Source organism: Gracilinanus agilis, chromosome 4 (assembly GCF_016433145.1).
Source record: "Gracilinanus agilis isolate LMUSP501 chromosome 4, AgileGrace, whole genome shotgun sequence".
NCBI lineage: Eukaryota > Metazoa > Chordata > Mammalia > Didelphimorphia > Didelphidae > Gracilinanus > Gracilinanus agilis.
Window position 1 is genome coordinate 55,100,370 of NC_058133.1, and position 72,089 is coordinate 55,172,458.

Here is a 72,089-nt window from a genome sequence, read left to right on the forward strand (position 1 = left end):
GTGGTAACTCCTATTCCTCCCTCGATCTGCACATGCAGCCAGGAAATTCCTTCTGGCTCTGTCCATCTTGAGAGAGGGAGGTCTCACTGGGCCAAGAGGAGTTTGCAACTGTCCATGCAGAGAATGACTGGTTTGGCTTGATGATGGCTACACTTGCCTTGAAAGCCATAGATAAGCAAACAGAGACCCAGTTAAAAGGTGGCCTTAAGTGTGGATCTATGGAAAAATCCATAGCCCACTCTCCACTCATCGTCTCTGTTCTTTTTTGTTCTGTTAGGAAGAGAGGGAAGCTGGGAAACTCATTCAAACAATCTCTAAGCTGCCTGCCCTATGTAGCTTACCAGTATCAGATAAATCATCAATTGAGTTATCCTGGGATCAAAAACATTGAACTAGACCAGTGATTCCCAAAGTGGGTGCCACTGCCCTCTGGTGGGTGCTGCAGCGATCCAGGGGAGCGGTGATGCCCACAGGTGCGTTTGGGGGCAGTGAATAACTGTAAGGGGGCGGTGATAGTATGTGACAGGGGGCGCTAAGTAATATTTTTCTGGAAAGGGGTCAGCAGGCCTAAAAAGTTTGGGAACCACTGAACTAGACCCTGAAAATGCCTCTTACTAAGGCTGCTCATTTTCTTCTCTTCTTTCCCATTTTGCCCTTCCAATTAGGGCAAGATGGTTACTTGGGAATTTTATGTCACCGGTTATCCTTTAAGAAGATACCACCTATCTCCCCAGGTGAAGACAGGGCTGAGCAGGCCCTAGTGGAAATATCACAGGAATGATTCCTTCTGAATTCCTTTTTGGTAGAGAGGTTTGGCATCCAGGGAACTGATTCGGTGAGGTCTGATGTTGGCCAAACACCTCTGAACTGTTTGTGCCCAGAGCTAGTGGGAAGAATAAGGTCGGTTGCTGGAATCCAGAGCTATGGAAGGAAAGCTGTTTTGGATGAGGGTGGTACTTCTGGGATTGTCCATATTGATATGAAATGCCTGAAATGATATGAAACCTAGAATAGGGTATTGTTAAGTGTACACACATGTAGTTTAAGAATCCAAGGTGAGGGTATAGTATGTGAGAAGAGGATTGGAGTGAAATGTGAGAGAGATGGGAAATCATTAATAGTGTGGATTTGTCTCTTACCAAACTACTTTTAACCAAGTATAAGGTCTTTTGGCAAAAGCTAGGTGTGTGCTGGTGCCCCCAGAGCCCTGCTTTCTCTATAGAGGGGGCCCCAGGCCTGCTGTCCTCTCTGATCCTTCAGGGCCTTTAGTACACACTTTCCATCTACTTTTAGGACCCTCTGCTGCCAGCCCTGGTTTTCAAGTACCTCCCTCTGAATTTAACCCATTGTTTGTTCCTGTTTTCCACCAGGAGCCTTGTGGTGCTGCCTTCCTGTGGCCAAGAGACTGTGTAAGGGGGTGAGCCCAAGCCAGGCAGCATACATATTGAGAAGAAACCAGGCTTCTCTCAGGAGGAGGGCTTCATTTCCTAGTGAGGGTCTTGGGTGGGATTCCCATCCAGAGTAAAACAGCTTTCTGCAAACCTTGTTCTAGCCCAGTCCTACCTCCTACTGGTCCTGTGCTGAAAATTATCTCCCCTCTGCACTTATTTTTCATCTTCCTCTACAGCTGGCTTTTGTGAAGGAGTTAAAGGACAGCTGCAGCTCTTCTTTGTTGCTCCCAGGTGCCGCCTCTCTATAATGCCAAGGGGCCATAGTCAAAGAGCCATGGAAGGTTAAAAGTTATTGGACACTGGGTTGCCTCTCATTCCATCTTTGCTCCCATTGGTGATAATTTCTCACCTACTGTCTCTGCCCTTCTACCCCAGCTTCCATTCCAACCCAAATCAAAACAAGTTTTTCCCATCTGTGTTTAAATCTCATCTATAATCTCAGAAGATTGATCCTGATCCTCAATTCCCATTGGACATTCAAGGCCTTGTGACAGCTATGAGAGAATACCAGAGAGGATCCAGACACCTAGAACATGGCCTTCCTTAGCCCCAAAGTGTCATAGGAATGCCATGTAGCCAGACCACTAAGCAGAGCAAATCCCTGCAGATGGTCTTCCTGATGACTTGAGGATTCCCAAGATGGCTCAGGGTTCTATTCAGAAAACTATGTGCTGGTGGCAAGACTATAGATCTGTACCTGAGGGATACTCCCAATTTGGATCTTGACCCTCTATGTCAGGAGTGAGGCTTACAGCTCTGAGAAATAAAGCAATGGGGAAATTGCTCTCTAGGGTGATCTCCCTACCACCGTGGCTCCATTTCTTGGCTTCTTTTGGCAACTCTGCCCTTGCCCTTCCTCCATTCCAAAGCTGTTGTCAGTAGGCAAATGATGAGCCACAGAGTGCCTTCCATGATGTTCCTAGGTTGGATCAGCGCCTGACCAATTTGGGTTCTGTTGGCCTTTGTCATTACAAGAGTTCACCTAAGTGTATCCAGGATTTGGAGTTAAAGGAGCCAGGCATCTTTCCTATTTCTATTTATTCTCTCAGTGGTCCCCATGCTCTACCCACATCTCCCTTACAAAACAGGGTGTTGCGATCTACCTCACCAGGCCCCTCAGAGGCTAAAGTCTGGAACCTGCAGGTTCCCTCTTGAAGGACCAACTATGTCAAATCTGAACAATTACTTTAAAACTTGCAACTGTCAAGAGAGACATTTAAGGCCAAGTTGCCTTGTCTACTCACATTACCAAGTGATTTCTTGCGCCCACCTCAGTGATCTGCCATCTGAGGAGTTATGTTCATCTAAATCACTAGTGCCACTGGTGATGCCCTTTAGGTGTCTTGGAAGGCAGACTTCTCAGGTGGGGTGGGAGGTAGGGGTGGCCCCTACACAGAAGGGGAAGGGGAAAGGGGAAAGCTGGAATGGGCTATTCTCAACTCTTCAAAAATGGAGAGAGAAGAGATGGTTTAATTTCTTTCCCCCTCATTCCTTCATACCCACTTTGGTCTGCATTTTCAGATACATGCTTTCTCCAGGCAAGTGGCATAGACCAACAGAGCTGGAAGGACCTTAGAGCTCCTCCAGTCTAACTCATTCATTTTACAGAGGAAGAAATGGGCCCAGAGAGAGGAAGGGAAGGTTGTAGAGCAAGTCAGCGGCAGAGCCAAGATTGGAATCCATGTCTCCAGACAAGCAGTTGAACAGTCTTTCCACTATGATGCATTGCACAGATGGAAATGTATATATATATATGGCTCATGTAGAAGCATATGTATATGTGTTTTATATGTGGAGATATACAGATATGTACCTAGTCCTTTTAATGAAGGGGAATCTTTGGTTGAATTCAGTTGTAGGGAGGAAGAAAAACATCAGATTTACTCTGATTTCTATAGAGTCTATATTTATATTTTTAGGAATTTTCTGTAGAAAGCAGCTGATTGCACAATAAAAGGGTTTGTTTTTTTCCTGACAGTGATGGGGCTGGTTTGTTTCTTTCAGGGATGGGGTTGCTGATCTGGTGTGGAGTAATGGCGTTTTTCATTCGCAGGTAGCTGGCATAGTAAGAAAATGAAGGCAACAATCCATCTCGACCTCATTCACAAACAAATGGAGAGTCACATAGGATATCCCATAGTTCAGCATGCCAATGAGTAGGTAATTCTAAGAAAGATTTTCTTTCCTCTCCTCCCCAGAAATCACATAGGACCATAAATCTTGACTTGGATGATACCTCAGAAATCATCTAACTCGACCCTCTCTCGATTTGGTTTGTTTTTATTCTGAACTTAAATGATACCGAGTAAGATGAGCATTTCCATATACAAATCAGGGTAGAAAAAGAGCATTGCATGGGTTGCCACAAATCCAGATGAGTGTAACTTGCTTCCCCCTCCAAGCTACTGTAAGAAATAAAATGGATATAAAAAGATAGATTTTAAAATATTAGGGTTTTAAAAGATTTATTGGTAGCCATTAGAAAAATGAAGCCACGTGCCATGCTGAGAGTCATTTTAAAAGACCTGCGTCCTGTTACTTCCCTTCCCCATCCTGCTCTGCTCCAAAATCACCAAAGAGGAAGTATCAATCCAATCTCTCACTATTTATCCTTCTTTCTACATTATTACGCTTCTTGTCCACGTGATTATGCAAGAGAGGAAGCCAGTTGGCTCTTGGGAAATGTAGTTTGAAAGAGCCCTAAATGTCCATAGGAAGTTTAAATTAGGGACCTCAAAATTAGCTTAAGGACCCCCAAATTTCCAATACCACACTTCCACCAAATTTGACATGCCCTTTGCAAAGCTGTCCTGCATGTCCATCTCCCACAAACTCCCCCATTTTCTTGCATATGTTTGAAAAAATGCTTCAGTGACTCCTCTTTTTATTTTCTCCCCATTCTGGTCACCTCGTAGCTAGCTAAGACCCACTCTCCCACCCAAAACCAAAAGAAAAAAAACCTCTCATAACAAATGGGCTTAGTCGGGCAAAACAAATGTCCACATTGGCCACTACCAAAACATGATGTCTCAGCATACACTTTGAGTTCATCACGTCTCTTTGAGAAGGTGGGCAGCATGTTCTATCAGTGGTTCTCTGGAATCATCTCATTTCACAGATGAAATGGAGGTCCAAAGGGACTTTCCCAAGGTCACACAGAAAATGACAGAGTAAGGGATTTAAACTTCTCCACTGATCCTTCCTACTTCCCAGTCCTCACTGGTTAGACATGAGAGGTACAAAGTTAGTCCCTGTGTTGATAGAGCTTTCTATGTGTGGGGTGGAAGTGATAGGGAACAGGGAGCTTGATCCTAATTTTCTTTTTTTTTAATTCAGTTTTATTTCCAGGTCTGAATTCTCTCCCTCCCCCATTTAAGAAAGCAAGGAAAAAAATCTGTTACCAAGTTATTGCAAGTAAAATAAGTTCTTTCATTAGTCGGGTCCAAATACATATGGATGTGTGTGTATATGTATGCATGCATACATACATGTATATTGTTCAGTTGTGTCCAATTCTTCGTGACTTCATTTGGGGTTCTCTTGGAAAAGATACTAAAGTGGTTTGTTATTTCCTTCTCCAGCTCATTTTACAGATGAGTAAACTGTGGCAAACAGTCACACAGCTAGTGAGCATCTGAGACCAGGTTTGAACTCAGGAAGCTGAGTTTTCCTAATTCCAGGCCTGCCACTCTATATATAGTACCATCTCCTGCCCATATTTGTGTGTGTGTGTCAGTATACATACATGATATGTGTGTGTGGACAGGGAGAGGGAAGGAGGGAGAGAGAGGAGAGGAGACTCATCATGAGTCTCTGGAACTGTGGTTAGTTCTATTGTGTGGTTGATCCAACTTTTCTGGGTGACTCTTTCCCATGGCACTGTGTTGCCCTGTACCTCCACAGTCCTGACCAAGGTGGAGGAGAAGGAAGAACAGTTTGTCATCTGGGCCTTCAAGAGATCAGGATTTGTTATCTGCTTCTACAGATGGGGAGCACGACTGTGGGGAAGAAAGAGGACATAAGAGGGGGTGACGGCTTGAAGCCTTGGGGTCCTAACTCAAATCTGTTTCACATTCTGTCCTTAAGGGCGATTCTAGTCATAGCTGGCCAACCCTTTAATCCTGCTTTCTTGAAAAGAAAGGGGGAAAGAAAGGAGCAGAGAAGAGGCATTGAGGCTCAACCTGCTCACACTGAGCATTTCTAAAGGAAAAGGAAGAGGCCATATTGGGGCAGGCCTCAGATGTCCCTGGGTCTGATCCAGTTGTATGACCCTCTGGTCATGAGCATGGGAAAACCTAGCCCCAATCAAGTTGCTCTGAGGCAGTCTTTACTGGGTCTTTGACCCTTTCCCCATTTTATTGCTAAGAAGGCATTGAAGTAAAGAACATTGGAGCTCTGCTATAGAATGATACAGTGTCCTTCCTACTGCATTATGGGACACATCAGTCCAAGGAGGCCAAAACCACCCCAAAGACCCAATCAGTTCGTCCCACTGCACAACCATGGGGAAAGAAAGAAGCCGGACAATTGCTTGCAGAAACGGCTTGTGTTGTGCCAGCATGGGCTTCTGAGAATGTTCCTTGGGAGACTCGCCAGGCACCTGTGGGACCTGTGGGCTGGTCTCGGGCTTCTCTGCTGTAGGTATTCTGTGTCCACAATGCTGGTGGTCCTGTGGCAGACACTCACACGTACATTTTCAATCTTCCCCCTCTTTCATTTCTTTACCCCTTCGACTCAAAGTAGAGGCTTTGGGCTAACATCCCGTATAAAAAGATCACAGCATGCAAGTTTGTTTGAAGAAAATTAGGAGAGAGAGCAAAGGAGGATGTATATGGCAGCATTTTCATGTTTGTTGCTTGATACTCCTCCAAAATATGTGGGCAGGGGAAGATACAAAAGGAGCCCTGACTATGGGGCATCCACCCCATCCCCTGTCCCCCAGAGGGCCTGATGAATATTTAGAGTGTGTGGTATAATTTACTGATGGGGCAATCTTAAGGTACACTCCCCAACCCCAAAGTTCTAGGTAACTTTAGGACCTCTGGAACCATAGGTTTCCATGTGGCACATTTCAAGGCACTCAGTTACTCCTGAGACCACTGCTCTAGACCCAGCCTTCTCCAGACCTAGTCAGCTTAGTTTGGTCCTCTCTACCTTCAGAATCTTCTGGAAGCCAGTTAGTCCTTATTCTCCTCCTGATGCCAAGGTCCCCATGAGGTATCACAATGCTTTAGATCACAGGCTCAAGTCATAGGGTAATCAGCTGAAGGAACTGGTTGGGGGGTGTTCAGCCTTTGAAGCAAAGACTCAAAAGAGATGAGTTTGCTCTCATCACGTCTTTGAAGGATTGTCAGATGGAAGAAGGATTCAACTTATCCTTTCGGCTTTTCTGGGGACAACTGAGAACGACAGCAGAAAGTAACTGCAAAGAAGTTGACTAGAAGCACCCTCCCCAATCCCCACCCTGACCACCCTGAGGGTCTTGGAATTTCCCAGACAAGAGTATAACCTGGTCATGAGGAGAAGGTTCCTAGGCACAAACTTCCAGTCTTCCTGAGACTCAGTGGCAGCTTGTCCTATGCTAAGCTGGCTGTGAAATCTTTTTTTGGTTACTAGGATATAAAGGACTCTATTAGGAATATTCAATTTTTTTTCTGCTATGGGTACTTGCCTCACCTAACAGTTGTTGTTGTTGTCCACTCATGTCCAACTCTTTATGATCCCATTGGGGGTTTTCTTGACAAAGATACTGGAGTGGTTTCCCATTTCCTTTTCTAGCTCATTTTACAGATGAGGAAACTGAGGCAAATGAGTTAAAGTGACTTGCCCAGCATCACACAGCCAATAAGTGTCTGAGGCCAGATTTGAACTCATGAAGATGAATCTTCCTATTTCTAAGCCCAGTGCTCTATCCATTGCATCACCAAGCTGCCCCCTTTTATAGATACCTGCCCTCAAAACCATGTATCTTCTCTCCTTTCCCTCCATAATCTCTGCTTCTCTCTCTGTTTCTCTGCCTTTGTCTTTGTCTCTCAGCTCAAATAGGGAATAAGGGAAGAGATTAGGCATTTATATGTGCCTACTATGTGCCAAGTACTGCTCTAATACAAATATGTCATTTGATCCTCAGAACAACTCTGTGACGAAGGTGCTGTTGTTATCCTCAATTTGCAGACGAGGAAGCTGAGGCAGGCAGAGGCTAAGTGACTTGCCCAGGGTCACACAGCTAGGGCGGGTTTAAAGCTGTATTTGAACTCTGATCTTCCTAACTCCAGACCTAGTACTCTATCCACTGTACACCCAACTAACCAATGACGTGTTTATACTGTGCTTAAGGTTTACAAAGTCCTTTCCTCATGATAGCTGGAAATGGGGTGAGGTTGATACTCTATGGATCTGTTTTTTTTTATATTTTAGCATACAGATTCAGAAAGTCCACACAGAACTGAAACAAAAGCCTAATTTTCCAGCTACCCATATTCCAATGCCCTTTATCCTTGGCATCTTAACCTTTTCCACTGCCCACAAGGAAATCTGCTCAGCAGATTTCAATTTAACTTGGCCAGAGACAACATCAATAAAAATTCCTTCCCTCTCCCCTCCCCTGATTCCCCCCTGCCTCATTGGGTGTCTCTTCTCCCACTGCCATTGGTATAACTTTGAACAATGGAAGCCCAGAGTTATAACCCCTGACTTCCCTCCTAATGAGAAAATTCCTCCTACTCTGGTATCCAGGACTGATCCCTCCAGTGATACAAATCCTCTTTATCTTCAGCTGTTACCTCAGCCCAGACAGGCTGGAAGAGCCCCTCCGCTGAACCCCATCATCTGTTTATTAACCAAAAGCACTCGAGGAGGTATTAATGCCCTGGCCCCGACATACCAGGCAAGATTCCCCCCTCGTGGGAGATGCCTGTGGAATCTGTTAGGTTATACAGAGAAGGAGCTAGTGCCAGTGTTTCTCCTTCTGAATAAACACAAAATAAATAACCACCCCACATTCTGTGGCGATCTTTTTTTTCCCCCTTTAACTGTGTTTACCCAGTCAGCTGTCTCTAATGCCATCTGCTAGCTACCCAGTTTCTTAAAACATCTTCCAATTCATTTGCCACCTTCTCATTTTTGAACTGGTATGTTTATGAGGTAGCTCCCCAAGATGAAGCTGAATTGCCAACTCGGTGAAACAATCTTCCCAACTTAAAGGCAGGGAAGAAAAGTGGCAGGGAGCATTCTCACACAAGCCAATGAAAGCCATTCATTGGTGAGCATGCTGGGTACTTCCCAGACCATCCAATTAATGAGTCTTGTCAGGTTCTTGAGCTAGGGAGGTTCCTGGACCATCCTAGAGCCAGAATGAGGATGGAAGTGGGTTAAAGTTAGGTCCCTAAAGCACTCATTTTAAAGTTCCCCCACAATCCTCTATGGAACATCAAAACTCTCTTCTGCAATGGCCTTGCCCCCATCCTGGTGCCAAGATGTTAGAAGGAAGCAGCATGCCTTTGGTTCAGGGGCCTGAGCAATATGAAAATCACTTGAAGGGACTAGGGATGTTCATCTTGGAGAAGAAAAGGCTTAGGGGAGACATGACAGCTCTCTTTAAGAGTTATCAAGTAAAAAGGGAATTATATTTATTAACCACTCTTTCCCCTACCCAGGAAGAAGAAGGTGTAATAATAGATGGTTACCAAGAGGTAGGTTTAGGATCGATGTCATGAAAAGTTTTCTAATCTATAATTCTCCAAGAGAAGAATGGCTTTGCCTAGAGAAGTAGTGGGCTCCTGTTCCCTGAAGGTCTTGAGCAAAGCTGGGATAACTACAAGGGCACTGTGAGATCCTTAGGGATATGGGTCTTGGATCAGATGGCTGCTGTGGTCCCTTTGAAATACTCTGATTCTGGCTGACAGTTGGGAGGGACTGTAGAAGCCATATAGTCTGACTACCTCATTTTATAACTAAAGAAACTGAGGTCTAGAGAAATTAGGGGTGTGCCTCAGGTTCATCAAAAGTAGTGAAAGAAAGCGCATTGTACCTGGAGTAAAGAGTAAAGAGAGGGATTCAAATCCAGACCATCAAACGACTAGTTTGAATGTCTCTGAGCAAGTCACTTCATCTCTAAGCCTCAGTTTCCTCATCTGTAAAATGGGGCTGGCTAATCACACAATGCCTTCTGCACAGAATTCCAAGTGAGGAAGTAATTCCATTATCTTATGAATGTGAGCTGTTGCCTTATTGTCTCAAATGAGTCCACTTGTGTCTTTCTGTCTCTTTTCCCGTCCCCTGGTGCTCTTAACTTAGGCTACTCTGAAAATTTCCTTCCTGCAGGTCAGAAGGTTTTTTTTTTAAACCCCGCAGTAAAAGTTCTATAAAAGAGGACCTGGAATGCAGAGGTAGGAAGGTGGCGTGGGGGTTTGGACATTGGGGTCAGCAAGGTCTGCCCTATCCCATTCCCCACTCCACAAATATATATACCCCACATTTTCTGATAAACAAAGCTTTATCAGACATCAACTTTATACTCATTGAAGTGCTGTGAAGAACAGGAAGAAATTGAAGATACTCTTCCTGATCTCTAGGAATTCATTGCCCATTTGGGGAGACAAGACTGCCACATGGAGAGGGGTAATGTAAAACATGGACAGCTAGATGGCACAGTGGATAGAGTGCCAGTCAGGAAGATTCATCTTTGTGAGTTCAAATCTGACCTCAAGCGCTAGTTGCGTGACCCTGAGCAAGTGGCTTAACCCTGTTTGCCTCAGTTTCTTTTTTAAAATTAATTTGTTACAATAAAATACCCAGGCACTTTCCCCTCCCCATTTTCCTTTTAAACATATATACTATGTTATATATAGGTTTAGTACTGATACTGTTTATTTCTGGTACCTATAACATAATGTAGTCTCTCTGTTTTATCTCTTTTAATTAGATCTATTTCAGCTTTAGCTTTGTCTACCCTTGCTTCTTTCCTCTGTCAACTGATGCATAATATATTTTATTCCATCTATTTTTATTTTAGGTGCATCTCTCATTTTTAAATGGATTTCTTCACCTATGAGACAATACACCGAAGTACAAGGGTTAAAAAAAAATTAAATGGATTTCTTGTCTCAGTTTCTCCATTTGTAAAATAAGCTGGAGAAGGAAATGGCAAACCAATCCGATATCTTTCCCCCAAAAAGCCCCAAGTGGGATCACGAAGAGTGGGACACAACTGAACAATAAAAATCTGTAACCGCGGGCAACTTTTCTTGGTATGGGCTATAAGGCTGTAAGCCCCTGGAAAATGTGTTCCCTCTCTAGGAGGGTGATGCTGCCTTGCTTCTTTACACCCTGCTTGCAGCTCCATGCAGTACCAGCCTGGGCTTTTCCCTGAGCTCTGTGGTCCCTCCTCTACCCACCCCACAGACTGTCCGGGGGCATAGGTGCCATTTTCACAGCATGGCATGATTAGTCCATTTCTAGTTGATTGCATAGGCAAACCCTGTATCAGTTCTACTCATTGGATAAATACCAACCTGCCATCTGAGCCAAGCAAAAGCAGCGACTTCTTCATAGAACACTACAAAAAGGAACTCAGAGAGTCTGATGTGGTCCACCAGCCCACCAGCTCTGCTTAGGGGTGGCTTATCTTTATCACCCTGGGTTCTGAGTTCAGGTTTCCACTTTGGAATCCACGCAGACAACTAGATAAAGCATCTTAAAGGGGGAACACTGGGTAGTAATACCTCTTTAAAGGCACAAACATTTACCGAACAACTACTATGTGTGCCAGACCCTGTGCTAAACACTTTGCAGATATTATCTCATTTGACCCTCATCATAACCCTGGGAAGTGGATGCTGTCATTTTCTGCATTTTACTGAGGCAGACAAAAGTTAAATGACTTGCTCAGGGTCACACAACTAGGACTTTTCCGAGGCTGGGTCTGAAGTCAGTCTTCCTGACTCCAGGCTTCCTGACCCTATGTCAGGAAGTATGTACCATGTAGCTGTCTCTGGGGGACTATATTCTGCTGAATCAATATTGTTTTAGTATTTAGCAGGTCCACAATAAAACCTAGTTTGGCTTTGAAAGCCCTTTTCAGCCTGGCTCTTGCTCCCTTTCCAGGCATCTTATACATCACTGCTGTCTCCATTCTCTGTGATCCAGTGATGATACTTGCTTCATTGCTGTTCCTCAGACTAAAGGCTCTAGTTCCCAACTCCAGACATTTTTACTGACTTTGTCCTGTGGCCAGAAAGTTCTCCTGCCTCAATTCCGACCCCTGGCTTCCCTGATTTTCTTCAAGTCTCGATGTAAATCCCACCTTCTGTAAGAAGCCTTTCCCAACAGACATTTTCTAGCTGTGTGACCCTGGGCAAGTCACTTAACTCCCATTTTCTAATGCTTACTACTCTTCTGCCTTGGAACTGATACACAGTATTGATTCTAGTATGGAAGAGAAAGAGAGAGACAGAGACAGAGAGACAGAGCATCAGAGAGAGAGGAGAAGAAGAAGAGGAGGAGGAGGAGGAGGAGGAGGAGAAGGAGGAAGAGGAGGAAGGAAGGAATGAAGGAAGGAAGGAAGGAAGGAAGGAAGGAAGGAAGGAAGGAAGGAAGGAAGGAAGGAAGGAAGGGAGGGAGGGAGGAAGGAAGGAAGGGAGGGAGGGAAGGAGTCTCTCCCTGTTCCTCTTAATACTAGTGCCTTCCCTGAGATTATCCCCAATTTCACCCTGTCTATATTTCACATGTTTATATTTATATATTGTCTATCCCATTAGATTATGAACTCCTCCAAGACAGGGATTATTTTTGCTCTTTCTCCCTGGTACTGAGCATAAGACCCGGCACAAAACAAGTACTTAATAAATGATTACTGACTGACTGACTAGCCCAGCTTACATGGCAGGGCCCTGTCCATTCCATAAATGGAAATGATAACATTTTGAGCCTAATATTAGTTATTTGTATCTTCATGTGAATAAATTCCAATTCAATCCAACATTTATTAGCCACTATCTATGAGCAAGATGGGGCACTGAGGTGGATAGAGTGGCTGAAGCTTGGGGCCTCATCTTCCTGAAAATTCAACCTCAGATACTTATTAGCTGTGTGACCCTAGGCAAGTCACTTAATCCTGTTTGCCTCAGTTCCTTATATCTGTAAAAAAAGTGCCAGAGAAGGAAATGACAAACCATGCCAGTATCTTTGTCATGAAAACCCCAAATGGGATCATTAAGAATTGAACATGACTGAAATCACTGAATAACAACAAAATTAACTGGAGGAAATGAGGGAAGGCCTCATTTAGAGAGTGGCCACTGAGCCACGATTTGAAGGAATCTCATTCTTCTTTGCAGTGTATTCCAGACATGGAGATGCTCTAGAAAGCCAATACTTGGAATAAAGCACATGTACACAGGGTTGAAACAAAGTAGTCTGGAAAGAAAAGTGGGAGCTAGATCAGAAAGGGCTTTAAGTGTCTGAGCAATGATGTGTTTAAAGGTGATGTCCTCAGTCTCTAGTTTATTTTCTCCTAGAGGTAAAAGTGAACCATTGAAGATGTTCCAGCAGGAAAAATGAGAAGTAATTTGGTCAGATATGAAGGATAAATTGGATCTGGTCCATCACCACCTTTCTTGCTATCACAAGAACAAAGAAAGAGTACTACTGACCTTGGAATTTGGAAGAATTGAGTTCCTATCCTGTCTCTAGCTGTGTCATTGAAGCTGTTTGTTCATCTGTAAAATGGGTATTAATAAGAGTACCTACTTCTCAATGTAGTTGTAAGGACCAATCAGATGTACTACCTAAATGTTAGCTATTTTATGATGATTCTCTGACATTCTTCCTGCCAAAATAAGCGAAGAATCTCTGACTTGGAGATTAGTTTTCTCTTGTTGCCTGGATACAATTCCTAGTAAGAAATAAATTTAGTTACTCTTTTCTGAGTACCCGAATGAGTATCATTGTTGTTGTTATTGTGAATAAAGACCAGAGAATAGTTGAGGTGGGGAAAAGGTACACCAAGGAATATGGGTAAGGAAGCAAATATAACTTCCCCAGTTTTGCCAAGGGTCTTCCTTCTCCCCCTTTCAACATTCTTCTCTGTTCTAATAAACTTTACTAAATAGCTCATTCATAGAATCGCAAATAAGCAATAACTCCTCGAGAGGCCCACAGTCTTGGCCTCTGGAATGAACAGCAGAAGCTGGAAAATAAATTTTGTAATTGATATTGTAATTCTACACAATTTCATGATGTGCAAATAATATAAGAAGTAATTAAGGCAAATGGAGCAGAAAGGGAAATTAGTTACTACAGTGGTCCATAAATGGATGTTAGTTTCTTATTTTCACTAATTAGAAACATAGCCAATGGACAAATTACATCATCTCTTGGTATCCAGCTCATTTAAAGAAAATTCAGTGAAGATGACCTCCCACCTCCAGCATGTTGGGTAGATGAATCCAGGCTGTGGTGGGCAGGCAGAGACGGGCACTGTGTTATTTTCTTTCTTGATATGGGTAATGCCCATTTAGAATAAGCATCCATTTCAGTTATAAATGGACGGTCACATTTTACTGCTACGTTTTGGTTTCCTTTATTCCATTTCTAACAGACCAAAAGACAGAGGCTGCCCTATCTCAGACCCTAGAGACCAATGGAAGATCAGCAGATTAGAAAGTCGAGGACTCCCCTCTCCAAAAATTCAATCAACTGCCCTGGAGGCCAATGACTGACTGATCATGACTTCCCAGATCTTCTTTCCTGTATCCATATCTGTGAGAAATGCTTCCTTTTGAGAAGCCCACTTGTCCCAGGAATAAAAACTTCTCTATGGGCCAACTAACACGTCGCCTCCTGCTGATACTTGGAAGAACATACTGAATAAAACTGTTTACTGACTTGTCTTCTCAATTACAATAAAGAGGGTTTTCTTGCCATGACAGAGACTCTTGGAAGATAAAGAGAATTGCACAGAATGAGCTGAGACGGATGAGCTGCTACCCTACAGTGGATGGAGCCCTGATCAGGAATCAGGAAGACCTGAATTCAAATTGAGCCTCATGTACACAGTCACCAGCTGTGTGACCCTGGGCAAATTCCCCTGTCTGTCTCAGTTTCCTCAAATATAAAATGGATATGGCAATAACAACATCCCTGACCCAAGATTGTTCTTAATAATTTCTATGCTCAGTTTATAGTTGTTGAAGGGATGCAAACCACTTGTTGACAACTCTTTTGCTTTCAGTTTCCCAAGGCAAAGCAACACGTGTGTTATAGTTAGTCATAGTTAGTTATAGTTCTGCTCACCCTCTCCTATGGACTGGCAATGAACTTTTGCCAGTCCTAATTCCCATTCTCTCTCAGCTAGCTCAGTGTAGAGCTGATATATTGATTCCCTATAAAGCAGTGGTTCCCAAACGTTTTTGGCCTTTCCAGAAAAAATATTACTTAGTGCCCCTGGAAATTATTTTTTAAAATTTTAATAGCAAATAATAGGAAAGATAAATGCACCTGTGGCCATCACTGCTCTCCTGGATCACTGCAGCACCCACCAGGGGATGGTAGTGCCCACTTTGGGAATCACTGCTATAAAGGATTTGTGTTGAATAGTTCCCACCTGTAAGTATCATCAAGGGCATTCACACTTTAAACAGGATCTTCTAGAAATATTCCTTCTACATGTATTTATTGAACTTTTTAAAAGACTCATAGTAGACAGAGTTGTCCAATCTGTAAGTCCATGTGACTCTGGGTAAGTCACTTAACCTTAATATACCCTGTCCCAAAGCTATGAATGTAAATGTGAGGATTTTAGTACATTTGATAGGCATTATAGTTTCATAGTCTTGGAAGGGACCTCAGAAGTCATTGAGTCATCCATGGATCATGGTCTTAGAACTAGAAATGACCTTTGAGGTCATCTAGTTCAATCCTGGAAGTAATAGGGAGCTACTAGAGTTTATTGAATAAGAGGGTGATAGAGTCAGACTTGTTTTTTAGGAAGATATATTTGACAGCTCACTGGAGGATGGATTGGATTGAGAAGACAAATGAAGCAAGAGACCAAGTGAAAGACTATTAAATTATTCAGTCCCTCGCTTTACATGTAAAGAAACTGGAGTCTATCAAGGTTAATTAATTTACTCATGGTCATGCAGCAAACTGGTATCCAAACTCAGATTTTCTATTCTGAGTCTAGTATTCTTTCCACTTTCTGTTCTGATAAAGCCTCTCATTTTACAGATAATTCCTGAGACCCTTGTGAAATAAAGTTACTTGTCCAAGGGCTCACAAATAGTAAGAGACTCTGTCCTGGGTCCCCTTCCCTTCCTCCTTCTCTTACTCCTTCCCTTACTTTGTCCCTTTACTTCCCCTATTCCTTTCCCTCCCTCTCACTTCCCTTCCCTTCCCTTCCCTTCCCCTTACTGTTACCTGGCAATTTAATCAGCTCCCAAGAATTCAGTTATCATCTATGAACCTCAGATCTACTTTTCTAGCCCTAACTTCTCTCCCAGTTTCCTGTGTCCCATGTCCAACTGCCTATTAGACATCTCAAACTGGATGTTCAATAGACATCTTAAACTCGCCATACCTAAAACTGAATTCATTGTGCTACCCCCAAGCCCTCCTGCTTCTTAACGTCCTCTTTGAGGGTCCCACCATCCTCTTAGTCACCCAGGCTCACAAGGCAAGTATCACCCTTGGCTCTACTCTCTGTCTTACTCCCCATAGTCAATCAACTGTCAAATCCCGTCGTTTCTATTTTCCTAACATCTCTTACATATGCCCCCTCTTTTCAGAGACACTGACGCCACCATGTTGTTGGCCCTTATCACCTCATACTTGGACAATTCAATACTTTTTTAAAATTTAAAACTTTTACCTTCCATCTTAGAATCAGAACTTTGTATTGGTTCCAAGGTAGAAGAGCTAGGCAATGAGGGTTAACTGATTTGCCCAGGGTCACATAACTAGGAAATGTCTGAGGCCACATTTGAACCCAGGGCCTCCTGACTCCAGACCTACGTCTCTATCCACTAAGCCACCTAGATGCCCCCAAACGTATCTTCCTAAAGAACAAATCTAACCATATCACACTTAAAAAAATGAAACTAGTCTCTTCTATCTTGGAATCAATGCTACGTATTATTTTCCAAGGTAGAAAAGCAGTAAGGTCTAGGCAATGGGAGTTGTGATTTGTCCAAAGTCACATAGCTAGGAAGTTTCTAAGGCAAGATTTGATCCCAGGACTTTCTATCTCTGGGCCTGGCTTTCAATCCACTGAACCACCTAACTGTCCCCCAAATCACACTCTTAGTCAATAAATTCCAATAGCTTCCTATTGCTTCCAGAGTCAAATATACAATCCCCCTGGCTTTTAAAGTCCTCCATAACCTGACTGCTTTCCTACCTTTCTAGTCTTCTTACATTATCTTTCACATATTCTGTGATCCAGTAAGACTGACCTCCTTGCTTTTCCTTGAATAAAACACTCCCTTCCAGACCGCAAGTGTTTTTACTGACTTTCACCCATATCTGGAATGTTCTCTCCCTCTATTTCCTCTTTTAAGCTTTCCTGGCTTCCTTCAAATCTCAGCAAAAGATCTACCTTCTGCAATAAGCCCTCCTCGATCTTAATCTCAGTGCTTACCCTCTGAGACCAGCTTCCATATGTCCTCTGTATGTCTTCATACATAGATAGTTCTTTGCTCATTAGCTCCCTTGTGAGCTCCTTGAGAGGAGGGACTTTTTTTTTCCTTTCCTTGTATCTCTAGCACTTAAGACAGTACCTGGCACCTCGTCAGTACTCAGTAGATGCTATTAAACTTAACTTTGCAGAGTTCTTAGGACCTGAATCAAGATCTTCTGAGTTTTTTGACTTAGGTGGAAGAGAGTTAAATATTTTCAGCATTCTTACTCTTCAGGTGATATTAACACTAACCCATTCGTCTGGTCTCTTTCCACCAGAGCATTAGCATTCATTTTGGAGGGGCATCATTTGTTCATCCATCCATCCATCCATCCATCCATCCATCCATCTATCCCTAGTATTTAGAGCTAGAGGGGTCTGTACAAATAATCCAATTCAATCTCCTCACTTTACAGATAAAGGAAAATCATTAATTCAATAAGCATTTATTAAATATATTATATGCAACCTACTTCCATATATGCACAAACATTCAGAGATGCGATGTTTGCCAGTTTAATGGCTCCACAGTGGCACTAGCAGGGCATCTACAAATCCTTTCCTGAGGTTTGTCTGCCCTCAAGTGACTGTGTCCTGGCATTACTGCCTCCCATAACATTTCAGCAAAATATTTTTTTCTGGCATTTTCAGCCTTTTGTTACTTCCCAGAATCCTTTTAGAGAAGGGAAAGCCTGGAAACTTCAGTAAAAATTGAGAAATGCTGCCTTAGTTCCATCATTATTTATCATATTCTATTCACCTCAAGCAGCTATCCTCTCCTTTCTTTGATCTTCTCCCCCCAAACTATAACTAAAAACACAAAATCAAAGACATCCTTTTTGTTGTTCTATGTATTCCTTCCTTGCCTCGTTTCATTCTGAGAACTGCCAACATTTTGAGAGGACCATGCCACATTTTTGTATTCAACCTCTATTACCTGCCCTTGTTTCTGTCTTCCCAATGGATATTCTAAAAAAAAAATCTAGGTTGGGAAATTTTCTGTGTATCTACATTGGTCTTTTTAGACAACTTCTTTGTTTTCTCTTTGTCCAAATAGTTTTTCTCTGTTTTTAGAATTTCCTTCTTGAGAACAACTCAGCCATCCTTGCTTGACTTTCCTCATAGAATTTTAGTCCACAGGATCCTCCTATTTAATCTTTCTCTAAAGCTTTTATAATCTGCAAAATCTAGGGTGCATATCAGACTATACCTGGCTCTTTCCTCTTTACCCTGTGTTTCAAGACTAAGTTATCATTCCCTTCCCTCCTTTCCCTCCCCTCCCCATCATTTCTTTCTGTCCCTCATGATTGGTAAAAATGAGATCTAGAACTGAATTTTCCCTGGTTAGTTCTATCACTTAAAAAAAATCCTTACCTTCCACTTTAGAATCAATACTATGTATTGGTTTTAATGCAGAAGAGTTGTAAAGGCTAGGCACTTGGGGGTTAAGTGACTTGCTCAGGGTCACACGGGTAAGAAATTTCTGAGGTCTGATTTGAACCCAGAACCTTCCACCTCCAGGCCTGGCTCTCTATCCACTGAACCACCTAACTTTCCCCTCCATCACTTTTTGGAAGCTGAAATAATCAATAAGTCAAATCAGGAAATTAATCACTGCTCTGCATGTGTCAGGGAGAGGTCTTGAGCCAATGTCTGGATAATTGCAAGTCACTACCCCTATTATAATATGCATCTTTGACAGATTGAGATCTGTTTCTTGAATTTGTCTAATTCCTCCATCTATACAATGGTCTGTAGTGCATCCTGCCAATAATAATTCTGCCTCTACCTCCAATGATCTTGAGTCATGCTCTCTATCAATGAATCAATCAACAAACATTTATGAAGCACTAGCTATTCAACAGGCACAAAGAGAGACAATAGACAGACTATCCACAAGATGCTGTCAGTCTAATGGAGGAGACTGCATGCAAACAAATATACAAAAACAAGCTCAATGTGGAAATAATTAGAAGAGGGAAAGCACTAGAATTGAGAGGAGTTGGGAAAGGTTTCCTGTAAAAGATGGGATTTTAGTTGGGATTTAAGGGAAGCCAAGAAAGACAGTAGGTGAAGTTGAGAAAGGAGAATTTGCCAGGCCTGGAGTAGCCAGAGAAAATGCCTGAAGCTGAAAAAAGGAGTGTTTTGTTTATGACCAGGAGGGCTGTATCACTTGTTTGAAGAGTATGTGTTGGAGAGTAAGATACAAGAAAAATGGAATGGTAAGAGGAAGCTATGGTTAGGTTATGAAGGGCTTTAAAAACCAAACAGAGTATTTTGTATTGGTCCTGGAGGCAATAGGGAGCCATTGTAGTTTATTGAGCTGTCGTGGAAATTTCTATTCCACCACTCTATATAGACAATTTAGATAAACAAAGTCAAAAAGCCAAATTTCTCCAAGGTAGAATTTAGGGTTTATTGGAAGAGGTCCAAGTCTCCCAGATAAACCCAGAATCTCACACATGTTACAGAGTTGGACCCCAGTGAGAGACAAAGCCAGGCAGGAGGGACCTGGTTTATATACAGAGTGAATATTTCCAAACAAGGTTGATGACTTGTATCATACAGCATTATGTAGATCTTTTTTAGAAACTGTTACCCAACTACACAGCTGATTGGTTATTTCATTTAGGAAAACCCACATTTGTCTTAAAGTCAGATCACAAGACGACACTCTTAAGAAATACTGATGACCATTTTCTCAAGGCTTATCTGATCTGTTGGGCAGATGGTTATTTCAAAATAGGAAAGGGTGAGCATTCTTGCACGATATCAGGACATGATGCATCGTTCCAGGACCTGAAACTTATATGGTCAGCATCTCATGATAGAAGTGAAAGGTGACTTAGGGAGGGGTTGGAAATCCCCTTAGAAGCAATTTTATGCTTTAGAGATCCTTATAAAAATCATGAATTGTAATTAAGATTATAATGGAATTATACTGATCACTTTAGAATTGCAATATTGATTAGGTTTAAACTTATCACTGTCACTAAAATCAAATCAAGTATAAGGGGGTAGGGGTCTTTCTTTCTTCATTCCCTCTCTGACTCACTGTCTGCCTCTCTGTCTCAGTTTCTCTCTCTCTCCCTCCCTCTCTTTCTCTCTCCATTCCTCCATCCCTCTCCCTCCCCTTCCCTCTTCTCTATCTCTGATTTTGTCTTTCTGTCTCTGCACTTCCTTTTTTCTCTCTCTCCTCTCTTTCCTCTTTCTCTACATATGTCTATGTGTGAGTATGTGTGAATACATATATGTGTGTATGTGTATGTGTATACATATATATGTGTCTGTACATATATTTCGATACTTTTCTGCCCTCCCTCCTTTTATCCATCCAGTTTTGGATTTTGTTTTTCTTTTTAAAAATAAAGTATGCTCTTCTAGAGCAGTGATTCTCAAAGTGGGCGCCACCACCCCCGGTAGGTGCTGCAGCGATCCAGGAGGGCGGTGATGGCCACAGGTGCATTTATCTTTCCTATTAATTGCTACTAAAATAAAAAAAATTAATTTCCCGGGGGCTAAGTAATATTTTTTCTGCAAAGGGGGTGGTAGGCCAAAAAAGTTTGGGAACCACTGCTCTAGAGGCACAAGGGTACGTTTCCAGTTATAAATTCCATCCCACCAGTCTCTATTATGCTCATGAAATAAAATCACCCTTCTTACATTAGTGGCATCAAATTAGGATTTAATGTTTAATGTTGATTGCATTGTATTCTTTAGTTCATCTTGTTTGTTACTCCTACTTTATGCCTATATTGTGTTGCCTGTGGTCTGGGAGTTCTGAAAGCTACTGGTTTGCTCCTTTGCTGATGGCTTGCAGGACTCAGAGCACTGTAAGTTATTTCGCCCCAGGGGTAAGAATTTTACCACAGGATTGAAAGGGCCAAGTGCTACTGGCTTTGGGGACTCACTGCAGGCTGGTGTTAGGGTTTGGGACTTCAAGGGATGGGTATGGGGTGTGAGGTACTCTTTTGTTGTCTTAGACTGGATCCTCAGGGTCCTGAAGTTGGACTATGCCCAGGCTCAAACCTGGAGCAGTGGGAGGAGGTGGTTGGCCACCAAGGAGAAAAGCTTCCACTATAGAGTGTCAGCTTCCACTCCTTGTGGATCAAGGTTGGCATATTTATTGGGCTCTGGAAGCTTAGCATCTCCCTTTCCAAACTCAGGTGGTGGTATGTTTTGGGGTTTGTTGCCTTAGGGAATAAGAAGCATGTGCAAGATTGGGAGATTCTTCTGGAATGCCAGAATCCCCAGTGTGCAGGTTCCATGTTCCCCCATTGTTCATCTTGTCATCATTTGTCAAAGTGGGAGAGGTCTTACTGCCCTTTTAGAATGAGAATATGGGTGCTACATAGGACAATTAATTGGTAATTAATTATTTCTAAGAACAATATAAGTAACTAATAAAACAGAGTAGGTACAAAGCTGATGCCCAGTATAGGATGTAACAGATCCAGTACACAGAGTGGGTAATTGAACAATCTATAATGCATGACTAATGCCAAAACTACAGGTTTCACAGTCAATGTTTAACCAGTATAAACTAGGGAGAAATGCAAGATTTCAGAGTATGAAGGTCCTATTCCTATTACTGCTGCCCCTTACTGCCACTGTCAGCCCACATTATTTTCCCATTGTGTTGGGCAGATCCTTAACAAATGCTGAAGTTCATTGTTTTGCTGCTGTCCTCTGGCCATCACTAGTCCTATTGACTCAAATCATACTTGTCAGTTAATCTGACTCAGAAGTGTTTCTGATATGGTTGTAATTTTGTAGCTTCTTTCTCAAATATTTCATTTCCCTTCTTCTCTATCCAAGTCATAGCTGAGTAATTATTCAGGGTTCCAAAGTAAAAATCCTTGCTGCCAAGGGCACCACCATTCTCTCAGTCAATCACATTCATCCCCACAGTGTCATCTTTTCATTCACATGCCTCATTCACACTTACCCCAAAAACCCAATCTGTTGTCAAGAATTATTGTTTCCCTGGGCAGCTAGCTAGCTTAGTGGATTAAGAGCCAGTCCTAGTGTTCAGGTAGGTCCTGGATTCAAATGTAGCCTCAGATATTTCTTAGCTGTGTGATCCTGGGCAAGCCACCTAACCTCCCTTTTCTGCTCTTCTGCCTTTGAACCAATACACAGAATCAATTCTAACATGGAGGGTAACAACTTATGAAGAAGAAGAAAAAGGGAGAAGGGAGAAGGGAGAAGGGGAAGGAGAAGGAGAAAGAGAAGGAGAAGAAGAATGTGTATCCCTTTCTCTCCATGTTAGTCACCACCCTGGTGCAGGTCTTCACCCCTCATAGCCTAGACTATTGAAATTAACTTCTAATTGGTCTCCCTGTTTAAATCTCTCCCATTCTTTCCACTTAGCTTCCTCCTAAGGTAGCCCATTCCCCTTTTGAATGGCTCTAATTTTTAGGACTTTTTTTCCCTACTTCATGCTTCTTTCTCCCTTCTACCCACTGCTCTTACTCCTGCTACCTGGGGTCAAGTAGAAATAAAATTAAACCTTCTGCCATAAGACAGCCTTTCAAGGACCTAAAGGTAGTTGTCATCCCTGTCCCCATCAATCTTTTTTCTTCCATGTTAAATATCCCAAATTTCTTCATATAATTCTCCTATGGTATTTACTCAAATCCTTCATCCTTCTAATTTCCTTTCTGTAGTATACAGAATTGGAGTGATATAGCTTTTTCTAGCTTTGGCTGAGTTCCAAAAGCTGTTAGGGGTTTGGAATCTTGAGGAAAAGGGCAGTTGGCTGATCTTCCGTGGAGGGAGGTTGTCAATGAGCCGAGCTGCTTTGATTACCTAGCTTTAATATTGAAATTTAGCCTAGCTTTGACATATTTACTTAAGAAATTATTATTTTAGATAAACCCTTTATATCTTCCTTTCCTAATACCATCCCTGCCTTCCCTCCCTTACCTTATATGTCTGCGGAGTTAATAAGGAGAGTAATTAGAGAGGAGTTAAATCTGTGAAGAGTTACCTAATTGACAGCATTAGTTATAGTTAGTCAGTCATCATTTATTCCCTTTAGATAGCAATAGCACTTAGTAAAGCTGAGTTAAAAGGCAGGTCCTTACTCAGACTCCATCTTTGCTTTCCTTCCCCCACCTAAGGTTCCTGAGACAACTGATAGGGCTTTCCTTTAATCCACCTTCCTAACAAACATCCTTTCAAACAAAATAAACCCTTTTGTGTTTCAACAGCCCTAATAGTGTAATTTGTCTGTTAGTTATCAAGAGGGAAGAAGAGGGAAAGAGACAACATACTCTGGGCTTAGAGGGAAGCTGGGCATCCATCTTGAAGGAAGGTGTTACTTCAAAACAGGTCCCTTCCTGTGAAATTAACTAAAGCCTGTTTGTTAATTTCAGTCTAGTCTATTTCCCTCAGCTTGTGTTTGAGTCTAAGTCCCAGTCTGTAAGCTTGCTGTGTTTGTCTGTTTAGTTTAATTTCTCTTCTCCCTGAAGATCTCTGTTTCCCTTCTGTGTTATACTCCTGACTTCAGTCCTATTATACCCTGAATCTCCTTTAATCCCAACGTACCTATAACCGAGATTACCCACTTAGCAAGTCTCCAACATCCTCCTTTCAATTCCCTTATATCCCAACACCTTTCCTCAAATTATCCCCATTACATTTCTCAGAACATTCTTCAATCTATTAATGGTCTTCCTGGCTGATGGTAGTGCCCAGAGCCAAACACATCAGGGGTTATCCCCTCTTTATTCCTAGAAATTCTGCTTCTTTGAATGTGATGCTAAATTGTATCTTCTTTCTCAGGTGCCATATCATACTGCTGAACTATATAGTGATTGCCTGGTATGAGGATTCCTGGATCATTTTTAGACAAATTGCCATTTCACCATACATTCCTTATGAGATTTTTGTATATACATACATTTAGCTTTTTTACACATCAATACAATCTTAATTATTTTAATTATTTATTTATTTATTTATTTTTGGCAGTTCATTCTTCCTTTATTTATTTATCTAAATGTAATTATTTTCTGACATTCTGCGATCCATCTCTCCCTTTCTCCCACCTCTCCCTACTCCCCAAGAAGACAGGTAATATGATATAGATCAACATATGTTATCCTTTAAAATATTTTTCCATGCCCATCATTTGTGAAAGAAGACACATTTCACTTACATTAGAGAAAAATTCATGGAGGAAATAAAGTGCTCTTCAATCTGCATTCAGTCCCTTCTATGGTTGCAGATAGCTTTTTTTTTAACCCTTATCTTATGTCTTAGAATCAATACTGTGTATTGGTTCTAAGGAAGAAGAGAGATAAGGGCTAGGCAATGGGGGTTAAATGGCTTGCCCAGGGTTACACACCTAGGAAGTGTTGGCGGCCAGATTTGAACCTAGGACCTCCCATCTCTAAGTCTGGCTCTCAATCCACTGAGCCACCCAGCTGCACCCTAAAAAGCCATTTTCATCATGAGTTTCTTCCTATTGTGTATTTTTGAAGGTGACTTTTAAACATATTTGTAAGACTTTCTATTTATCCCTATTAAATTTCACTTTATTGGATTTGGATTAGTGTCCTAGCCAGTGGAAGCCTTTTTAGAGCCTACCTCAGTTATTCAGTGTGTCAATTATCCTTCCTAGTTTTTTGTCATCCATCAGCAAATTTGATAAGGATGCTGTATAGGTTTATTCAAGACATTGATAAAAACTGTGAAAAGTCACATGGCCAAAAACAGATTCCCTGGAGCAGTCCCAAGTTGACTAGAGGTGGAGAGACAAGTTTGAAAGCTGTTACAAAGCTCAAAAGATAGATAATAGAGAGGACAGATGGCCCTTCCAACTCCTGACTCTATAATCCATCATCCTGGGTCAGGATTTTATTTCACATAACTCAACAAGTGGTCACTGGATTACAGATTTTAAACTGGAAGGTACCCCAGAGGTCATCTAGTCTAACTCCCTCATTTTACAGATAAGAAACTTATAGAAGGGTAAAGGTCATCTAGCCAAAGGTCCTCCAGTTAGCATGCGGAATTCAAACCCAAATTCTCTCCATATCTAGCATACCCTTCAATGCCCCTGGTCATCCAGCCTCTTTTTGAATATTTTGTGATGAAAACTCACTGCCTCACAGAGCTGCTTATTTCATTTTCCTACTGTAAAAAGGAATTCTTTATTCCTTTTTTAATTTAACGGGGGACCCCCGAAGTCCTCTTACCATAGAGATGTGTAGGGATTAATCAGCCCACAGTGGCAGGAAGTAGGAACTGGGGAGCCCCCTGCTGGGTCAGCATCAATTGGTCAGGGCTGTCAGTTGCTGACAGTTGAGGGGAGGGGGGATCAGTTGCTGACAGTTAGGCTGGCAGTTGTGGGAAGTTGGCTGCTGGGTTGGTCATTGAGGGTTGGTTGCTGGTGTTGTGGGTTGGTGATTAGTTGGTGGTTGATGTTTAGTTGCTGGATAATAAAGGCAGGCCTGAGCTTACTGAGAGGACTTTTGGATTTAGCCTTTAGAGGGCTTTTTGCTTTTTGGGTTTTGAACTTTTAATTTGAGTTGTTAGATTTTTTTCTCCTTCCTTGAACTTTTTGGAAGGTGGCGGGTCTTTGTTGACAGACCTAATTGGGGTTGGATTAAACATTGATTGGGTTGGCTTTGATTGGGTGGATTAGGTTGGAACTTTGTGGGGTGGTTGTTATTAGAGGTACTTATAGGTAGTTATAGGTAGTTTTAGGATAACTAATATAGACATTAGGAAATTCTTCCTCTACCTCTTTCCTATATTTCTCTCCTTTACTATATTCATTTTAGTATCTCTATCTTAATTAAACTAAATCGTTAATTGTTAAAAGCTGCTAGAAGTTTTTTTTCCCCTCTGGCTTAAAGGGATAATATGAATTTATAACTATTATATTCTCATTAAAACTTAAATTATTAAAAGCTGCTCTTTTATTTTGTCAAACCCCTAATTTAACCCTTACACTACAATTCTACTTGTTAGGGAAGTCTTCCTTAGACTTAGACTTCCTCAAAACTATCTCCTTATAGCTTCTTACCCTACCTCTGTCCTTTGTACCAACACAAAATGTCTTCCTTCTCTTGTGATGCATGTTGTTGTTCAGTCCTTTTCACTTATTTCTGATTCTTCATAGCCTCAGATGGGGTTTTTGTGGCAGAGATACTAGAGTGGTTTGCCATTTCCTTCTCTGGCTCAAGTTACAGAAGAGGAAACTGGTGCAAACAAGGGTTAAATGACTTGCCCTGAGTCACACAATTAGTGTCCCAAGCCTGATTTGAATTTTAAAAAATGAATCTTTTGTATTCCAGGCCCTGCGCTCTATCTACCTAACTGCCCATTTCCAGATGGGCTTCTAGAGACTTAAACCACTGAGCTTGAGGAATGGAAGTCTACTACTGAAATGCATGCTGCAGAGAAGGACACTTGCCCAAGGTTATACAGTCAGTGTCAGTGCCAGACCTACACTCAAAGCTCCTCAGTCTCGTTCACTTAATATTGTATCCAAGGGCTTTAAAAAGATCTCTTTATGCCCTTCTTGTTCTTTTTTTCTCTACTCTTTATACCCTTTTAAAAAAAAAACATACCTATTCCCTTTACATTATATAAAGCACTTTCTTTAGAACAACCTTGTGAGAGTTTCATAGCTATTTTATAGATAAAGGAATGGTGGCTCTGAGAGGTTAATTTTGCTTGAGCTAGGTGAACAAGCTACAAGTATCAGATCTTGGCTTTGGTTTCAGGCCCTCTGCCTGAAGGTTCAATATGTGCTCTTTCTCTCTCTCTCTGTCTCTCTCTGTCTCTCTCTGTGTCTCTGTTTCTCCCTCTCCCTCTCTCTGTCTCTCTCTGTCTCTTTCTCTCTCTTTCCTCCCTCCATCCCACTCTCTCCCTTTCTTTCTCTATCTCTTCCTCTCTCTGTTTCTCTGTCTCCCTTCCTCCCTCTCTCTCCATCTTGCTCTCCCTCCCCCCTCTTCTGTCTGTCTCTCTCTTTCTCTCTGTCGGTCTGTTTTTGTCTCTTTCTCTGCCTCTCTCTCTTTCTCTCTGTCTCTCTCCATCTCTCTCTGTCTCTCTCTCTCTCTGTTTCTCTCTCTCCCTCTCTCTGTGTCTCTCCCTTTTTCTCCCTCTGTGTCTCTCCCTTTTTATTCTCTCTCTGTCTCTCTCTGTCACTGCCTCTGTCTCTCTCTGTCTCTGTCTCCCTCTGTCTCTCTGTCTCTCTCTCTCTCTCTCTCCCCCCTTTTCTCTCTCTCTCTGTCTCTGTCCCTCCCTCGCTCTGTCTCTCTGTGTCTCTCCCTTTTTTCTCTCTCTCTGTCTCTCTCTCCCCCCTTTTTTCTCTCTGTCTCTCCCTTGCTCTATCTCTCCCCTTTTTCTCTCTTTCTGTCTCTCCCTCTCTGTCTCTCCTTTCTCTCTTTCTCTCTTCCTGTCTTCCTCTCTTTCTCTCCTCTCTCTCTATGTCTCTGTCTCTCTCCCTTTTTCTATCTCTGTCTCTCCCTCTCTCTTTCTGTCTGTCTCTTTCCCTCTCTCTGTGTGTCTCTGTATCTCTGTCTCTCTCCCTTTTTTTCTCTCTCTCTGTCTCTCTCTCCCTCTCTCTGTCTCTTCCCTCTCTCTCCCTTTCTTTCTCTGTCTCTTCCTCTCATCTGACCCATTTCTCTAGGGGAAATGACCGGGCAGATACTGCTGCAAAGCTAGCAGCTATAGAAGGGCCTGAATTAATTTTAACATTAACAACCACTGATGACTTAAATTTATCACTTTCCTATGATGAGAAGGAAGTAACAAAATGGAAGCAGAAATTTAAAGCTAAACAGATGAATGGGGTATGGGTGTCCTCTGAAGGAAAATCACTGCTCCCCAGAAACTTTTATAGCCAAATTTGCCAATCTATTAATAAAAATGGCCATTTTGGTACCCAGGGCATTGTGGACTCTGTTAAGAGGGTATAGATAGCTCCTGGCATAACCACTATAGCCTCTAAAGTGTGTGCAGCTTGCCCTATCTGCCAAGCATATAACCAACGCGCCTTTCAGGGTAAGGCATTTGGTGGGCGTCCATTGGCTTACACACCTTTTGAGCACCTGCAAATTGATTTCATTACAATGCCAAAGGCTGGACAATATAAATTCTGTCTAGTCATAGTGGATCAACTGACCAGGTGGCCGGAAGCATTTCCTACTGCCTGAGCCACATCGGCTTTTGTTGCCAAGGTGCTTTTAAAAGAAATCATTCCTCGTTTTGGCCTGCCTTCACGTATTGACTTGAACAGGGGGAGTCAGTTTACTGATTCAGTTTTATCTGAAATATATTCCTGTTTGGGGATAACTCCAAAATTCCATGTCTCTGTCTCTTCCTCTGTCTCATTTAACCTTCCCAACAACTCTTTAAGCTAGATGTTACAATTATGATTAGCTCCATTTTAGAGATAAACAAACTAAGGCTCAGAAAAGATCTGTGGTTTGACTGCCCACAAGTAGGTGCATGCTACAACTAGCTCTTAGTGGCTTAAGAGGATTGAAGACCTTTAATCCCATTTGTGAGACTTTCCATTTATCTTTGTTAAATCTCACCTTATTCAGTGTGTCAATTATACCTCCTAGATTTTTTGTCATCTGCAAATCTGATAAGGATGCTCCTATACATTTATTCAAGTCATTGATAAAAATGGTTTTTTAAGTTTATTTATTTAAATAATTAAGAATATTTTTCCTTGGTTACATGATTCCTGTTCTTTCCCTCCCCTCCTTCCTTCCCCCTCCCATAGCCAACTCACAATTCCACTGGGTTTTACATGTGTCATTGATCAAGACCTATTTCCATAATATTGATATTTGCACTAGGGTGATCATAGAGTCTACATCCCAATTATATTCTCATCAACCCATGTGATCAAGCAGCTGTTTTTCTTTTGTGTTTCTGCTCCCACCGTTCTTTCTCTGAATGTGGATACTGTTCTTTCTCATAGGAGCCCAGGGTCAGTTTAAGAAAAAAAAAATCTGCTTGGAAACTAGGAGGGGATGGAGTTGGTCAGCGGAGAAAGTACTACTCAGGAGCTAAAAGCCGCCCCAGCTGGAAGCTGGGAGTTGAAGTGGCTAATGTGCTTTTGAAACTCAAGTTGGGGCAGCTTACCAGTAGCAGCGATAGCAAGCAGCACTAAGAGCAGAAAGGAGTAGCAGAAATGGCTATGGGAGCAGGCAGAAGCATCTTGAGGCAGCGGGGGTAGAATGGCTGTGGTCAAGACAGCAGCAAGCAGGCAGAAGCGACTTGAGGTGGGAGCAAGGCAGTCACAGAAGCCGGGGAAGACAACCCAGAGAGCAGGAAACTCAGGGACTCAGTCATAGGAGGGAGCATCCAAGAGTGGCAGAGAAGCAGTGGCAGGAATAAAAGAAGAGTCCCTTTTTTCCCTGCGCTGATAGCTATCGGGCTCTCCTGATGGGCTGATGTAGGCAGAAAAACAGCTAGAGAGCGCTGAGCCGGCTGAGAAGCCAGTCCCCATCTCTCCTGGTGGGCAATGGTAGACAGTAAGCCTGGGAAAGCTCCAAAGGGAGAAGGGAGAGGGTAGAGGGGAGCCCACGGCAGGAGAACGGGCCTCTACTCACTTTAAAGTTCTGAAGTCCCTTCATGGTTGCCAATTATGTGTAATATATTACATACATTATATGTAATACATACAATAATATGTAAATTATTTTTAATAATACATTATTAAAAATAAAATTTACTTGTTTTGTTATAGTATAATTTTATAATATAATATATAAATTATAATTATATTGTTATTTATTAAATTATAAATACTCCAATTATTTTAATTCATAGGATTTATTAATAAAGTGAGAGAGGAAGAGATTCCTTCAGCCAAGTGGGCAGGGCACAGACCCAGAAACCCCACACCTGCCACGCTTTACCAAAGTAAAAACCCAAAAAGAGCCCCCCTGATTGGGTTTCAGCCAAATTTATCTCTCAAACATAACAAAGTAAAGTGAGCACATAACATAAAAGGATGCAGTTCAGGTGTATCAAATTTCCACCTACTTCTCAACTAGCAGCAATCTGTCTCTGTGTATAAGGTTCTCCTGATTCTGCTCCTTTCACTCTGCATCAATTCCTGGAGGTTGTACCAGTTCACATGGAATTCCTCCATTTCATGATTAGCACAATAGTATTCCATCAGTAACAGATACCACAATTTGTTTAGCCATTCCCCAATCAAAGGGCATCCCCTCATTTTCCTGTTTGATAAAAATGTTTGTTTTTTTTTTAAAAATCACATGGCTAAAACCAGATTCTTGTTATTAAATTTTAAAATTGTTAAATTTTCAGTACATTTATACTTTGGAAATAATAAAATCCAGGTTTGATTTGGGTTTTTTGTTGACTAACTAGCCTTAATTAAATGAAGGAGAAAATGTTAATAATGAAGATTAAGCTTTAAAGTATGTCCTGAGTACTTCCCAGGAGAGCCAGTTGTCAAAGCATCTACCAGCACAACCTGTTAAAGACAAAAGTCAAACCCAGTTTTGAGCCCTTTCCACTTTCCTGAGCCACCTGTCTCCTTTCCAAGCTGAATAAGCTTTCTAGTCTGAATCTGGCAGTGAACTCTATAGATCTGTCATCTGAGTAGCAATCTTACTAACTTCAGAGGCTCATCACCAGGGTGGTTCACTTAGGTCTGTGGTGGTGAACCTATGGCATGCAAGCCAGAGGGGGATGCTCAGAACCCTCTCAGTGGGCACACCCACCATCACCCCAGCACAGAGAGTTTGCCAGAGTTTGTAATTAGAAAGCCAGAGGAACGTTGGGCCAGGCTGCTCCCCACTCCTTCTTCACAGGTGTCTGAGGGCATCACCCACCCCTCTAAAAGGTTCACCATCACTGGTCTATGTGATGAAAGGTTGGTTTGGTTAGGTTTGTGTTTTTGTGTGATTTTTGGGCAAAGCAAATCATAAAGTTAATATATTAAGATTTAAATAGTGGTAATTATCTTTAGGTGAGAGGATTCAAATATTAAATAGACTAGGATCAGGGCTCAGAATCACTTTGATCTTCCAATTAGTTCTAGAATCAGAGACCAGGAGAACTGAAGACCTCAGAGATCACCAAGTTCAATATCTTCATTTTATTTCCAGTAAGCATGAATACTCATTGGGCACCCATTGTGTGCAGAGAATATCACAGGAGGTTGTGGGAAGAAACAAAGCAAGAAGGAGAGTCTTTGCTTTTGTGGAGATTCAAGTTTAATGGGGATATGGGATAATAATAAATATGATAGCATTTATATAACGCATTAAGGTTTTGCTAAACACTAGGTGGTGACATGGATAGAGTGCTTTGCCTGGAGTAAGGAAGACTTCTTGAGTTCAAAGTCAGCCTGTCATTTACTAGCTATGTGAGCCTAGGCAAGTCATTTAACCCTGTTTGCCTCCACTTCCTCATCTGTAAAATGTGGTGGAGAAGAAAATGGCAAACCACTCCAGTATCTTTGTTTAGAAAACCCCAGATGGGGTCACAAAGTGTCACACATGACTGAAAAACATAAATATTATCACATTTTGTGCTCAGAACAAAGGCAGGTGCTATTACTTTGCACATTTTATAGATGAGGAAACTGAGGCAGACAAAAGTTAAATGACATACCTAGCCAGGTCCACCCATCTGGTGTCTGAGGCCGGGACTCCAGTCTTCCTGACTCCAGGTTCAACACTCTGTCCACTGCACAGCATGAACCTATGAGCATCTGTATCATTACTTTCAAAGGTTATCACAATAAGTACACAGAGCTACAAATATGAAGTCTAGGAGTGCAGAGTGGGAGCTAGGATTAGTTAATTAGTGTTCATAGAAATGACGAATCTACAAAGTATGGGTGTTTTTAGGCTATAAGTGGAGAGAAGGAGATGTGGAGTCCAAAGAGGAGAGAAGAAGGAAGAATGACATAAGGGAAATAGAGATCAAAGTTTCATGTGAGAAACGCCAGCATGGGGGTGGATACCCCTAAAGAAGGACATTCCATTGGGACCACGCCAGTAGAATCAAGAGTCTCCAAGACATCATTTCTTTAAAAATAATTGTTATTTTTTATTATGAACTTAGACATCAACAAACATGAATAATACATCAATATATAAAGAACAGAAAAGAGGAATGTACATGAGATTTTATCATTTATACAAATGTATAGTAAATTTAACCTAGTAAAAGTGTCAGAATCAAGGCAAGAGACACTACGGAACTCTGGCCTGACCCTTGAAGTTCTCTAAGCCTACCCTGAGAGACATCCATAGAATTCTCAGAGATAGACCTTCTCGAACTCTAACCAGGGATGATGGGCTCAGGAGCCCTTTTGCCCTTCTTCCACACTGGAATGATTAGGAGGAATTAAGAAGGGATTTAGATGCCCCTGGATCATGCAAGGAACCAAAGGGTCTTCCTTAATTGTATAGGGAAGGCAAGGATGATTCTGTTTCCTTTCTTGTTATTTACATTGCCTTTAAAGCTTAACTGACTGCTTTGGGATGGATCTCTCTTGAAAGGTCCTGCAATAGAGAATGTTGGACTATATGGAAGAATGGGATAATCTATATAACATTTGCATTCTTAAAAATAACCACTAAGGGAGTTAATAAGTATTGATTCCAAGGCAGAAGGTGAGGGTTTTTTTAAAAAAGAACAAAATAACCACACTGATTCTGGGGCTCCAGGGTCAGAGTTCTAAGATTAGAGTTTTCAAGGACCTTATATTATTCATGGAGACTGTGGGGTGTGTAGGGATGGAGGTCATCATTTTTTGGCCGTCATTCTGTTTTAAACTCTCAGGCTGAACTCTGGCTACCCATTTTAGCACTGCAGGAATCCTGGGCAGATTTTCTTGGGGTGGGGAGGGGACAGAGTTTTGGGATTACATTTCTATTTCCAAGTATACAGGAGGAGTTTCCTTTCTTGGAGCTTAACTGTATAAAAAGTCAAAGTTAGCAGCCATGGACTGCCCAGTTCTCTGATTGGTAGGAAGACCAGAGTTCAGTGCTGGAAGGTGATTGTTCAGATTTCAGGAGGAGCTGCGAATCGCTGAAGTTTGAGGGACTTTATCCTAATAGGCTGATAAGTTATTTGTAGGTTGCTTTTCTTCATGCTCACTTGGTTGGAATTCAAGGCAAAACTTCCACGTAATCATCATCACTGAAATTTGCTGAAAAGAAATGGAAAGTAAATTGTGAGGGTTTACAACCATCCCAAGGCCCCCAAACAAAAGTGTTGGCTTCTTCCTTCCCAGACTTCAGCAGCCTGGGGTAGATGATCTTTTAAAAGCAGTAAGATGAATGATGGATAAAGTAATGGACCTAGAGTCAGGAAGACCCAAGGTCAAATTTAGCCTCAGACCCTAGTTGTGAGGTCCTGAGCAAGTCACTTAACCTCTCCATCTGTCAGTTTCCTCAACTGTAAAATGGGGAAAATAATAGTACCTGCCTTTGAGGGTTGTTGTACCTCAGTTTCCTCAACTGTAAAATGGGGAAAATTATAGTACCTGCCTCTGAGGGTTGTTGTGCCTCAGTTTCCTCAACTATAAAATGGGGAAAATTATAGTACCTGCCTCTGAGGGTTGTTGTGGGGATCAAATGATAATATTTATAAAGCACATAGCACAGGCACATAGAAAGCGCTTCATAAATGATTGTTTCTTTCTTTCCAAGGATGGGACCTTCTTGAGGCAAACACAGACCTAACTAATCCTCAGGAAATGAGGCTATTATCTTTTTTTTAACTCTTATCTTCTGTTTTAGAATTAAGAATAAATATTGGTTCCAAAGCAGAAGAGCAGTCAGGGTTAGACAATTAGGGTTTAGTGACTTGCCCACAGTCATAGATCTAGGAAGTGTCTGAGGTCAAATTTGAACCCAGGACCTTCCAACTCTTGGCCTGCCTCCATGGAGTCCCAGACCATCTCCTGAGGCTATCATCTTCTTTTTTTTTTAAACCCTTAACTTTTGTGTATTGGCTCCTTGGTGGAAGAGTGGTAAGGGTGGGCAATGGGGGTCAAGTGACTTGCTCAGGGTCACACAGCTGGGAAGTGTCTGAGGCCAGATTTGAACCTAGGACCTCCTGTCTCTAGGCCTGACTCTCAAACCACTGAGCTACCAGGCTGCCCCCTATCATCTTCTTTTAAATTGAGGAGATTAGAATTCTACGATTTACCCAAAGCCACAAATCTACTCCAGAGCCTGGAGCAATTCTCTTGATATCCAAGAGATTATCTGTTTTAAGTGAGGATTTTTGTTTTTTTAACCACAAGGGCTCTTACCATAAACATCACAGGAAGCAGTCTGGGGATTGGTACATCTCTGGTATACATTGTTTTTTTCTACTGCGTAACAGAGATGAACCACTAGTCCTTGATTTGGTTTCTCAAATTTGGAGATGAGTTCTTTTAGATTTGGAAATACTTCCCTTCTGACACCTTCTGCTGTCTGTAAGGATAGAGAACAGAGCCGTCAATGCTGTCACACTACTAAATGGCCTACCTCTAAGGGGAAGCAGATTGGAAAGAGGGCAAGGAGACAGCAGAATTTTGCCTATATTAAAGCACATATATTTAAGACTAAAGCCCTAACTTGGTCATGGGAGAAGTAAACAGTGAACAGTTATCAACCAATAAACCATTCAGGAAAGGTTTTCTGTCTTGTACACCCCTCTTAGATTGAAAGTTTCATAAAGGAACTCGCTAATAGTGTTCCATCCAAATTTTGGATGTCTCCCAATGCCTAGCACAATCCTTTGCACCCTCCTAACCTCCCTCGGCCGACGCACAATTCCACTGGGTTTGACATGTATCATTGATCAAGACCTAATTCCATATTATTGATAGTTAGACTAGAGTTATCATTTAGTGTCTTCATCCCCAATAATATCCCCATCAGCCCCACATAGTGTATTCTTAATAAATATTTATTGACTATTATTGATTATTGACCCTTTTATGAATCATTTTCACCTCTTCATTGCTTTGACTTGAGTAGAGTCAGGGTCAGTGAAGCTGTCCACCTGATAATGGAAGTTCAAATTCCTCAGGGTACATCCCTAATGCTGGAGGGGATGCGAGACACACACTAACATGCCCTTGCTGGATCTGTGAACTAGTCTAATTATTCTTGAAAGCATTCTGGAACTATTACCCCAAAGCTATTAAACTGTGTATTCTTTTGACCCAGAAATGCCACTAGATCTATATCTGAAAGAGATAGAAAAAAGAGGAGAAAGGCCCATATGTACAAAAACATTTACAGCAGGTGACCAAGAAATGGAAACTAAGGAAACACCCATCAATTGGGGAATTGTTGAACAAGTTATGGTATATGAATGTGATAGACTAGTAGGAGCAAGTGAAAGTTTTTAATGAAAATATTTGGGTATGTATGTAGGCAGTCAGAAAGAGCCAGTGGTCAAGAAGAATCTGAAGAGAAAAGAAAAGAGAAGGAATGATCAACAAAGAAGAGAGAAAGGGATGAAATCAAGAGTATCAATGGAGAAGTTAGCCTTGGTAATAATAGCTAGCAGAGGCATATCCCTCTAAAGGTGGCAAAACACGTTAGAAATATTATCTTATTTTGTCCTCACAAGAACCCTTGGAGGTAGGTACCATGTTTATCCCTATTTTATAAATGAGGGAACTGAGGCAGTCAGAGGCCAAGTGACTCAATTGGGGTTGCACAGCTAGAAAACATCTGAAGCTCACTACTTCATCAGAGATGTGAGCAAAAAAGGAAAGAATAGAAGATGATGAGAAAGATCTTGAGATGTAAACTAAGGGAAAAGGCAGTTGAAACAGATGCTCTCAATTAAATAGAAGGTAAAAGTCTTTGGCTGAGAAGAATTATAATAATAATGTATTGCATCTTTATATCACCTTAAGGTTTACAAAATATTTTACATATATTATCTCCTTTGACTCACAGAACCTTGGGAGGAGGGTGCTATTATCTCTATGTGAAGATAAAGCTAGTAAGTAGGAAAGGCAAGACTTAATCCTGGGTCGTCTTGACTCCTTGTCTAGTGCTCTGCCCAATTTAACACTATGCTGTCAGAGGTTAAGTGACTTGGTTGGAAGCATCTGAGGTTCACCTCTTCATCTGAAACGGGATCAAAAATGGAGAGAAGAGGGGATGATAAAAATGGATTTTGAGGCATTTGGTAAGGGTGAAGAAGCTTGAGACTGATGGCCTCTATTTTCTTGGTTATGCAAAAGACAAAGGTCTTCTGTTGGGAATAATAATAATAATAATTACAGATTATACTTTTTATCACTTTGCAAAGCACTTGACATATATTATCAGCTGACCTACACAACTACCCTAGGAGGCTGGCATTATTATTGTCCCTATCTGAAGAGAACGATGCCCAAGGACACACAGTGAGCAAATATGATGAAGATCTTAAACTTGGCATCTTCCTGACACCACCATGGAGTGTTCTATCCTATTTGTTACTGTGCTTTCTATTTCTACCAGCATTTAAAAAGTATATCCTTAATTTATTTCAACCCAGAAATGTGTTACCATTAATGTATTAATACTCTTTACTCCTAAATACTTTTTAAAACTGAAATTTAAAAAAAATAGTCCTTATAACGTTAACTTCACAGCAGACTCAAACTACTATTTGGCTCACATTTCAAACCAAATGGAAAAAGCAAGATTCATGCTGCTGTTAGTGTACATTTTGCCCTAGCACTATTAAAGGATCGCTGTTCACTTTGGATTAATTTTAATAAAAAGCAAAGTACATACGGAAATTTATAACAATTTTAAACACAAAAAAATGGTCTATTAATGTGGTCCCAACAATAATATATTGAACGAGAACAGAGACGGCAGATGCTAGGGATGCTAGCATAGGGTAAGAATTTCATAAAGTATGAGCAGAAATAAGATGAGAGAAAATAATTTAAAAACAACTGATAGAGTATGGTTGAATTGGTCAACCACAGGGTCAAGATTTCAAAAGGCCAAGGTAAGAGAACTGCAGTGAGAAAAGTGAGAGGTGGAAGGAAGGAGTGAATAGGGGAAGAAAAATATCAAGTTTAGAGCACGTTTACTAGCAAACTCTCAAACCTCTCCAAAATAAGAATTATATGCAAGAGATAAAGTCATTTCAGCTCTCTCCATAGTCCAAGACAACAAGAAATTTAATGAGGTAACAATATGATGAACTAATATCAGCAAAGGCTGATTCCTAATCCTTAATGCTCTCTCAACCCCCCCCCTCAATCAGTCAGGGCTGTGCAAGTTAATTTGTGGGCCTGAAAAAGAATTCAGTTCTGCCCTCCTTTCCGTGCACTGTGGGAAGCCAAACGCCAAAAGCTTGTTCTGCCTGAGACAATACTGCAGCCACGCTATAAGAATACTTAGTCAGAGAATTGAGGAACAGAAGAAACTGGGGTAGGACGCCAACATCTGTGTGATGCACACATCCAGCTGTGGTTATTGATGCCCCCACAGGAGCCACTTGGAGAAGAGACTGAAGCTGGCAAAATGTGAATTATTCAGTGTGGGAGAATGTTGAAGTTCAACCCTTGGGGAAACTGTCACCAAAAAGTTAAGAGACAAAAAGTAAGAAATAGGAAAATATAAAGAAAAAGACATTCAAATTGCTAAAGAAGAAAAATATTTTGAGGATAAGCAGATAAATCAACAGCAAAGGAGTTAATAACAAAAGAGATATGGTCTCTAGGGCATCTAAATAAGTTCAAACATATATGAATAAATTTTTTCTGTACAAAGGAACAAGAATCAACACCTGTTGAGGCAAAATATCTTATGGATTTCCAAGAGAGCATGAAAGCACATCAGGATGGGCCTGAATGGTTTAAGAAGGAAAAAAAGATATTATGAAAGCAGTATTTATGGTCTACACAGCAGAAATAATTGGCAAAATGGAAAACCTTGAATCCCCAGTGGCAAACCTTACAAAAGAAACAAAAAAGAGAACAACTGATTGTAAATGAAAATTCAAAGGAACAAAGAACAATTTGGAATAACAGAAGCAACATTAAAAGATAACATGATCTTTATGCCAGCAAAACATACTGACCTTGAAGACAGTATACATAGACAACTTAAGAATTAGAGAACTTCCAAAAGCACATGTCAAAAAACTTGAACACCACAATGCAAGAAATAGCATAAGAAAACTTCCCAGAATTTTTGGTCACAGAAAACAAAGTACCAAGCAAAAGAAGCCAAGAGTTGCCTCAAGAGAAAAACAAAACAAAACAAAACAAAACTATTCTACAAACTCCAAGACATATAGTAGTTTAACAATTCCAATGAGATACAAATAAGTTCTTTAAAAGACCAGGAGAAAGGCCTTCAAATATAAAAGAAAGGAAATTTGAGGGACACTAAACTATTATGAATTCATTAGAAATCATAGGAGGGAATGGAATAATGTATTCTGATGAGCAAAGGAATTTAAGATACAAACCAAGGTAACCCCCTGCAAACTTGAGCCTAACCAGTAATGAAAAAGGAGAGAAATTCAATTTTTAAATTTTTATTTTTTTTCCTACAAAGAAAACCAGACCTGAAAATACTTATTGCTTTGTAAACACTCCAAATTAGAGAAATACAAGAGAAGTAAACAAAGTTAGAAACTAAGGAAAATACAGGTAATTAAATAAATTATCCTAGAAAAAAAGGGAGGGGGAACACTAAGATGATTAAGTTTAGAAAGATTAAGTCAGAAGATAGAAGATTAAAATTAGAGGAAGGAAGTCCTGGATTAAGACTACATAACAGTGAGTGATGATAAACCTAAAGATATTACTAACCCAGAGTGTGATTGATGTAAAGTGAAGATGGAGCTTCTGGAAATTTAGAAGCTTGATAAAATAAAAGGCCAGAGTATTCATGAGGAAGATAGCTATGCATAAGCATATTTAAGTAGTCAAATAAGGATAGGAGTGAAGAAGAAAACTGTAAACCAGAAATTAAACTGCTTAAGGAAAGAGGAGATATGACCTAAAAGTCAATAGATCATTAGGACAAACAGGTGGACCAGGTGATAAAAATGAAAGGAGTGACCCTAAAAAGGCAAGTTGCTGAATAAAGATGGAAAAGGAACAAGCTGTGAGTAAAGAGTGAGGAACAAAGACTAAGTCATCTCCTCCTCCTCCTCCTCCTCCTCGTCGTCGTATCCCAGTTCTTCATGGGGTATGAAGAAAGGAGTACTTTAGAGTGTGGTCAGTGATGTCTGGCCTTATGCAGAGAGCTATGTTTGGGTTAGGACAAAAAGACAGAACAAGTGACAAAGGAGTAAATATAGGGCAAAGGACGAGCTCGTTAACAATAAGCCAGATGTTCCAGAGGTTACAGTGGAATGGCAAGGACATAGGAAATTATGGACTTGGGGGGCAATAACAGTATGCAAAGATATAGGAGGGAAAAGGACTGCATTTGCCCTCCATGGCAAAGTGAATGACCAATTAACCAATAACCTCATCCTCTAAGAGTCCGGTAATGATAGATCATGAACATTACTGTCTCTGACCCCCTGAGACTCAGGAGATCTTAGAGTTCACAGCCTCTAGGATCAAAGGAAAAAGAAATGATTGGGTCACTGGGGACTGGGCTAATGTTCTGATTAGGATTGGGACCTTATCCTCACATTGCCACATGGAAGAATGCACACTCAGAGCATGTATATAACACAAACATTTAATTTCTAATCTCTATTCCAGTCTTTGCATTTTGGCATTAAGGGATTTTTCTTACCTCTATTGTATAGTATCCATGTTTTTCTTTTCTGATTCGGTATGTGTAGATCTTCTTTTGAAACCTGTAGAAAAATAACTGAGTGAATTGCACTGTACCAGAATCCAATGAATATACTGTCCAAACCCACAGTGCTTTCCTGATAAGGCTTTTGCTGTATTAGCATCCAGAAATTGGAAGTCCCAATTTTGAGTCCCTCCACATTCCTTAAAAAAAATCTTTACTTTCTGTCTTAGAATAATTCCAAGGCAGAAGATTGGTAAAGATTAGGGAATGGGGATTAAGCAACTTGCCCAGGGTCACATGGCTAGAAAGGTGTCTGAGGCTGGATTTGAATCCAGGACCTCCTGTCTCTAGGTCTGGCTGTCAGTCCACTGAGCCATCCACTAGCTGCCTGGCTCCCTCCATATTCTTGAGAGAAGAAGGTACACATTTCCTTGGCCAGTGAGCTTGAATTATGAGCTTCAATTCTTTGAAAATTTGGCAAAATTCTAGGATGTCACTACAGAGATACTGGAAAACAGCTGGAAAACCCCATAGCTTTACCAAAACCAGTTCATTTCAGACTAATCTCATTTACATCTTTCTTTCCCCTCTTCCTTTCTTTTTTTCTCAGGATTGCTAAACTAGAATAGGATATTGCTAACCTGGCTTTTTAGCATTGCTTTTGATAAAAGGATCTCATTACATTCTTCTAGAAAAGATGGAGAAAGATGGATTCGGTGATAATAACTTAAATAGAATCAGAATATTTGGCGAGCCAAACTCCAAGAGTAATTATTAATGGTATTAATGTGTTAATGTGGCAGAAGATTTCTGGTGAATTAACTCAGGTATCAGGTATTGCTCCTGTATTGTCAACATGTTTGTAAATGAGTGAGAGGAAATGTGCTACGGTTAGAAATGGCCTCAGATCCAGGAAGATATTTGTTTAAGTTCTACCTCTGACATATACTAACTACGTAAACTGACCTACCGGTGCTGTAGACGAATTTCCATACATTTCAGAAAAGGTATTGACCTTCATTGGTATATAGAATTTCCTCATCTGGGAACTCCATGTATCAATGAAATCACAGACTAGTCTCTACATCTATCAGTCAGTTAATAACTAAACATGTATTAAGCACCTACAATATGCCAAACATTGTGCTAAGCCCTGGGGATACTAAGAGAAGTAAAAAATAGTCCTTATTCTCAAGGAGCTCACAGTTTAATGATATCAACAAAGCTAGAGATAATATGCTCCTCAAATCTGCAGAAGATATATTGGATGACAGAATCAAGATCCAAAAGAATCTTGATGGGTTCAAAAATTGGGCTGAATATGAGTTGAAAACTAATAGAAATAAATGTGTAGTCTTTTGGGTGTAAGAAAAAGCTTCACAAATATAAGATGGGGAAGCATGAAGAGAGAGTGGCTGTTCTAAAAAAGATCTGGGTTGTTTTTTTTGTGGGCTATAAGCTTAATTAATATTAGTCATGAGTGTGATGTGGCAGACAAAAAAGGCTAATATGAACTGGGCTTTCTTTCATTAAGAGAGATAGAGCTTCCAGAAATAGGGAGATGATAGTTCCCCTGTTCTCTGCCCTTGTTGGTTCACACCTCGAGTGTTTAATTCTGGGTGCCCCAGTTTATGAAAGTCAAGAGTTGACAAAGGTGAGGTAAACTTACTTCTTCTGATTCTACATCCATTGCTATTTCTACTAGATGATCCTCCCTCTGAAAGGAAATTTTGATGGGGAAAAGTGGAAAGGGGACCAAGAAAGCAATCTGTGTTCCACACAGAAGTGCCTTTGTTTTTGGATGTTGGGGACAAGACAGCATGGGGCCATGGAATCTATGGAGGCTGGATGATAAACTAAATGTTAGTGGGGGTGGATTGGATTGAAAGGCATTAACTAGTGAGGAAAGAGAGATGGAGCGCACAAAATAAACCTCATCTACCACTCACTGCTATCCAGGGCTATAATTACTCGGTTCACATTCAGTTGAATTCAGTTCAATTTATTAAGTGCCTACTAGTTGCCAGGCATTGGAGGAGAAAGCAGGCAAAAACCTAAAATGAAACTGGTATATGGAATTCTAGGAATGAGAGACAGCTTGTGCAAAAGCAGGGGAGATAGGAGAGGGAATGCCAGAAACAGAAACATTAAGGAGGCAAACTCACAGGGAACATTTGATTGAACTTTAAAATGTATTAAGTGCTTTCTAAATAAGAACTCCATAAGATAGTTGGTACAAGTTTCATTGCCCCTCACCACCCATTTTCACAAGTAAAAGGAAATCGATTTTGAAAAATCGATTGTGGAAAAATATGAGACCGTAGACTTTAGATAGTAAAAACATATAAAATAGACATCGCTATATAAGGTTTATTGTAATGAAATAGAATGCAAAATTCTGGTGGCAAAAGTCCATCGTTTCTGTTGAGAAGTTACCAAGTCTGGTAAGAATAAGTTACAAAGCCCAGCCAAGATATCTTGAACAGTTGAAAAACTCCAGATCTTTCCACTCTTGGCTGATAACCTCTGAAACCCAATTCTCAGCACTGACAGCCTCTGAACTCCAGACTTCCTCTTTCATTGACTTCAAAATTTCCTTAGAAGCTCCCAAATTATATCTGTAGATACCCTATTAAAGAAGAATCCTTTGTAATATAAATTATATCTCACTCCTACAGTGAATTCTCACTTCTATAGGGAAATCTCATAAGTCTTTGGCTTGATTTGAGTTGACCCAACCCTCTTTTTTCTCTCTCACTATATACCACCTTAAATAAAACTTGGATGGTTGTGACATCTCTCCGAAAAGGCTCACTGTCTCTGTGATTTTCCATAGTTGCCCAAAAGTCATATTAATAAGTAGAAAAGCTGGAACTCACAACCTCTAATTCCAAGGCCAGTGCACATGGCACCACACTGGGAAGGTCAATGAGGTTGGCATTGTTAATGAGATTGGCAATAGAGCCATTCCATAAATTGTTACAATTCAGATTTCCCTACATCACTGTAAGCTGAACCAATAGTTTAGCAGGATCTCCTGTCCCTGTGCTATTCACATCTCCTCACAGCTGCTCTCTCCATAGTTCTCTGCTGATAAACTGAGTGACTGACTCCTTGAGGATAGGTATTTTGTCTCCTTTATCTTTGAACATAGAAGGTGCTTAAGTGGTTGTTGGATTTGAATTTTAGACGATGCCTTTGTTATCAGAGAGCCTATGTTTTGGCCAAGGACATATACTCTTTCTTCCTTTTCTTTCTTTCTTTTCTTTTTCTTTCTTTCTTTCTTTCTTTCTTTCTTTCTTTCTTTCTTCATTTCTTTCAACACCTTTAAAATTATGAACTACTGGACTAGAAACTGATAAGTGTAGGGGTTCAGGTTGTATTTTCATAGCTGCTGCCAATTGAAAGTTGGAATTTCTCAAGAGATATGTAGGGGGCAGCTATTTAAGAAGATAATGTTTCAAAATAGATTCGGCTATCAGAACCACAGCACCACAGCTACTAATAAATTTCTTAGCTAGGAAGGCTGTATGTCTTATGAAGGCTTGTAAAAAAGAATTTTGTGGAGTTATTTGAACTTTTTCAAGATAACTATACATGGAGGAGGGTAAGATGAACAGAGAAAAAGAACCACAAGTATTTTCCAAGTGAGATAGTATACATGGTAGCAGAACAACATAGGAATATTATCACCATTATGAATAAAGAAAAGACCAGGGCTTTACAAAATACAGTTCTTTGAGGGAAGCCAAAAGGAATTGAGTTTGTAGACGAGGGTAAAGGGATCTACTTTTTGGAGTTAATAGGCCTATATTTAATTTTTAGTTTTGCTACTTACTATGTGTTTAAACTTGGGCAATTCATTCAACCATTCTGAACCTCAAAGTCCTCATCTTTATGTTACAGTATAGTGGGGTTGATCTGGTAGTCTTTGGACACATCTGAGGACCCTCCCTGCAGAGCCCAAACATACACACTGGCCCTTGCAGATAGGACACTAAAAACTAAAGATAATTTATTGTCTGGCATTCACTATTAATTATGTGTGATCGTCTTTTGGTGGAAGAGGGTTCAGCTGGGAAATGTAAGTTGAAGGCTACCTTCGCCTTTTAAGAGCAATAGAGGAAGTGATCCTGATTCTGAATCCAGACTTGAAATATTTGAGATGAAAAAAATATAATTCTGGTCCAAGTTGGAGAAAAGAGAGATCACTTGCCTTCCTGTAGTCCTGACCCTTTCTTGTACGTCCCCCAGCTATGGCCTTTCTCTCAAAATTCACAGAGGAGGAAGGTAGTACCCTCAGAGACAGAATGAACCAGATCAGATCTCTGATCATATCTCTGTATAGTGCCTGCAAGTCATTAGTTACTTCAACCTTGGGAAAATCATTTTGGCAGCTGTTGAGGATAGGTGGAGTGAGGACAGAATTGGGTCAGGCAGATCAAAGTTGAAGATTATCTAAATAGGCCAGGTAAGAGGTCATGGTGGCCCCCAGCACGAGGGTGAAAATGGGGGTAAAGAGGAGTCAGATGCAAGAATTTCATGTTTATGATAAAGGTATAAAGGAGAAGCTTTGGTATGTGTAGGATGTAGGAGAAGAGGGAATCAAGAATGATGCTGAGGTTGTGAGCCTAGTTTACTGAAAGAGTAAGAATACCTTGAACAGAAATAGGGAGATTTGGGAGAGAGGGGTAGCATCGAGAGAAATGTAATTAATTGTAATCTAGAGATATTGAATTTGAGATGTGTACAGGACATCTGGTTTGAAAATGTCTGATTTTGAGTTGGGACTAGAATCGAGGATAGAAACTTAGAACAGCTATATAGATATGAAAATCGTTTTTATAGAGAATAATTATATTTATTAGAAATGAGGGGGAAAAATGGATGCCCAGGATAGAGTGCTATGGTTAGGGGAACATGATATGATGATCCTAAAAAGGTTAGAAATCTAATGAATTAACAACAAGAATTTAAAGAGCTAGAGGGCTCCCTCAGCATCCTTACCCACCCCACATCCTCTAGCCACTAGTGCCTACCCTTCCCTATCCTTCCCTCCTACGGCAGGGAGAACAAACTCACAGGTTTGTGCCTGGGAGTCTGGCTTTAGGGAAGAGACTTCCACTCCATTGGCCCCAGTCATTCTACTGGAATGCTCCTAACCCCACAAGAAAGACCCAGTCTTGTTATGTACTGAGGTTGGCTTTTTTTTTTCTCACAGTTCTGTCATTTTTTTTTTCATAGCAAATAAGATTTCCTGTCTACTGTTTACCACATCCATATATAACAGACCAATACCATATGTTCCTGGCCAAAATCTAATTTTGTAATTTCCTGCTTCTATACTTAATCTTCTCCATCACCCTCATTGTGAAAGCACAGGTATTATTAGTAATGCCACCAGCAGCTTCTTTTCCAGTCTATCCTCACTTCCATGAGCCACATTAATCATGTTCCACAAAGAAGGGCCACCACCAGGCTCCCAAGAACCAGTCTGGAACACCCTTTAGAAATAAGGGAAGAGACTATACTACATTGGGTATTTAAAATAATAGTGGTGACCATGGGCATACTGGATCCTCCTTGAATCCGAGAATCGGGGACATTGGTTTCATTTTCAGTATGAACATTTACAGCTTAGAAACAGGCACATGATACAAATCAAGGCTTGATTTATTATTTTATTGGCTTCTGGACTTTAGAAAATAATGGAAAAGAGGTTAATAATTCAGATTCAACTTATAAGTGTGTCCGGTATACATTTTTTCTTATCTGGAGAGCTGATTGTTAAACATTTACCAATCCATCCTTGGTGATGACTAACATTTCTTTAGTTTTACAAGGATGTTCTCTTATATTAAATTCAGTAAAGTAAGTGAAGCAAAAATGACCTGATGTTTTAGATAAGGAACTGACACCCAGAGGGATAAGGTGATTTGTCCACAATACCATTAAAATTCAGATTAGGCCCACATCTTAAGAGCAAGACCAGGAGTTTTTTCAGGATTATCAAAATGATCCCTCAAGATCTCAGTAAAGGACTCGAGGCTCATGATGTGGTTTCCTGTCCTCCCCTTTCAAGGTGGTGTTTTGGCCAATCTCCATCCATCAGCACATCTCTTGTTCAAAAATAGATTCTTGAATTTCTCATCATGGGGCATACAGGAATCACATCTGGCAGCCGTGCAGAAGCAGATTGATGGCTAGGGCCTCTAGTGGGTTTTTAAGCTTTACGGAGTTTGCAAGTTACGAATAAATTCTGATTGGTGATTGATTCCTTAAACTTATGATGAAGGGAAATGATTAATGCTAGTTTTAGTTTCCTAACAGCATTAGCAAGTATTTGTCAGTTATTTCCCAAATTCCAGGAAATAATTACTGATAATGTGCAAACATAGTTATCTGCACTACACCCAGCTTCCCCTTCTCCATTAGTGCCAATTCTACCTGCTCTTATTCTTTTTAAACCCTTATCTTTCGTCTTAGAATCAATATTGTGTATTTGTTCCCAGGGGGAAGAGCAGTAAGGGCTAGGCAATGGAGATTAAGTGACTTGCCCAACGTCACAGAGCTAGGAAGTGTTTGAAGCCAGATCTGAACCCAGAATCTCCTATCTCTAGCCCTGGTTCTCAATCCACTGAGCCACGTAGCTCCATCCCTGGCTGGATAGCTTTAATTTTAAAGAATTGTTTCCTTTCGTCAGTATGAAATCTACCTATCTGTAGCTTCTACTTACTTCTCTGCTCTAGAAGCAATTGGTCCTATCTCTTCCTTGCAACATTCCTTCAGAAACTATCTTCCTTAACTCTTTTTTTTTCTCTCCAGCCGCTTCCACTGATTTCCATATGGCATGGTCTCCATTTCCCTCATCATCATCCTAATTGCCATCTATTAACCCTTTTTAAACTGTAGCAATTAAATAGAAAACAATACTTGTGCTGTGATTTGAGAGTGGCAGGTTCAATGGGACCAACACCTCCCTCGGTGGAGATATTTTCTCCCTCAATGTAATTTACGGCAGCAGGCACTTTCTTTATTGCCAGTTCACAAGGATGACTTATTCTGAACCTGTGGTCCATTAAAACTACCAGGTCTTTTTCTTAAGAGCAATTGTCCAGGTAAACCTCTTTCCATCCTGCACTTACAAAGTCCATTTTTTAAAACTCTACACTTATCTTCATTGAACTTTATCTCATAATATTTAATCAGTTATTCCAAGGTGTTGAGATGGTTTTGGACCCTGGTACACTGTCCAATGCATTCTCTGTCTCCTCTAGCTTACAAGGGATTTCTCAGAGAACATTTTTTTAGATTATTGGGGTGATCAAAACCCCCCACCACTTTTACTATGTCATCTTCTTTAGCTAAATGCTCTAAAGATATAGGGTAAACTAGTAACACTCAGCTACTTAGCTTGTTAAAGGTTAATGATCAATATGTCTATGGCTTATATGGCCTGCCTCAGCCACCTACTAGCTGTATGACCCTGAGCACATAACAATTTCTCTGAGTTTAGTTTTCTCACCTGTAAAATGGAGATGAAAAAATAACACCTTCTTCAGAGCTGTGAAGACCAAATGAAGTACTTTATAAATCTTAAATATATATTCACATAATATGTATATTATTATAATTATATGTATATATAATTATAATTATATTATATATAACATATATTATATAATTATAATATGCACATGTAATATGTATATTATTATAATCATACATTATATAATTATAATATGTGCATATTATATAACTATATATTTACACATAAATATATGTTCAATAAGTGTAAATATATTTATGTGTTTTAAATATATATTTAATATGTGTAAATATATTACATTTATATTATAAATATGTATAAATATTATCAGCATCATCTTTATTATCACTATTATTATTTTTGGAGTCATTTCTCCACTATGCCATCTATCCCGCTACCATATTTTAAATCAAACGGAATGATCCTATGTTCCTTCAGTCAGGACAGAAAAGCAGAGGGAAAGGCATCTTTAATGTAATTTTCACTGATAAAACCATAGGCATTTCTGATGTTGAGCCATTTGGCAGTATCAAGATCTTTAAGGATGAGAACTTTCTTGTTTGGGTCTTATGTAGGTGTATCTGCTGAGAAGGTGGAGCCCAAAGCACCTAGAGAGGTGAATTGCCAGGTCTTCTCCACACAGGTTGCTCCCCAGAACTGTAGCTGTGGGGGCAAGTAGGAACCAGATTAAAGATCCATTGACATGCTTAAATTATTGAGTGCCTAGTAAGTGCACAAGACTGTTAGCTCCTAGAAAGCAGAGACAATTTGTCATTTGTCCTTATATCCCCGGCACTTAGTATAGTACCAGGAACATAATAAATGCTTAATAAAGGTTAGTTGACTGACTGCCTTCAAGGCACTGAATTAGGTGCAGGGAATTAAAAAAACAAATGAAAATCAGTCGGTTGCTTCATGGAACTTATGTTCTACTAGAGGAAATACAATATTTATAAAGATAAGTTAACTGATGTGAAAAGGTTGAAAAAGCCAACAACTAAAGCAGTTGGGAAAGGCTTCCTGAAGGATGTGGCATGTGAACTGAGTCTTGAAGGAAGTGAAAGCATCTAAGAAGTAAAAGTAAGAAAGAAATTTATTCCATGGCACAGCTTATACAAAGGTGTGGAAGTGGGAGATGGGATGTTGAGTCCAGAAGATAGCACAGAGGATGCTATGAAATGCCCATAAAAGTAGGCTATAAATTGAACAATACAGATACACAAGGGATGAAGGAGAGAACCTACTACCTCATTCTCTCACCATCAACAGTATATTTTAGGATCCAAGATTCTCACTAGAACCAAGGAGGACATGCAGGTCCATCTGATTGCAACATTAATTGATAATTTGATAATAATAAAAACTATATATAATAATAGAATAGAATATAAAATAATTATAATTAAACTACAGCTATATGCAGAGTACTGATGAAATCACATTTGGAAAAAGATACTGTTCTTTTCTTGGAAAAATCTAAAATCTTAAGGGGATAGTGATCTTACAAGAAGAAAAATTAGAAAACTGACCTGTGCAGCTTCCTGGAATAGTGCCAGAATTTTATTGATGTTCTTTGGTCATTGAATGATATCTGACTCTTCATAACCACATAGACCATGACATGCCAGGCCTTTTTTCTTTCCTCCACTATCTTCTGAAGTCTGTCTATGCTCATGTTCATTGTTTTCGTGATTCCACCTATCCATCTTGTCCTCTACCATCCCCTTCTCTTTTTGCCTTTTATTTTTTTCAATATCAGAGTCTTTTCTAATGAGTCCTGCCTTCTCATTATGTGGCCAAAGTATTTAAGCTTCAGCTTCAATATTTGTCCTTCCTGAATTCATTTCTTTCAAGTATTAACTGATTTGCCCTGCTCTGCCGTAAAAGAAACTCTCAAAAGTCTTCTTTAGCACCACAATTTGAAAGCATCAATTCTGTAGTGTTCAGCTTATAATCCAACTCTCACAGTCATACTTTATTACTGGAAAAACAATTGCTTTGATTATATGGACCTTTGTTGGCAAGATTATATCTCTGCTTTTTAGTATTCTGTCCAGATTTGCCATAGATTTCCTTCTAGGAAGTAAGTGCCTTTTAATTTCATATGTACAGCTGGCATCTACAGTGATCTTTAAGTCCAAGAATATAAAATCTAACAGTGCTTCTATTTCTTCTCCCTCTGCTTGCTAGAAATTGGTGATACTAGTCCTGATCTTAGCTTAAAAAAATTTTTTTCTAAGCCTTTACCTTAACATCTATACTGTATATTGGTCAGAACAGTCGTAAAGACTAGGCAATGGGGGTTAAGTGACTTGCCCAGTGTCACACAACTAGGAAGTGTCAAGCCAAATTTGAACCCAAGATTTCCCAATTTTAGTTTTTAGGTTTTTTTTCTTAATGTTAAGCTTCAGGCCAGCTTTTACACTCTCCTCTTTTACCTCATCAAGAGGCTTCTTAAATTCTTCTTTACTTTCTGCCATCAGAGTGCCATCATCTCTGTATTTGAGATTGTTGACATTTCTGCTGGAAACCATAATTCTGACTTTTGAATCTTCTAGCCTGGCATTTTGCATGAGGAACTACGCATTATAAGTTAAATAAGTAAGGGGACAACATAAAGTCTTGTCACACTCCTTTTCCAATTTTTGAACCAAGCAGTTATCCCATGTTTGATTCCAGCTATTCCTTCTTGACCCACATATGGGTCCCTCATCTGGTATTCTCCTTTTTATGATCAATTGCCACATTTTGTTCCACAAGGTCAAAAACTTTACTGTAGTTGATGAAGCAGAAGTAGAATTTTTCTTTAACTTCCTTGCTCTCTCCATAATCCAGGAAATGTTGGCAATTTGGTCTCTATTTCTTCTGTCTTTTTGTAAACCAGGCTGTGCTTCTGGTAATTCTTGGTTCACATATTGCTGAAGGCTAGCTTGCAGAATCTTAAACATGACTTTGCTGGTGTGTGAAGTGAGCATAGTTGTTGGCTAATTTGAACTTCCTTTGGCATTGCCCTTCTTTAGGATTGAGATGTAAATGGATCCTTTTCAATCCAGTGGCCACTTTTGTATTTTCAAAATTTGTTGGCATATTGAGTGCAGCCCTTTAACAACTTCATCTTTTAGGATTTTGAATAGATCAGCTAGAACTATGCCACCTCCACTAGCTTTCTTGTTAGCAGTTGTTTCCTAAAACCCACCTGACTTCATTCTCCAGGATATATGACTCTAGATAAGTAACCACATTATCAGGATTATCAGTGATGTTTAAGATTTTTCTTTTATAGTTCTACATATTCTTGCCATCTCTTCTTAGTTTATTCTACTTCTCTATATTTTTGTCTATCGTGCCCATTTTTGTATGAAACGTTCTTCTGATATCTCTAATTTTCTTGAAGAAATGTCTTTATTATATTGTTTTCTTCTATTTCTTTGCATTGCTCATTTAAGAAAACCTTCTCTCTCCTTGCTATTTTCTGGAATTCTGTATTCAGTTGGGTTTATCTTTTCCTTTCTCATTTACCATGCCAGAATGGCATGGACCAAATATTGAAAGGTGATAGTGAAGAGGATGAGAAAATCATGAGTACTACCTTACATAGAAGGTGTACCTTGGGAACATGCCATCTTTTTTGTAACAATGGATTTCCAGGAAGAACTTGAGTAAATTTTCTGGGATGTTCAAAGTGGCAACATTTACATTAAATTTCTAAGAATTTGTTAGGAAGAAAGTAAAACAATTCTAAGCCAGGTAATACAACAGAAGGTAATAATAAAAGGAAGACTAGCTATAGGGTAATAGAGCCATGCTTGAAAATTTTAGGGGAAAAGGGGACTAGGATCCTTAATTTTCTAGGGTTGATTAAATGTGTCAAGTAAATGGACAAGCATCCAAAAGCATATAAAAGGAAAATACATTTATCTAGTTCAATAAACATAGGCCCTAAGTAAAATATTAGGGTCTTTGTTTTTTGTGTTTTTGCTTTTTTTAATGACTGCATGGGAGAGGAGGTAGAAGGGAAGGAAGATAGATCTGTTTGAAAATAAAATTTAATCAACCTTCCTAGAAGCAAGATCCATAGCTAATAATTATTTCCCTAAAACCAAGACTAGGGAAGACAAAAACATGACTATCTTTGATATTAAAATTTCTTTCCTTAATATCAAAGATAGTCATGTTTTTGTCTTCCCTAGGAAGGTTGATTAAATGTAGACAAAGAGACTATGAGAATGTGTAGATGAACTAATACTTGAGCAGGGGCAGGAATGAGTATGGGGTAGAGGAGTTGGGTAGATACAATATGCTTAATGAAGATGTATAACATTTCTTTATTTGAGAAGGTTATCTTGACTGAGCCATATGAGAGGAGCAGATACAGAAAGAGGAGTGGAAAGTCAGTAATGCATCTGTTTTTGTACTCTCTGTCTATAATACTCTTAAAATTAAATTTTATTTTCAAACAGATCTATCTTCCTTCCCTTCTACCTCCTCTCCCATGCAGTCATTAAAAAAAGCAAAAACACAAAAAACAAAGACCCTATAATAAACATATATAGTCAAGCAAAACAAAATCATGCATTGGCCATCTCAAAAATACTCTATCTGCTCTGCAAATCTGTCTATGAGACCTCTGGAGAAAATTGAATGGGAATAGAAAGGAATATACTTTTTCCTCAATGGAACATGGCACCAACACAAAAACTGACCATGTGTTAGGGCACAAAAATCTCAGAATCAAATGCAGAAAAGCAAAAATACTAAATGCATTGTTTTCAGAACATGATGCAATCAGAATTACATTCAACAAAGGGCTACAGAAAAACAGATTAAAAACTAATCTGAGCCTAAAGAATGAGTGGGTCAAAGAACAAATCATAGAATAAGAAATAATTTTATTAAAGAACAACAGTGAGACAGCATACCAAAATTTATGAGATGGAGTCAAAATAGAACTGAAGGAAAAATTTATAGCCCCAAATACTTACATCAATAAGATAAAGAAAGAACAGGTCAATAAATTGGGCATACAATTGGAAAAGAAAACTAGAAAAGGGACAAAATAAAAATCCTCAAACACCAAATTAGAAACCCTGAAAATCAAGGGAAAGATTAATAAGATTGAAAGCAAGAAAAATGTTGAACTTTAAATTAGCCTAGAAGCTGGTTTTATGGGGGGGAAAAACAACAATAAAATAGATGCACCATTGGTTAATTTTATTTTATTTTTTAAAGAAAACCAAATTACTGTCATCAAAAATGAACAGGGTGAATTCACCATCAATGAAGGGAAAATTAAAGCAATTATTGGGAGCTACTTTGCATGATTATATACCAATGAACCTGACAATCTAAGTGAAATGGATGAATATTTACAAAATTATAAATTGCCCAGATTAACTGAAGAGGGAATAGAATGCTTACATAATTCCATCTCAGAAAGAGAAATTGAACAAGATAGCAATGAACTCCCTAAGAAAAAAATCTCCAGGGTCAGATAGATTCACAAATGAATCCTACCAAACATCTTAAAGAGCAATTAATTCCAATATCATATAAACTTTGCAAAAATAGGTAGAGTTCTATGAAATTCCTTTTGTGGCACAAATATGTTACTGATACTTAAACTAGAAAGAAAGAAAACAGAGAAAAATTATAGACCAATTTACCTAATAAATATTGATGCAAAAATTTTAAATCAAATGCTAGCAAGGAGATTACAGCAAGATATCACAGAGATCATATACTATGACCATCTGGGATTTATTCCAAGAATGCAAGACTGGTTCAATATTAGGGAAATTATCAGCATAACTGACCATATCAGTAACAAAACTAACTGAAACAATATGATTATCTTAAAAGATGCAGAAAAAGCTTTTGACAAAATACAGCACCCATTCCTGTTAGAAATAGTAGTGAGCATAGGAATAGATGGAGCTTTCCCTAAAGAACTTCCTATTAGACAAAAATGACTGAAAACTGGAAAATAGGCTGGCAGAAACTAGTCAGAGACTAACATCTCACATCAAGCAGCATGGAAATATACAATTATATGCCAAATATACTCAAAGTAAATACAGAGCAAATGGCTGGGTGGTGGGACGGCAGCAAACAGATGCTGGGTAAATCAAGAAAAGCCTCATTTAGGAACTGAACTTTGAAGGAAACTATGAATTACCAAGATACAGTTCAAAATGGGCACATGGTTTACACATGAAGGGTGCTTCATAAGCAAATTATGGAAGCATAAAATAGTTAACTGTCAGATCTAGGTATGATCCATCTCCTGCCTCTGCACCGTTATACAAGCTGTCTTTTATGCCTCAGACACACTCCTTCCTCACTTCTTCCTCCCAGAATCAAAGTTCAGCTCCTAAATGAGGCTTTTCCTGATTTGCCCAGCATCTGTTTGTGCTCTATGCCCTTTGCTTTGTATTTCATTTGAATATATTTGGCATATAATTATACATGTCCATGCCATTTCCTTCAGTAGATAAATTCATTGGATGCCATAATCGTATTTGTTGTGATTGCTGTTTTCATTTCTGATCTGTGAAATAATCAACTCTGAATTGAAACTTCCTCCATAACAAATTTCCTGTAAATGATGTAGCTTAAAGAGGTACCTGCAGCACTGAGAGGGTCAGTAAGTGATTCGGCATGCGGCACAGAACTAGAATAAATCAGAAACAGAGGTGGAACCAAAGTCTCCATGGCCTTGCAAGGCCAACTTTCTCCTATGATGATAATCCACTGTGATTGGAGCGCTCTGCTTTCCCTCCAATTTCTCCCTGATGGTCTTTAGCCATTCCCCCCTCTCCTGAGGTTTTCCAAATTGACTGTTATCCTGTTCTTACTTGGTCAATCTTAGAAAAAACATAGGATGCCAGGGCTAAAAGAAACCTTACACAGAACGTGAAATACATTTTAAGAGAACCAAAAAGCAGAGACCACTTTACTTACAAGACACAGAGGCACAGGGCTCCTGGCACCGACTCACTGTCTCTTAAGAGAAATTTTCCATCTTTCTTTTCCTGGAGCAGTAACTTCTCACAGGCTTGTTTAGACAGAGGGCCATGGTAAAAGGGTAGGTCCATGGAAGGAGTTTGGCAGTCTCTGCGGCAAGGAGCCTTAGCCCAACGAGAAAGTTTTGAGGTAGGTGTGAACTGAATTTGAAGAGAGTGAAAACTGGCCTGATACAGGAAACGTAGAAACTCTTTAGGGTGGTAAAGTGACCACTACTTCGTCATACAGGAAAAGATCTCATATGATTTTAGTAAATGAACAGCTCTAAAACATAGATTGCTTTGACTTAAAAAAAAATCAAACATAAAACTCTAAGAGGCTTCTTTATTATTTAGTATGTGATGGGGGGGGGGGGTTGACTCTGGGGAGAGAATCATAAAGGCCAATGATAGCGGAACAGCCATGGCTACTAATGACCACAGCCTTCTCCTTGCTCATACTCATTCCCAGAAATCACTGTTGTTCTAACATTAGGGGGTACTTTGTAAATAGCTGAAATAGACAAATCATCAGAGAATCACAGATTTAGAGCTGAAATGGATCTTAGAAGTCATCTGATCCAAGCCTCTTCATTTTACAGATGAGGAAACTGATGTCTAGAGGTGTTAAGTGACTTGGCCAGGGTTCCTCCACTAGTAAATGGCTGAGACAGAATCTGAACCTGAATAAGTTTTCTTTTAATTTGTGATTCTAAATTGACAAAAATAAATAAAAAATAATAAAATTTAACTTGTCAAGGTTGCTGGGACAGGAGTAGAGTGAGGAATTAGTAAGGTCTTTTTGGAACTAAATCTAGCAACTACAAGAAGAGATACTAAGTTGATTATGCCCTTTAATTAAATTATAATGATTATAATAAAATAATATCTCCCCTTTAGTAGATTTTAAAATTTTTTTACCTTCTGTCTTATTGTCAATTATAAGACAGAAAGGGCTTGGCAATTAGGGTGAACTTGCCCAAGGTCCCACATCTAGTAAGTATCCAAGGTCAGATTTTAATTGAGGTCCAACCAATTCCAGGCCTGGCACTCTGCGAGGCTACCTAGCTACATCTAGTAGATTTCATTTTAATGAACTATATCAGGAACAGTACTTGATTTCAGTTATTTTTGGCTCTGAGATAAATGTGTATTTAGGATTCCCTGAAATTATTTTCTGTCATTTCTTACAATGCAATAATTTTCCATTATGTTCATACGCCACAATTTATTCAACCACTCTAATGTCTAAGAAGCAAGCTGAGGTACCCACTTAGGTTCTAGTTTTCTTTTCTTTTCTTTTTTTCTTTTTACTTTTTCATATCCCTTTAAGGATCATGACATATCTGAAGCCTGACCTGACCTTAGTTCTTCCTGATTCCAGGTCCAGAATTTACGGTACCACCTCCAAGTTAGCTCAGCTTAGAATGTGCTTTAATGTTCATAAAACACATTTCTTAGGCAAAGGAGTAAACTGTGCCTTAGTACAAAACAAGGAACAAACAGGAGAAACAGCTGAGATAGAGGAGGAGGCAATGGGACCTTCCCCTGATCCTCATCCCAACATTCAGTTGTGTGGACAGACTCCAAGAGTTCTAACTCTAAATCTACTAAAGGGGAGACACGGTTTTATTACCATTAAATAATAAGAGAAAGGCAACTCATTATTCAAGTGTCTGATCCACTTTATGTGAACCAAATAAATTTCTTTGGTTCAGATTTCTTCCTGTAAATGAATAAATTGAAGATGGAAAATGAAGGTTGTTATAGAAGCCAGATAACCACAGAGCCCATCTCCTTTACACTCATCCTTTAGCAATACATCCTACACATTTACTGTAGATTAGACTATAGAGTCACAGATTTGCATTGAAGGGATAGGTTAGAGATTATACCAGGCTGAATAATGTGAGTTAGTTTAAGCCTCTTTAGGATTAAGGTCCTGAATGGATCAGACTTAAATTATTTTAGAGTTTTGCTTCCTTGTTCAACTTCCTAGAAATCCTTATCAAACTCATAAAATGTACACACTTGAAGGCACTTTTGTCCAAATACCCTCATTTTATAGATAAAGAGAGAAGCAGAGAAAGGAAGTAATTTACACATGATCATACATATATTTAATGGAAGAGCCAGTAAAAGCACCTTGTCTTCTGTCAACATTTATTAAGTATCTACTATGTGCCAGATACTGTGCTAAACTCTAGGAATATAAAAAGATACAAAAGACATCTGCCCTGGAGGAGCTTACAATCTAATAATCACAACATGCAATATTCCATTATCTAATAATCTAAAGGCATGTGTAAGTATATAAAAAGAAAGCTATATACAAGACAAATGGGAAATAATAACAGAGGGAAGGCCCTCATCTTCTGCTGTGGAACCAAGTTGGTTTCTAATTCTTTCCGCCTACTACAGTTTGTCTCCTTTCCATCTTTCTGGAGGAATCTGACAGCCTTAGTGCCTGGGAAGAACAGGCCTTTTCCTAGGAGAATCCACATCAATGGATTGCTAGTCATAGCTTTGCATAAATACTCTAATATTCTTTCCTATACACCAGGCCTGAACTGAGACCGAAACAGCAGTGGCTACTTCTGGAGAATGGAGGTGGCTGGATTTCCTGGGGTTAGGGGAGCAGAAGGAAGAAAGTATATGTTGTGATCCCCTGCACACTGTTGCAGTTGTGGACACAGGGTTTTTGAGCAGGTAGAAAAACTTAGTCACGTGGTTCTATTTTGTTAGATAATAAAACTTTATAAAATATAATACTCAAAGTATTGGGCATTAATTTAAATCCTACATTTATGGCAATCACAGAAGTTTAGAACCCTTAATTCTCTCTGAGTAGATTAGTTTGAAACCATGTTTCTCAAGCCGTGCCCCCTTCCCTCTCCCTCCCCCACAACACTCTCTTTGGAGTTTCCCCAGTGTTGCTGCTGCCTATCCTGCCTCCCTCCCTAACTGCCTGGGTGATCCCAACTGAGCCACTGCTCCTGCTCCTGCTCCTGCTGCTGATTGCTGCTGACAAGCTAGGAGTCCTTGGAGCCACTCTCTGGAAGCTGGGAAAGTATAAATTACTCTTCCCCTTACATTGCCAATAGTTGAGTGCTCACTGCTTGCCTTGGAAGCCTAGGTGTGTTTCCCTTAGGCAATAATTAGCCTCCTAAAGGGCTTTTACCGAGACACTTCTACCCTCTTAACTCCCTGCCCAGGCAAGCTGTTCCTTGGCATTTTTACCCCTGGGTGGAGGGAAAGGAAGGTTACTCCTCCAAACAGGAAGTAGAATTGCAAGCATATAAAAGAGCGGTGCATTACCTATCTCAAACAGCTCCCAGTTTTAAGATGTCTTTTCTTCCTACCATTCCTGAGTGCACTGGTCTTTGCCATTAGCTTGAATAATCCTGAGATTCAGGGGAGAAATTCATCTCCCTACACCCCCTTGCCATGCTGGCCTGTCCAGTCTCTACAACACATCCAATATGGAATTCCTCCACACTATGCTCAATGCGGAATTTTCCCTCATTATGGAAGATCTCAATGGAGTGACCAAAGGAATCTAGATGGATTAATGTCCCAATTTTGCCACATCCCCTCCAACATTTATTACTTTCCTTTGCCATCATGTTAGCTAATCTGCTAAGTGGGAGGTAGTATGGAAGTGCAATTTTTAAGCCTTTTCAGACTCTGTTGTTTTATGGAAGTCTCTGTAATGGAATTGGAAAAAAGAACTCTTGAATTCAGCGCCTGTATCCTGTTGCATATATTGTATTTGCTGATTATTTGTTTTAAGATTTTATTTTGGTTAAGTTCCATTACACTGTCACTTTAAATTATTATGTTTTGACAATTAGCTATATGTGCTGTTACATTGTGTTTATTTGTCCCTCCCCATATGACTGGAACTCAAACTCCAAAGAACTTCCTCTCACGGGAAATTATAGCTTCTTTTAAAGATGCTTCTTTACATCAGTTCCTGTACCTCCTTCCACTTTACATGAACCAATCACAGTCTTAGAATTTTCTTAGGACTACCCAGGGGGCAGTCAGTCATTTCTGGTCACCCACTTTTAGCACATGTGGGTCATAGACCTACCCCCTCTCAAATATAAAGTGAGGTGTATATGTTTCTGGTGATTAAATCCAAGAGTGGACAGGGAAAAGTTAATCCCATCTTCACAACAGTATCTCTGGGGAGATCCTTGAGAACAGAGACTGTCTTTTGATTCTTTTGTATCCCTAGTAGTTAGCACAATACACAGTAAGATCTTAATAAAACAAATTATTGACTGAGATTAGTTTTCAGTGTTTCAGTTATGTTGTCCACAAAACTATGGTGGGAGGAAAACAAGAGATCATGATAGAGAGAGTCCTGCAGAATTGTCTAGAAGTAGGGGCATTCAGCCCTCCTGTATTACTAACTGCTTCTCTGGGACCAAGATCAGAAGACTCCACAAAGGATATACTATAAATAATGAGAATTATTTGAACATTCAAAAATACCTGTGGAGATAAGATTTTTTCCATTTAATTTTTTTCTGCTAATTCTGTCTTCATTGATTTTGAGTGAAGAAGTTTTAAAAAATTTTACATAGTCAAAATTTTATATTTTCTCCTCTATCTTCAATAAATCTTTGTTAAATTGCTTTGAGGAATGAGAAAAGAGGAATCTGAATGGCCTTTCCACTGGATTCATAACATTTTTGTTCTGAGAAGAAGAACATGAGGAGAGAAGAAGGAATGGAAGCTGGATTATTTTGAACAGCTAGTATTGAAAGACCACTGCTGGACCCATGAGGGCTGGCATATTAATGCATTCCTTTTTCTGTACATACAAATTGGACTGAGTTTAGTCTTTGGCAACTTGGCCTCTGGTGAGAAGGGGCTTTCTTTTTTTCCACATCTATTAAATTCTTTAAAACAGTGACTATAAAATATTCCCTCTACAAATCTAGGATACATTCTGCCACAAAAACATGCAACATCAGAGGAAAGAGTGAGAATAAATTTAGAGTATAATGGAAATATGGCACACATGCAGTGGGCACATTTGTTCAAAGCAACTTGTTTCTATACTACAGAAACTCAATGTCTTTTTAGTTCTTGTGGAATCCTCATGTAACTCTTCAGGTGATTCTTGTTAAGATGTGATGTGACCCTAAGATTCTATAATACTGGCACTACTTAGTAGAAAAATTTTAATATTTGAAGTCAGATCTTCCTGACTCAAAGCCTGGTACTTTATCTACTATGCCATATATCTTATCTGACTTCTGTACACCTGCTGCTTATTTAGTTCCTGAAAGATAAGAATTCAGAAAGAGTGAAACAAAAATTACCTCAACTATCAGATGACTGGTCATATTTAGACACATGAATAGCCATTTGCTGTGCCAGAGGGGAAGGAGTAGTGAAAGTGACAGGGAATAGTTTTAGGAAAAATTATTCTCTAAGGAGTATCCATTTCTAATTTACTATTGTTCTGAGTTACGTAAAATCTGAACACTTCCTTAATCTTAATTGTAGAATATTTTCTTTGGGAATACTATAAGTTGTAGCTTCAAAATGACTTCTGCATAAGGTACTCTGCCTATTTTGGATTTCCTTCCTTCTTTCTTTCTCTCTCTCTTTCTCTCTCTCTCTCTTTATTTCTTTCTTTCTTTCTTCCTTCCTTCCTTCCTTCCTTCCTTCCTTCCTTCCTTCCTTCCTTTCTTTCTTTCTTTCTTTCTTTCTTTCTTTCTTTCTTTCTTTCTTTCTTTCTTTCTTTCTTTCTTTCATTCTTTCTTAAACCCTTACCTTTTGTCTTAGAATCAATACTGTATATTAATTCCAAAACAGAAGAGCAGCAAGGGCTAAGCAATGGGGGTTAAGTGACTTGCCCAGGGTCACACAGCTAAGAAGTGTCTGAGGCCAGATTTTAACCCAGGACCTCCCATCTCTAGGCTTGGCTCTAAACCCATTGAGCCACCCAGCTGCCCCTTGGATCTCTTTCTAAGAAGAAGGTGCTTATAATAAGTTTAATTTAATATCCTTTCTGGCAAGCTTGTGCCTACCAATATATTTTATTTTTTATGTTCACAGCAATCTAAATACTAAGGAATTTTTAGCACCCTTCTTTCCATCATTGGTACTATCACTGAAGAAGCAAAAAGCATTTGAACAGTACTGAGACCAAGTTTGTATTTTATTTTGATTGATCATGAGCTGTAGTGGCCGAAGAATTAATTACCAAATAAATGCCAGCAAACTATTGATAAGCTTCTCCATATTTAGCTAGTCTGGTCCTCAGAAAGCAGAAGTGATCTGTTGCTGGGAACTCACGCTAAAAGCCTAGTAGAGCCTGCCTGAGGTTAACACTCAGAGTCATAATGTTGTATAAGCAGAGTCACCTGCAGGCCACAATAAGATATCTAAATAACACATTGTGAAGGAACATAGAATAGCCCTTCATGATATGACTCTAATCTATCATATACCTGTCATTTTTCAAACAATTCACCTTTCACACATTCTACATCCCAGCCATAACTAGCTCCTCTTCTTGTACACAACATTTCATCCCCAGCTTCCATGGAATTACATAGACTCTCCCCTATGCCTGGGATGTTCTCCCTTCCAAACTTTGGCCTCTTAGAATCCCCAACTGTCTTTATGATTGAGGTAACTTCTACAAGAAGTCTTTCCTGATTTTCTTTAGTTGTCACAGCTCTTCACTACCCTTTATATTCCTTGATTTTTAAGAAACATATATACTTTGATCTCTGTACAAGTTGTTTCCCTCCAATAGAATGGAAGTTCTTCAAAGACAAGCCCTCAGCATCTTTCAAAGTACCTAACACATAGTAGGTGCTGATTAGATTGAATTAGTGCCTTCTCTCTGAAATGACCCTCCATTGATTCTATATCTCTCTTGCTTATACCTAGGATGGTGATGGCAAATCTATGGCACACATGTCAGCACTGTCATGCATAGCCATTTTCGATGACACACGGCTGCATGTGGCTACATACAGAGAAGTATGGTGCTGCATGCTGAGGATGAATCATTTGCTTTAGTATAGTGTAGACGCTCTGTGCACTATAGATGACAATTCTACCTATATTAATTTACCTATTTTGGTTTATTAAATAGTTATATATTACAATTACACATTTTTGTTATTTAAACTATAAATATTGTGAAATTATGTTTTTTTCTCAAAGTGACACATCACCAAAGTTATGCTCCGTTTTCCTGGTGAAAACTTTTTTTTTTTTTAATCCTTAACTTCTGTGTATTGGCTCATAGGTGGAAGAGTGGTAAGGGTGGGCAATGGGGGTCAAGTGACTTGCCCAGGGTCACATAGCTGGGAAGTGTCTGAGGCTGGCTTTGAAGCTAGGACCTCCCTTCTCTAGGCCTGACTCTCAATCCACTGAGCTACCCAGCTGCCCCTTTCCTTGTGAATTTTGACACACCAAGCTCAAAAGGTTGCCCATCACTGACCTAGGACTTGAATGCTGTTTCCTTCATTAGAATGTGAGCTCTTCAAAGATGGGAACCAACATTTAGCACCAGTACATAGTAAGTGTGTGATAAAGGCTTGATGACTGACTAAATTGAATTATGGAAATCATTATAAAATATCATTTAGAAATATGAATAGATAAATAGAAACAAGCAAGATATATATAGATATATATACATATATAGATAGATATATTCACACACACACACACCCCATTATAACATGCCTTCTGTAGTGCAGGGAAGGGAGGGAGATGCCTGGGATTTCTAATGTAAAAAAACCAAATAAATAAACTTAAAAAAAATGTTAAGCCCTAGGTCTCAGTAAACCTCAGTATTTCTTTTGAATTGAATTCTTTTTTAATTTGAGTTGAACTGGAGGAGTGCCTTTTTTTGGCCTTCTTAGTTGTTCTTGTGATCAAGCAGTCCACAGAAAGTCCTATAGAGTAACTGTGAAAGGTCTTGAGGCTTTGTGGTCTTTCACCACCTTCCGAAATCCTGATTCCTCAAAGTAGGCTTCGAATACTCCAAAGCAGATTTTTCTTCTCTCAATTACCTCCATTCCTGCCTCTAACCTTTTGCTTATATTATCCTCAAGACTTTTTCTTCCTGTTTTGGTGCTTTCCTGACTATGCTTCTGACTATGCTTCAACCTCCATCTCTCTTCCAAAGTGAAAGTTAGTCAATGGCCTTTACTATGTGCCGAACTCTGTGCTAAGTTTTAGGGACAGGAAGAAAAGCAATAGAATCTCTGCCCTTGAGGAGCTCACAGTCTCATGAGAGAAACAACTTGGAAACAACTATGTGCAAACAAGATAAGGACAAATTAGAGATTATCACCAGAGGAGAGACACTAACATTAAGGAAAACTGAGAAAGGCTCTTGTGGAATTATAGCTAGAACTTGAAGGCATCTAGGGAGACGGGTAGAGAGAAATGAAGAAGAAAATTTTCCGGCACTGGGGACAGTCAGTGAAAACGCTCAGCGTTGAGAGATGAATTGCCTTATGTGAGGAACAGAAAAAAGCCAGTGCCACTAGATTGCAGAGTAGGGTTGGGGTGGGGGTGTTGTTAGTGACTTTGGAGTAAGGAGAGATGAGATTAGAAAGGTAGGAAGGGATCAGGTTATGATGGGTTTGAAACATCAAATAAAGAATTTTATATTTTCTTCTGGAAGTGACAGGGAGTTTCTGATGCTTACTGAATGGAGGTTGGGGAGATGGCATCGTGAGAAGCGCTGCTTAGGAAGATCAGTTTGACGAATGAGTGTGACATGGATGGAAGTAGGGAAAGAGGAGGCAGGCTATTGTTATAGTTCATTCATTAGGTGATAAGAACCTCTACCAGCTTGGTAGCTGTGTCAGAAGATAGAATGGAGCATATGCAAGAGATGTTACATAAATGGAATCTACAAGACTTGGCATTTTGATTAGATATCAGGGAGTGAGAGAGATTAAAGGATTAAGAAAGACACCCAAGTTGTGAGGCTTGGTGATTAGGAGGATAGAGGTAACCAGGACAGTTATAGGGATATTAGGGAAAGGGGAGGGTTTGAAGAGGGAAATAATGAGTTCAATTTTAGATGTGTTGAGTTTAAGATGTCTTTATTAATGGATCGTTTGAAAATGTGAAGATGAGCACCCTTTAAGCTAAAGCTGAGGTGAAGAAACCCCTTGAATAATATTGGCATGAGGAGATGTTCATTTTCTTTCTGAATGTCTTCTGAGGTCTTTCCTCAAAAGGATAGCCTGCACTTTAATCCTTTTCCATTGTATCAGTAATCCAATAAACATTTACTAAGTATTTGTGCATATTTATTATCACAGTGATGCTGATTCAAATGTGAATATCTGTGCACTAATTTAAAATATTCCAGGATTTATAGCACTCATTTACAGTTTGATTTTTCAAAGACTAACAAACATAGAAATAGAAAGATTTTTCCTTAAACATGAACCAAAATTTTTATCTAAAACTACTTGGATTATTGCAGTAGGTTGCTGGCTGGTCTACTTGACACAAATCTTTCTCCAAGCCAATCCATCCTCCACTCAACTGTCACTGATCTTCTTAAAGTACATGTCTGATCATGTGATACCCCCCAATTCCAAATTAAATAAATTCTAGTCAGTTCTCATTAATTCTAGGTTCAAATATATAATCTTCTGTTTAGAGTTCTAAGTTTCTGCCTCCTAGGTCTCCTACTCTCCTTCTATAGGAAGTCTTTCCCAATGCCCTTAATTCTAGTGTTTTTCCTCTCTTAATTATTTCCAATGTATCCAGTCACATGGTTGTTTATATGCTATCTCCCCTACTGGACTGTGGCCTTTTTGAGAGCAGAGATTGTATTTTTTTTTGTTTTTGTTTTTGTTTTGTACTCCCAGCAATTAGTACTGTACTTGCCACATAGAAACTCCATCTTGAGTCCAAGACTCCATCTTGGAGTCAATACTGTGTATTGGCTCCAAGACAGAAGAGTGGTAAGGGCTAGACAATGGGGGTTAAGTGACTTGCCCAGGGTCACATAGCTAGGAAGTATCTGAGGCCAGATTTGAACCTAGGACCTCCTGTCTCCTGACTCTTGACCCAGCTGCCCCCAACTTAGAAAGTATTTAACAAATGCTAGTGGCTGACTGGAGAAACACTAGAAGCCTTCTTCAAAAGAGCAGATGTGCAGTAAAGATATTGCCTGCCTTCATTATGTTTTTTTTTTTTATTTTAAACCCTCAACTTCTGTGTATTGACTCATAGGTGGAAGAGTGGTAAGGGTGGGCAATGGGGGTCAAGTGACTTGCCCAGGGTCACACAGCTGGGAAGTGGCTGAGGCCAGATTTGAACCTAGGACCTCCAGTCTCTAGGCCTGACTCTCAATCCACTGAGCTACCCAGCTGCCCCCCTTCATTATATTTTGATATTGCATTAAAATTGTTATTATAGTTATTATAGTAATAAGACAGAAAAAAGTGACTAAAGGAATAAGGCAAAATTATCTTTTCAGCCAGTCATTATGAGTGTTTACCTGTTTAAAAAATCTAGAAAACCAACAAAGAAACTAAAAACAATGGCTTTAATAAGGTGGTCAGGAAATAAATATGTAAAAGTTATTCATATTTCTGTATATTTGTAACACCAACCAGGAGGAAAAGACAGAAAGAAAAACTGTAACCAAAACAACCATAAAGACATTGAATATCTAGGAACTAATCTATCAAAATACTAAATCTAGAATACAACACTAGAGATTATTTAGATATGTAACACTAGTGGAGGCTGTATGTGTACTAGGTATCCCAAGAGACACTTCAGGCACCTTAGCAACTCTAGCAGTTCCTGTCAGTTCAAGTCCTGCCTTCCTTAGGCCCATTGGAAGGCAGGATGTCGATTTGTAGTTGATTTATCAGAGTAGTGTAATATGTAATTTATCCACCAGATGACACTATATTCAACAAACCAGCCTTTTACAGTACAACAAAGATACAACACTATTCCACATAACATTTACATACTACCATTTGTTCACTCATTCTCCAAATGACTGGTGTCCATTTGATTCCACTTCTCTGTCACAACAAAAATGTTCTCATAAAAATTTTTGTACATAAAAGTACTCTCCCAATTTAATCTCTTTTGGTTATATGCCCATATAACATTGCTGGATTAAAAGGTATACACTGGGGACAGTTGGATGGTTCAGTGGATTGAGAGTCAGGCTGAGAGGTGGGAGGCCATAGGTTCAAATCTGGCCTCAGACGCTTCCTAGTTGTGCGACCCTGGGTAAGTCACTTAATCCCCACTGCCAGGTCCTTACCACTCTTCAGTCTTGGAACCAACAGTATTGGTTCCAAGACAGAAGATAAGGGGTTTTTTTTTTGGGGGGGGGAACTTCCAAGACAGAAGATAAGAGGTTTTTTTGGGGGGGATGGTATACCCTGTTTGGTGTCTTTTGGATAAAGTTCCAAGTTGCTTTCTAGAATGGTTGGACCTATTCACACCAGCAGTATACTTGTCTTTCCACCGCTCTTTAAAGGATTATTCTCTTTTGGGTTACCTTTTTCAATTAGATGAGTGTTTTAATTTGCATTTCTCAAGTTAGTGATTTGGAATTTCCAAGACAGATGGAGTTGGAGAGACAAGAGAAAAAGACAGAGATAGAGAAAGCACTTTCCTTTATTTAAGCCTTTTGTATGCACAAGCAAGAGGAGGAATAAGCATTTATATAATGCCTACTATATGCCAGATACTGGGCACCTTACTAAAAGGATATCATTTGACCCTCACAATGACCTTGAAAGGCAGGTGCTGTTATTATCTTCATTTAACAGTGGATGAAGCTGAGGCAAACTAAGGCTAAGAGACTTACTCAGGGTCACATAGGATTTTACCTCAGTTCTTCCCCACTCCAGACCTAATATTCTATGCTCTCTGGTCCACCAAGCTGCCATAAGCATTCTCAGTATGAGATAGGAGACACATGGCCAAATGGTCAAATGCAAAGCCCTGCTTCACTATTCCTCTTCCTTCCATGGAGATTAAGCAGAAAAATGATATAATAGCAAAAGATGGAAGTTGAAGCTACATAAAAGGAAAAAGTAGTTTCATTACCCATCAGCCTTCTTCTTTCTCTCCCCTCCAAGGGAAAGGCACAACAGGAGATGGGAAACCTGAGGTCAAAGGAAATGTTGCTCCTCTTTTTCCTGAGATTCTCCACATCTTGCCTTGTGTTGGCACAGACAGAAGTTGTTGGTTTAGGGCAGCTGGAAGATGTCAGGCCTGGACCCTTGCCACCCTTCCTCATAGGACTCCCTGAGCCCAACAGGAAACAGAAGGTATAAGGTTCAAGGCCAGAGGAACTTTAGCTGTTCTCACCAGAGGAGGCTGGTTATGAGGCAAGGTTTTAAGACCTTTAGTTCCAATAGTTCCTCACATCTATTTTTTTCTCTCAGCAACCCCCTGAGTGAGTGATAATAATAAGAACAACAACATCATGGTCATCTACTTCTATGCTTGTATATGTAGAGGTTACCTCTCATGGTCTTGAAAATGAACTGCAGATGTGCTAGACACTGGTCATTGTGGTTGTTCTGTTGCTAAGGAATGCCTTGCTATCTCTCTCTTCTCCTCTTAAAACTCCCACTGTTTTGGAAAGGACTCTGACCTCCACTTCAAGGGAAGTTTGAAATGTGGCATTTCAACAAGTAAAAGATAATGGCTTACAACCAAGAATAATCTATCTAGTAAAGCTAAGTATAATCCACAGAAGGGGAAATGCATTTCTAATGGAACCAAATATTCCAAGTATTTCCAAGCATTCCTGAGGGAAAAAAACCAGAACTGAGTAGACATTCTGAAACACAAGAACCTTAAGAAACATAAAAAGTTACCACTTTTGTTCAATTGGTGTTATGTGGGAATGAATAGCTTATATACTAATGAGGAATCAGAAACAAATGTCTTCTCAGAATCTCAATATTTTCAAGGGACTTAAAGAAAAGTACTTAAGACAGATAGAAGGCCTGCATATGATTTTATTTTGTTTTGATGGTGTTAGGAGAAGATAAAAATGGCAGCAATAGAAGACTATAGTTGGGGTATAAAGAAGGGAAAAGGGGAAGGAAATTAGTACAATAAAATAGAGGAGAAGATAAAGAATATTTTTAAATGGAGGAAGGTATTGGGGAAAGGGGCATCCCACAAACCTCATTCTCATCTGAAATTACACACATAAACATCATGGTATATAGATAATTGTTACATTCAAAAGGCAAATAGGAAGAGACAAAGAGTGGGGAGGGAGATCAAACTGCCAGGAGAAATAGTGAGTAAACTAAAATACTTTTTTCAAGGTACTCCTTTCAGACCTAGAAAAAAATCAAAAGAGAAACAAGAAATAATTTAGGAACCTAAAATAGAACTTCAGAGAAATTAGTGCTAGGTCTCTGATAATTATTTTAATAGAAAGAAATTCAAATACTTTTCAACTGTATATGACACTTCTCCCAAGCTGTCAATGAATCAAAACATAAAGACCTCAACAACAATAAAATACGACAAAAATTCTACACATATCATATACCATTTATAGTATAATGCTTGATACATGCTTGATGACTGACTCAGTTGTTCTTGGACTAATATTATCAAGAGCAGGAAGAATTGATGAGACACTTTAAAAAATGATATAAGCTAAGAAGTGAAGAAATGACTCTTGAGGACACCAGCTTTTTTTCCTAGAGAGCACACTTTACTCTTGAAACAATGGGATCTTGAAACAGAAGGGATGTTCCTCATGCCTGGAATGTACTCTCTTCTTGCTCTCACTTTTTAGAATCCGAAGTTTCCTCCCAGACTCAACCTGTGTCATTTTCTCTATGAGACTTTTCCTAGTCCATTGAATAACTAGTGCTTTCTTTCCCCTATCCCTAAAAAAAAACAAAAACAAAAAAAACAACAAAAAAAAACAACCTTTATATTTATTTTGCATATATTTTTAATTTACTTATACATATGTGCATATTTTCCCATGACAGAATGTAAGTTGTCTGAGAGAGAATATGCTGGATTGTGTCATTATATCCCTAGGGCCTAGAATAATACCTGGCCTGTAGTAGATCCATAATAAATATTTGCTGATTGATTGTGTTGTACTGTAACTAATTCAACTCATAACCAAGTAGTAGTCTATGCTGTCTAAAATATTTCATTCATGAATGAAGGCATTGAAGACATAATTCTGAATATTTGGGTCAAGAGCCACATTTGCCTTTTGAAATGTCTTGGAGTTTCAGAATCAATCAATCAATAAGCATATATTAAATGTTTATTTTGTGCTGGGTTGTTGTTTCTCCTTTTTCAAAGGGGACCAGTGACATCATGGGGTGATGTCTTCTGAATCACATATTGTATAATTCTTAGAAGAAAATGTATGTTTTGTAATCTATAATGTAAAGTTTAAATTCTTTTGAGAATAATTTCAGGATAAGGATCTTGCCATCTCCCCAGAATCCAGACAATGAACCTGTTTGGTGAAGACACCATGAAGATGTCTGAAAAGCCTTCACTGAACCATGAAGACCAAAATTTGAACCTTGGGGTGCAGTTAATTGAATTTATGGGGAATTGGAATTGAGTTGTATATATTGTTTTAATTGTACACTAATATACCAGTAGGGGACTGCCCCCAAATTGGTTTTTTGTCAATGCGGCTAGTTTTATCCATTTGTTTATCCATTCTTTTATCCCCCAAATTCCTAAAATTTTAGAAGTTGTCTATTTTTAGAGGTCCAGCGAAGAAAAAGGGCTAACCTTTTTTTTTACCGGACCTAAGGGGAAATTGTAAAATTGGAATTTGGGAGATGCCATCTAAAAGTATATATATTTTCTATGGACACGTGGGAACTATCAAACTACATTTCTCGTGGTCCAACGGGTTTCCGGTTCCAGTTCTTTGGGCGTGAGGATGCCTGCGTCACCAAGCAGAGAACAGTTTAAATGAGAGGAAATCCAAAAGCCCTCTTGAGCTACCTGAGCACGCGGAGGTAACAATAATGGCTGGGGCGGCAGTTTTGAATTCTTACAAGCGCATGGTCTAATGATTTTATCTCTATCAACATGGCTTTTATTAAAATACTATTCTCGGGGGCAGCTGGGTAGCTCAGTGGAGTGAGAGTCAGGCCTAGAGACAGGAGGTCCTAGGTTCAAACCCGGCCTCAGCCACTTCCCAGCTGTGTGACCCTGGGCAAGTCACTTGACCCCCATTGCCCACCCTTACCACTCTTCCACCTATGAGACAATACACCGAAGTTAAGGGTCTAAAAAAAAAAATACTATTCTCCCTTCTAATCTCGGCCCTCATCATTTTTAATCGTAACAATATAAACTGGATTTAAATGAGGCAGAGTGGCAAAAAGTCATCAGCTTCATTCTCTCTTCCAGAGTCACTGAAGTCCAGTAGAAGGCAAAAATCAGGATGTTTAGCTATGGCCTATGGTATAGTGGATGACCATTGTGACTTCCAATTCTGACCAGACTCTAAGCAATCCTGAGCATCTAATCCATGGTCCTTGGAACAAATTGTTTTCATCTGCCTTTTCTGCTTAGGGAAGTCTTCAGATGTCTAAAGAAGACTACTTCCTAACTCACCAATGGGTTTGCAACCTATCAGTTACCCTTAATCTAGTTTGACCCATCTGCTCAGATGGTTTACCAGGGAGAGGTCACTGTGCAAGTTAGTTGCTGCCTTCAAAGAGCTAGCATTCTAGTGGTGGAGGTAACATGAAAATAACTAGGTAGTATGAGATACAGAAACAGTTTTTGCTATTTGGTAGATCAGCTGAAGGAGATTTATCATTCTAGATATGGTCAATCCAAAGCTCCACCAATAGTGTATTAATGAATCTGTCTTTCTACAGGTTCTATAACATTAATTATTTTCACCTTCTGTCATGTTGACAATTTTCAGGGAATAAGATAAAGCCTCATGGATGTTTAGATTTACATTTTTCTGATTGGCAATTTGGAACAAAATTTTATATGGTTGTTAATAGTTTACAATCTTTTTAAGAGCTGTTTGACTCACATCTATTAGGGAATGGCTCTTGATCTTATATGTTTCTGTGAATTATATATCAGGCTGTTAAAAGAGATATTTGATATTGAATATTTTTTCCCAATTGACAATTTCCTTTCTTATCTTGGCTGCATTGATTTTGTTCATACCAACCTTTTTAATTCATGTAATCAAATTGCCTATTTGATCTTTTATGAATATCTCCCCTCTTCATCATAATTGTACAAGATAGTTCCTTCTATTTTCCTCTTTTTTAAAATGATGAAATCACTAACTGTAGCTGTTCCCCAAGGCTCTGTTCTAGGCCCCCTCCTCTTTTTTCTACACTCTCTATAGACAACCTTATCAAGTCCCAAGAATTTAATTATCATTTATATGCCAGTGATTCACAGATCAACATCTAATTCTATTCTCTTCCAAGAGCTTCATTTCCCTTTCACCAACAGTCTATTAGGCATTTCAAACTCCATTTCTGGGAGGCTCAAACTTAAAATGTCCAAAACTGAATTCATTATCTTTTTTCCCAAACCCACTTCTTTTCCAAACTTCCTTTTTTCTTTTGAAGAAGAGTTTAGAATTGCTCTTCCAGTCTCTCAGGCTTATGATTTTGGCATAATTCTAGATTCTTTACTCTTCTTCACCCCACATATCTAATCAATTGGCAAATCTTACTGTTTCTTCCTTTACAAAATCTTTCACAACCAATTCCTTTTTCTACTAACACAGTTACCACTTTAGTTTAGGCCCTTATCAGCTCTATCTTAAAACATTGTAAAGGTATCTTAATTGGTTTCTCCCTCAATTCTCTATCTACCCATTCCATTATATCCTCTTCACTGCAAAGTGATTTTCCATAAGTGCAAATCCGACCTGTCATTTCCCTGCTAAACAAACTTCAGGACCTCCCTATTGCCTCTAAGATTAAATACAAATTCACTTCTCTGTTTCTGTTTTAAGGTGGAAAACAAGATTTTTCACTTCAACATACTGGAGAGAATAGACCAAGTTTCCTTTTGTTCACTCTTGCTCTTTTGAAGAGTGCAATTCTTGGAAAACTGCATCACTGTCCAGAATGGCTATTTTTTAAATAATGAAATTGGTGCTTTTTTCACACTACCGCTGCTTCTCAATAATCTGCCCCTCCCACTTAACATTCTTCCCCTTCACTCATTCTCCTCCATGCCCCGGTTTGACTTTCTAGACTTCAAAATCATGCTCCCTCTAGTGCTGGCTCATCCTTAAGTTTTCCTCAGTGGCTTACTCCAGAACGTCTAACCACTTCACAGCTTTGCTCATCTTGGACCGTCCTTCTGAAAGTACTCCCTCCACCTCACCTTCCTACTGCTGAGTTCCTCCTGGAGCCTCCATTTTCTGGAAGGGCCCAGGCCAACCTGTCTCCATTCTCCTCTCAGTCTTAACTCTATTAGAATATTAATTCCTTGAGGGCAGGAATTCTTTCTTTTTTGTGTGTTATTTGTATTGCCCGTGCTTGGTAAGGTGCCTAGCACATAATAAACTTTAAAAATTCCCTTCTTTTCTCTTTCCTTCCTCTCTTCCTTACAAAATAGCTAAAGAAAAACAAA

The 72,089-nt window shown here is 39.6% G+C and overlaps 1 protein-coding gene across 1 annotated transcript; it reads right to left on the minus strand.

The window, feature by feature from the left end:
• Nucleotides 1-33,263: 33,263 nt before the first annotated feature.
• On the minus strand, nt 33,264-54,530 carry SH2D1B (SH2 domain containing 1B). The gene is made up of 4 exons (XM_044676285.1): nt 54,397-54,530; nt 39,882-39,945; nt 34,415-34,580; nt 33,264-33,304 (listed from the first exon to the last, which is right to left on the minus strand). The coding sequence occupies exons 1-4, from the start codon at nt 54,528-54,530 to the stop codon at nt 33,264-33,266; spliced, it is 405 nt and encodes a 134-aa protein (XP_044532220.1).
• Nucleotides 54,531-72,089: the final 17,559 nt, after the last annotated feature.

Coding starts and splice junctions, on each gene's coding strand:
- SH2D1B (XM_044676285.1), bottom strand. CDS start 54,530: ATGGACCTACCCTTTTACCATGGCCCTCTGTCTAAACAAGCCTGTGAG. Junction 39,946..54,396: donor GCCCTGTGCCTCTGTGTCTT/GTAAGTAAAGTG, acceptor ATTTTTCTACAG/GTTTCAAAAGAAGATCTACA. Junction 34,581..39,881: donor ATGGATACTATACAATAGAG/GTAAGAAAAATC, acceptor CTATCCTTACAG/ACAGCAGAAGGTGTCAGAAG.